The sequence below is a fragment of the Idiotropiscis lumnitzeri genome, chromosome 14 (genome assembly GCF_059441095.1).
Source record: "Idiotropiscis lumnitzeri isolate Australia: NSW breed Sydney's pygmy pipehorse chromosome 14, RoL_Ilum_1.0, whole genome shotgun sequence".
NCBI lineage: Eukaryota > Metazoa > Chordata > Actinopteri > Syngnathiformes > Syngnathidae > Idiotropiscis > Idiotropiscis lumnitzeri.
Window position 1 is genome coordinate 8,642,638 of NC_142404.1, and position 70,592 is coordinate 8,713,229.

At 39.9% G+C, this 70,592-nt stretch overlaps 8 protein-coding genes across 9 annotated transcripts; 4 read left to right on the forward strand and 4 right to left on the reverse strand.

The window, feature by feature from the left end:
• Positions 1–14,467: 14,467 nt before the first annotated feature.
• LOC148323312 (TLR adapter interacting with SLC15A4 on the lysosome) lies at positions 14,468–15,537 on the reverse strand. The gene has a single exon (XM_088315712.1). It carries the CDS (start codon positions 15,434–15,436, stop codon positions 14,549–14,551), a length of 888 nt encoding a protein of 295 aa, XP_088171838.1. The 5' UTR covers positions 15,437–15,537; the 3' UTR covers positions 14,468–14,548.
• Positions 15,538–17,718: 2,181 nt separating this feature from the next.
• c9h13orf42 (chromosome 9 C13orf42 homolog) lies at positions 17,719–20,456 on the forward strand. Its single transcript, XM_088314266.1, has 3 exons — positions 17,719–18,145; positions 18,724–18,868; positions 20,218–20,456. The coding sequence occupies exons 1-3, from the start codon at positions 17,759–17,761 to the stop codon at positions 20,454–20,456; spliced, it is 771 nt and encodes a 256-aa protein (XP_088170392.1). The 5' UTR covers positions 17,719–17,758.
• Positions 20,457–23,291: 2,835 nt separating this feature from the next.
• Positions 23,292–26,797, reverse strand: rnaseh2b (ribonuclease H2, subunit B). Its single transcript, XM_088315330.1, has 11 exons — positions 26,598–26,797; positions 26,327–26,395; positions 25,932–26,045; positions 25,755–25,831; positions 25,001–25,115; positions 24,863–24,927; positions 24,677–24,782; positions 24,134–24,215; positions 23,998–24,043; positions 23,638–23,715; positions 23,292–23,465 (listed from the first exon to the last, which is right to left on the reverse strand). Exons 1-11 carry the CDS (start codon positions 26,659–26,661, stop codon positions 23,355–23,357), a joined length of 927 nt encoding a protein of 308 aa, XP_088171456.1. The 5' UTR covers positions 26,662–26,797; the 3' UTR covers positions 23,292–23,354.
• Positions 26,798–28,324: 1,527 nt separating this feature from the next.
• On the reverse strand, positions 28,325–29,735 carry LOC148323315 (olfactory receptor 6N2-like). The gene is made up of 3 exons (XM_088315667.1): positions 29,683–29,735; positions 28,834–29,598; positions 28,325–28,406 (listed from the first exon to the last, which is right to left on the reverse strand). Exons 1-3 carry the CDS (start codon positions 29,733–29,735, stop codon positions 28,325–28,327), a joined length of 900 nt encoding a protein of 299 aa, XP_088171793.1.
• Positions 29,736–33,812: 4,077 nt separating this feature from the next.
• Positions 33,813–34,832, forward strand: LOC148323316 (olfactory receptor 10J5-like). The gene has a single exon (XM_088315193.1). The coding sequence runs from the start codon at positions 33,912–33,914 to the stop codon at positions 34,830–34,832; it is 921 nt and encodes a 306-aa protein (XP_088171319.1). The 5' UTR covers positions 33,813–33,911.
• A 1,989-nt stretch (positions 34,833–36,821) lies between these two features.
• On the forward strand, positions 36,822–42,469 carry LOC148323317 (uncharacterized). 2 transcript variants are annotated; one of them, XM_088315640.1, is made up of 9 exons: positions 36,822–36,907; positions 36,972–37,111; positions 37,890–37,947; positions 39,232–39,317; positions 39,391–39,609; positions 39,800–39,865; positions 40,353–40,446; positions 41,137–41,236; positions 41,311–42,469. In XM_088315640.1, exons 3-9 carry the CDS (start codon positions 37,902–37,904, stop codon positions 41,399–41,401), a joined length of 702 nt encoding a protein of 233 aa, XP_088171766.1. In that variant the 5' UTR covers positions 36,822–36,907; positions 36,972–37,111; positions 37,890–37,901; the 3' UTR covers positions 41,402–42,469. The 2 variants fall into 2 exon arrangements, with proteins under 2 accessions (XP_088171766.1, XP_088171767.1); XM_088315641.1 differs by lacking the exon at positions 36,822–36,907 and having other exon boundaries at positions 36,916–37,111.
• Positions 42,470–43,621: 1,152 nt separating this feature from the next.
• Positions 43,622–44,641, forward strand: LOC148323318 (olfactory receptor 5AS1-like). The gene has a single exon (XM_088315717.1). The coding sequence runs from the start codon at positions 43,721–43,723 to the stop codon at positions 44,639–44,641; it is 921 nt and encodes a 306-aa protein (XP_088171843.1). The 5' UTR covers positions 43,622–43,720.
• A 2,642-nt stretch (positions 44,642–47,283) lies between these two features.
• Positions 47,284–49,317, reverse strand: gdf3 (growth differentiation factor 3). Its single transcript, XM_088315716.1, has 2 exons — positions 48,948–49,317; positions 47,284–48,623 (listed from the first exon to the last, which is right to left on the reverse strand). Exons 1-2 carry the CDS (start codon positions 49,210–49,212, stop codon positions 47,788–47,790), a joined length of 1,101 nt encoding a protein of 366 aa, XP_088171842.1. The 5' UTR covers positions 49,213–49,317; the 3' UTR covers positions 47,284–47,787.
• Positions 49,318–70,592: the final 21,275 nt, after the last annotated feature.

The following is a 70,592-nucleotide window of genomic DNA, read 5'->3' on the forward strand; positions in this document are numbered from 1 at the left end:
AGTTGGCAAGTTCTTAAGTTATACGTACTCAAAGAGAAGTGCCTAAAGCTACGTTTTCAAAAGCTAGTCCTTAAACGGAAGTCTTTGAAGCTAACTTCTAAAAGATTTATTATATCTAAGTTCTTCAAGACAAGTGGTCACTGAGAATTCAATGTTAAGTTCGTAAATACTGAAAGCGAAGTTCTTAAATACAAGTCATCAAGGACGAGTCGTTAAAGACTTGTGACAGAGAAGCAAAGCTAAGACTTTAAAGATTAATCTTTGACTTTAAGCATTCAAAAACTAGTCCAAGGTGTTACCCTCAAAGAAAAGTTATTGGACTTTCTTATGAAGCTAAGTCCTTCAATCTAAGTTCACAAAGTGCAGGCCTTAAACATCTTAAGAACAAGAGCTAAGACAAGAAATCAAAACAGAAGTCCTTATAGACAAAATTTTAAACCAATTTTTCAGAGACTATGGCTTATAAAGACAACTGCTTAAAGCAAATTTCCCTAAACTCCCTATTGTAAAGTTCTTAAAGCCAAATCATTAAAAACATGTCTTTAAAAATAAGATTGAGATTCCTGAATTTAACACAACACATCAAGTACCTAATGCTCAATTCATAAAGTTACATTCTTAATGCCAAGTCATTTAAAAAAAAGTCCTTAAAATCTCCGTCAGTTCTACCCTCAGCATTACCTTGACGCTGCATCAGAGTTGTTTATAAGCCAGGAAGCTGGTTCTCCCCAAAAAAATATAGGGCAGTGACAGATCTGAAGGCTTAATTATTTTAGGGACAATTTATACGATTTTCCACAAGAAAGAAGCTGGAAGAGGCGAGCTGTGAAGGCCAGCCAACAACCTTGACTCGGACACGCTGATATTGATTTAACGGAGAAAACAGGAGCTGGTGAATTATGATGTCATGACTCAGTGCTCTCCTTGCCTTTGTCACTAAAGAGGAATGAGGAGCTGCAGCAGGAGCGGAAGGAAGGGATGGAGGGACTTTGGTGAAGGCGGGGTGGGGGGCAATCAGGCTTGGACAAGACAATTCTGGATAAAGCAGATGAATTAGCACTTTAGCCTAATTGCTCCGCAGAGAGAGCGGTTGAGGGTCAACTGCTACCTGAACCCTGTGACTAAACTAAGACAAACAATGGAAGAATGAGTATAATAATGTACCAACTGATTTTTAAGAATTTTCATCGAGTTGTGTTAAATTCATATCGAGAGAAAAAAGGATTGTTGTTCCTCTTGAGAAGTATTTCGCGCATACTTTATCATCCAATTCATTAGAAAGATAAAAACATTTTTGCAATGATTATAGTTTATTTTTAATTAGTTTAGTAAAAACATTTCAGTTATCTATTTATTAAATACAATATTTATTTATTTATTTATTTATTTATTTATTTATTTATTCATTCATTTATTTATTTATTTATTTATTTATTTATTTATTTATTTATATTTTATTTTATTTTATTTTTTTTGTCGTTAGTGAAAATGTTTTTGTTTTTTGTATTTATTTATTGATTTATTGATTTTTTATTTTTTTTATGTATTAATTTATTATTATTTATTATTATTTATTTATTATTAGTTATTTATTTACTTATTTAGTTATATATGTAACTATCATCAACAGAAGCGCTGTTGATTCATCCATACACGCATTTTCTTGTCTTCTGGAGGGTCACGGATGAATCGAATTGTATCTACGTTGATTTTGGCTTTCAGTGACATCTGATAATCAGGCTTTGGCTGACTTCCATAATAATAATAATTATCATGGGTATACAGACTTTAATTATTATACCTATACCTTGCAAAATTGTGACTTATTCACATCAAACCAGTATCATACCAATGTGGTTGGTAGGCCATATGGAAAAATGTTGACCAGTGACAGGAAAAGTTGAGACGAGAGCGACAGCGAGCAGGGGAAGCGCAGCATGTGGCCCAGTCCTCGTGTCAACCATAACGTGAGGGCTTTGTTGCCTTTTGTAAAGAGGACACACCACAACGACACATTCACATTCACGCACAAGCCACAAGCGCGACCTCCGTGTGCCCTGGCGTCACCTCAAAGGTCGCCGCCGTCAATGAAGTTGCCCCTGTAAAAAAAAATTTTTTTTTTAAAAGTTTTTGCAGGGGCGCTCGGCAGCACATTGTTCCCGCCGCTGAATTTCTTTCTATTGATCGAGCAGATGAGAGAAAGCGGCGAGCTTCTTTCACATGTTTATATCAAGGCCGCCGCGGGATAAACAGCCTTCACTCAGTTCCTCTCTTGCGCGCTCAAGGCTCAAGCGGCTGCGCTTATAAAAATGCTCCCGTCTCAAGGAGAGATGACATGATGTCTTGTTGCAAATCCAGCAGCAGCACATCGACAGCACTTTTGACTTGCGCCTGCAATGTGCGAGATGTACTTTGTGCTCGTCACGCTGTCGCTTCGGTGAGACGGCGGCTTACTTTCACCTAGTTCGCGTTACTTGCAGCCGGAAAGGCTTCATAGATACAAATACTTGAGTATTATTTCCTTTTATTTTTCTGATGATTTTTTACTTTTACTCCCCACATTTCAAAACTGTTCTCTCTACTTCTTATTTTGTCAAAGTAGGGTTATTACCTTGTTTAGCCTCCACAGATGATGGTGTGAAGTATGTGTGTGATTGAAATCTTATACACTGGATCTTATTATTATGCTTAATTATTTGAAAATTTTGTTTAAAGTGGACAATTTAAAAAAATAAAAACTGTAATGTAAAATTTGGACTTGGATTAATTTTTTTGTTGCAAACTTTTTTCTCCACACTTTTACACGTGAAGAACACAAAGCATTTTAGATTGTCACAATGTTGATTCTGGAATTTCATTATTTCTATGATTTCCTTTGAGGATTTTTTTTGCAGGAAAGCATAATTGCTCAGAGCGAGTGATGTCACCCAGGAAGTGGCTCGTTGACAAAACCTCCAAGTGAGCATGCTCAATTCATTGAGTGAATTGATGAAAAGTAATTGGCCATTTTTTTGTCTCCAGTTAAAACAAACAGTGGCTTTTTGCTGCTCAAGTCAATTCCCGCCACTACGCCCCCGTATTGTGTGTTTTATTCCCCAGCGTGCTTGTGCAGCACTCAGCGTTCCTGGAAGGTGTGACCTCACCAGTAAAATCGAGAGGTCAGCATGACCAAAAAGACGACGGCTCCCTGGCACGTTCCCGGCAGCTCGGCCTTGGAGAAGAGCACAAGCTTTTATTTTTTGTTTCCTTCGGCTTTGACACCCACAGGCTCTCGAAGGCAGCATAAGAGGACAACTTTGTATGATTCAAGGCTTTGCATTAAACGACTCCCCCTACAAAAGTCTTTCGGAGCATTGTTTGTTGATTTGTTGGGTGCTCTTCTGGCGGTTACCATGGCGACTGCCTTCATATTCTCTCATCGCGGCGGCCGACATAAAGGAGCGTGTCCTTGTCTCCATAATAGTTACAAATTGAATACTGCACTCTCCAAGGACTCGTGTCAACGACTGAAAGCACTGTGAAAATGTGTTTGTGCATTAGAGAAGACCAGCTGAATAAATAGTTACTTTTTTGAACTTTTTAATTACCTTTTTTTTCCCCCCCATAGTTTTCATCTTTTTTTTTGTTGAAACAAAAAGTATTGGAGAAATATGCCAAAACCATTTCAAGCAGGAAAATTGAAATAGTTGTAACGAAATGTCTTCATGGGACATTTCATTAGGTACAATTGCCATAAGAACTCAACGTAACTGAAGAGAATTGGAGACTATAAATCTATACAAGCTGGAAAATAAATAAATTTTTGAAGAACACATTGTCAATGTCTTTGAAATAATGATGTACTGTCTTTGTACACGTAATGCAATTTGCTGTTGCTTTATTTGGCCCACTAATACAATGCATTACCACACTAAGCACCCGGAGAAAACCCACACAGGCACACGGAGAACATGCAAACGTCACACAGGAACGCCGGAGCCTGAAATCTAATCCTGGAAATCTAACTGGGACCTGCTAACCAGTCAATTCTTGCCATACATCTGGTTTGAAAGTGGACGGTCCACTGGCCCCCTGGTTGCACTGATGAAAACCTGTAGCCCCCTCCATCATCATAAACGTTGCCCAGTCCTGTCCTGGCCTAGTGCTGAAAATTGCTGCCCGACAGTGAGAGGGTCCTGATTCAATCCGAGATCACCAGAAGAAAGTTGGGCAAAGGACCATCAACACACAACATTCACGGTTGTGGTTTCCTAATGTAGCCACCTTTATAAAACATGTCGAAGTATTTGTAAGAACCGTTGTAAGAATCTTTGGTGGTAGCAGTGTTTTGATGGGAGAGGACATGTCCCACACTGGAAAATACCAGGCTTGCAGTAGCGATGCAGGGATATCAAGATGGGATTCTGCAACCAGTGGCAACCCCATACCGCCACTCTTTGGATCTGAATTTGATATTCACCCCCAAAGATCGGCATGTAAGGATGTAATGGCCTGACCTCAACTCCAGTGAACATTTGCGGGATTGGCTTGGCCATGGTGTTCGTGCCAGACTGACCAACACAACCGCGATGGATGACATTTGACAAATGCTGGCTGAAGGAGGAGATGCTCGGCTGTTGTGACTGCGGACGGTCCTGCCACGCATTACTCAGAGTAATTAGCCAGTATGTCTTGATTCTTTAAACTTCAATCAACCGATCCACCAAACACGAGTCAATGGAAGCAGTTGTTGCTGGGCTTGCCAGAGAAGATTTGGGTGCAACACAAGTACTTACCTCTGCTCCTCATCCCACAAATGAATTTCCTCACATATTTAGCATCATTTAATGGGGAAAATAAACAGAATAAGATCAACTGCCAAGAAGCAGTGTTGCAACAAAGAAATAATGCATCAAATACAAATCCCCTTATTGTTTTTTAAGATAATTATATACACATTACTGCATATAATAAACACACTTTTGCATGTTGTTTACTTCCATTGTGGACGGCTCACCAGATGTCTGTTTGCCTCGTTTGGGAACAGCGTGGCTTTCAAGGTTGCATTGCACTGCACAAGGTCACACGGCAGGCTTGCAGCAAACAAAGCGGCAGATGTAGCGGTGTCCTTGTTAACGTGCCGCTCAAATGCAGTAAACTTGAAAACACACAACAACTAACAAAAAAACAAGAATATTGATATATGAACGCCACAGTGGGGATTTGTCATGTGAACCATTGTGAGAACTGCTGGACCATACTCGCAGCACGGCAGTTCCAACGTGACAAAAAAACATGAGCCATTAGTAATGTCCACTATGTGAACCACTTCACCATACTTACAATGAAATGCTGAATTCTAGACTTGTGAGTATAGAGCAGGCCACGGTAATCCGGCTGTGAGGCGAAAGACTACAGTTGGCATTAAAGTCAGCGACGTGACAGATTTACTTACTTAAATACAGAATGGGCCACATCAGAGTAGCGCTTTCATGGACGGTGTGCTAAATACAGTACGTCCGGAGAAAAAAGTCTTTACCTTACCTTTAACATGTTAACAGGAACTAGAGGCACTGTAGTAGGAATTAAAATCATCTGCGGGAATCTTTTAATCATACTTCAAGTATGATCTAGAAACAGACTTAAAAGGAAAGTGGCAAAAAAAATGGATGAAAGAAATGAAACAATACAGTGAGCATTAACGTTACCTCTAGCAATAAAAACAAAACATGCTGAATTTTCTCAATTTTATTTCATCAAATGGTTGCACAAAGCAAAATCATCTGGATCCAGATCCATTTTTTAAGCAGATGTGATGTCCTCTTGAGAAATGTAGCAAGATCCAGATGACTTCATTTTGTGCAACCATGGAATGGAAATAACATTTTGTCAAATTCAACAAAAACTTTTTTCAGTGGAGGTGAGCGGCGGTCATCCAAATATACTGGTAGTGAAGAATTAGTTGCCATAATATAAGTCACGGCAAAGCAGAGCCAACATGAGACACTGTAGGTCAAGGTCCACAATTCTTTACTTACACTTACATTAATAACAGAAGCATCGACTTCTAAGCACAGAGCAGGCCAGAGCACTGCTAAAACAGGAGCGCTGGAGAGGGCAGTAAATTCAGCAATTTCAACCTTTACCGGTGTCAAACCAAAGGCCCAGGGGCCAGATCTGGCCCGCGACCTCATTTTAGGTGGCCCGCAAAGGGCAAATCAACTTCCTGTTTCTTGCGCATTTTCTTCACTTTTAACAACATTGAGATATGAGATATTGCCATTTATGTGTTACCAATCCTCCCCTTTTAAAATAAATTGAAGAATTGTCGTACAAACAATTATTGCTTTACATCAATTTGGTGTGTCTGTGATAACGTAATGTAATACATTTATATGAGTTCACAGTCATTACAGCCCTCTGAGGGAAACCAGAACATCGATATATAAAAAGAGCCAAATTGTGGCGTGCGCACTTTCTGAATTTAGACTCAAATAAGAGTCAGTACATTGCAGCGACGATGGGTTGAAACCTTGCACCTCCAAAGTGGTCAGTTGAAACCCCAAAAAGGACATGCTTGTGCTACCATTAAAATTATTTTAGATTGGCCAAAGATTTGTCAATAAATAAATAAATAAATATCACACACGTGTGTGCACTGACCAGCAATTAAGATTTTTGAAAAAAAATCTTAAATGAAGCAAATTGTGACTTGCGCTAATTCGGCCCGGCGCCAGCGATAGACTTGTAGGCACACATCATGCCACAGCAGAGCAGAACAAACATGGGGAGCGAGGCGGGACACTGCAGATGTAATGTCCTTGATCAACTCTGTGGTGAACATATGCTACGGGGACGCCAGCTAATTAGTCAAGGTTGAGTGGAACCCTAGGGTGTGTGTGTGTATGCGTATGTGTGTGTGTGTGTGTGCATGCCAAGGTCAAACTCATGAGTGGAATCCGTAGCGCAATAAGGAATAAGCCCCACAGTGCCACTTTGATGGGCTCCACAATCGGCAGTCCGCTAACACTTCAACGACCCTTTCTTATTTGATTTTATTATTTTCCTGTTTCGTTCACGTACCACATGTGACGCCACACTAAATCACACAAGACTTGCGTATTCAGGGGCAGGGTCATAAAAATGTTTTCGACATGGCAGCGATTAAAATGCAGATTGCTGCACGCGGCCTCCTCGATATACAGTACGTATCTGCATTTTCCATTTACTTGTTTGCCCCTTCTGTCTCTGTCCTTCCTGCTCTATTCATTGCATTGCCAAATGTGTCACGGTGTGATATAAAAGTGACTGCGTACGATAACCATCACACGCTCACAAAAACATAGAGGAGGAGGGGAGTGCGGTCATAATTTATGTCCCTTTTATCTTTCTCTTTACTGGCCTCGCTGTGACTACCGTTTGAATATTTGGAGGACGGGGTCATGTTTGCATAGGGAGCTAAATTACGACACTAATAACAGTGGCGGCTGCCAAGCACTGCAATCCCAAAAAAAAAAAAAAAAAGGAGGCGCTAACATGCGGAGGGCGGCGTTTGGTGTTGACAGACCAAGGTGAGGCAAAAGATTCATATGTTTACAATGGAAATAAAGGGAATAAAAGGCGTATGACAAGTTTATTTTGCCAATAAAATCAAAGAGGAGGATAAATCTTCATGTAAAAAGTTGTCTTTATGTCGTTAAGTAATTTTGTTTTGTTTGTCCTTCATATCTCAGTGAGTCATCTTGACTTCTGACGTTATTTATTTGAATATTAGTGACCCACTAAGCATGTTTGTTTGATGACAATGTTGCCTCATACCTCCTGAAAGGGACACTGGCCAAATTAACATGTATGGTTTGATTCATAATGATTAATTAGTGTCGCGGGGAGAAGCACCTAAAAGCTGAAAAATACTCCTTTATATATTCATGTTGCACTTTTGCGGCAAAATCTTCCATGAAATGGGCGCATCTATCTTGTCTGCTTTTTTGCAGATGTGACATCAAACGTAGTGTGCCATTTTGCGAATAGACAATGTACGATGAACAACAGAGAGGAAAATAAATTCTGCCATCCTCTGGTGCAACGTTTCGGACAAAAAGAACATCAGATATTGATCGATTTGGAAAAAAAGGTCTGTTTGCACCCGTCAACTAAATATTTTTCGGGGGCATCGAACACGATCGTTCACCATTTGGAAAGCTTTGAACGCCTCTGCATTGTAGGCAAGGTCACATTCACAATTATACTGCACAGATTGTATCAATATTAAATTTTGCAATTCTCTCGAGTCTCTTCTGAGGCTACAGAATGTACGGGTGGGGAAGGAGATTGGCTACTTACGGGTCAGGTCATGCTGCTTTGTAATAGCTTTGGACTTTCTTTTATTTCATGCCTGAAAACAACATCGGGTACTGCGTCTTCTTCATTGGAAGATCGGAGCTAGGATTTTTTTTTCCCTTGGGGCAGGCCAAATTGTTTGTTTTTCTTCTTCAAAACAATGATAAAAATTGTTCCCTATTAGGGACGGAGGAAAATAATTCTCAGAAACGAAAAAATTGGAAAATACCCAAAAGTCAATTATCTGGTCTCATAATATACTAAGACTGAATTTTGCTTTCATTCACATGTTCGACATGGCAAAAATGTTAGCACGCAGAACAATTTCTAAATAGTTTTTAATATGAAGTTATTAAATAACCATGACAAGTCACCATAATTTGAAAATGATAAGGAAAATAATAAATTTTGACTGCAGCCAAGAGAAAAAAATATCACCATGAAAAAAAACTACAATATTCCTTAAAATGTACACAAAAGTCTAGATGTAAAACAATGAGCAAGTATAATGCCAACTGCTTGACAAATATGGATGTATGAAAATGTATATAGCTAAAAGTCGAGCAACAGCATTTTGAACCAGTTGGAGGCACTTGAGGAAAGACTGGCTGACTCCAAAATAACGTGCATTGCAGTAATCTAGCCTAGATGTAACAAAGACATGGATTACTTTTTCTAAGTGCTGCTGGGAAAGAAAGGGCTTCACTTTAGCCAGCTGCCCAAGATGAAAGAAGCGAATCAAACAACAGCTCTGATTAGGTAATTAAAAATCACTGTCCAATTTAAAACCCAAGTTTGCTTAAGATAATATGCCGGGGGCAAAGGTCAACAGGGTTGAAGGTAGAAGGGCCACTGGGACCAAACACGTCACTTCTGTCTGCTTTTCATTGAAATTCAATTAAGAAATTAATTGACATCCAGATTTTGATTTGCCCAGCCGAGTCTGATCTGTGTAAACGGGTTATGCTGCTCTTTTTCCACTCGCCTCACTCATGTGGATGAAAGGCAGGATTACGTCCTTCGGCTTCCACAGTTTCATATTTACTTTTATATTTCCCCTTCTACAATGGAATCATCGTCCATACTTGTCCATATTTGCCAAGGCCAATGCTTGAAATGAATGTTTGCCTCTTTACAGACACTTAGAACAAAGGTGAAGGATAAACTCAATTGAAGCTCTCTCTGTTTGCCCGGGACACATTTTTGAGTCAGCTTTGTATAGGTTTATCATCTTATGTGAAGAAAGCTTTTCAGACACGAGCCCCTCCTGGTAGAGTTCTCTGCGTACGTGTTTGACCGTGGCCCACTTGGAGTTACCAAATAATATTTATACACGCACAGGACATCACATTAGTTATACTTGCATAGTCTGAGAACTAAAATGAGCATTACAAAACAAAAAGAGGTAATAACGTACAATTTTCACCGACATTGTCAGATAAGTATTAATTTAACATTTTGAATTAATTCAATATGTAGTAAAAAATATTTGTGAAAAATACACTGAATGAACTGGGCTCGAAAAATATGAAAACAGATTGAAATGAGCTTGGATTTGTTTAATGTAAACTGTCTTAGGTTATAGTCACACTGCAACTCAATTTAGCCGATGTGTGACATGTATCAGATATTTATTTTATTTAATTTTTTTCAAATCTGACCAGAAAAGTGCCTCGTAGTGTCTGCGTTTCCCAGTTGTGGTGCTACAAATTTCTAGTATCTGGTAGTAGCCAGTCACTCAAAGAAAAAGAATCTGTCAATAGAAAAGTAACATTCTTGGAACTTGAGCCATGTGGAATCAAGTAGGCTAACCTCGCAGTTTGTAGGGGTTATTAATTTGCAACGTGAAAGAAACAGCTCTCAATGTGATGCTAGTAAGGCTGCGTCTACTGAATATTTTGGTATTCAGATATCCTACAGAAAATTCCAATCAAATAATCTGGTATTCAAATAGAAATACGTAAAAAAAAATTCAAATTCCACTTATTAATATGAGGCCAACTGGTCTTCATTTTTAGATAATCAATATTTTATACTTAAATTTCAACTATTTTCCTAAAAATAAAAGTGAATTTTTTGATATAATGTCTATGACATGATGTGACCTCAGAAGTTGTTTATTTCAGGACGTCTGAAGCAACAGTTTGTGACGGAATAAACGACCCTCCCAAACACAGTCTGGAAAATGAGTGAAGTCAGCCGTTACAAAACGTCGCCGGAAACTTCAAAATAACAGCATACCTCTGCATTGATTTCCACATATAATTTGGTAAATAGGCGGCACAGTGGACAGCTGGTTAGCGAGTCCGCCTCACAGTTCAAGTGCAGGGTTCGATTCCGGCTTACTGTGTCAAGTTTGCACGTTCTCCAGGTGCCTGCATGGGTTTTCTCCGGGTATTTCAGTTTCCTCCCACAGTCCAAAAACATGCATGGTCGATTGATTGAACACTCTTAATTGCCCCTAGGTATGAGTGTGAGCGTGGATGGTTGTTTGTCTACGTGTGCACTGCAATTGGCTGGCAACCAATTCGGGGTGTACCCCGCCTTCTGCGTGAAGACGGCTCGCATAAGCTGCAGCACCCCCGCAGAGAAGCGGCTTTGATAATGGATGGATGACTGGATGGATATTTGGAATTTAAAGTTTATTTTTAAGTCGGCCTTCTTCCCATGTTCGTGTTGTGTGACTGTCAAGCATAGCATGAACAATTGTCGCTGCGGTTAGCTTGACTCCTTCTTTCTGACTGTTTACACATAAATAAGTGGGTAATCGTACCAAAAAGAGAATTTTGGGGAAACAAGTAACTTGAATTACCCGAGCATCCGTTTCTGTCTTAGATGCAATTGATGTTGACCCCAATTAACTCTTTAATACTTAAGCATTAAAATCAATTTTGTTACACAGTAGAAAAAAAAGCCTGATGTAGAGCCACGACCAAAATGAGGAAATGAGGTCAAAGTGCATTCGCTTGACAGTCCACACCCGCATCCACACGGCTACCATGCGGCGTCATATACATATTACGATGCGTTTATTGCTCGCCTCGCAGGGCCGTCTGCTTGGACTTGCAGCCAAGGTCACCGGGCTCCCAGGCAACCACGAGGGGCAAACTGACCAGGAAATGTTCACTCCATGACAACGGAACACTCATTAAACGTTCGGGCAAGTTGCACATGTAAAGTGTAATCTGGAATAACGCACGTGCCTCAAGGCTGCCATCACAAACCAAGGGAAAGTACTCAAAATCGGCCCTAATATTCTGTGCGTGTCTAATCCTGTAAAGAGTTTTACACTCTTGTTTTAGGCCTTGAAATTGTTTTTGAAACATCAGGAAGTGGAAAGACAAGCGGAGAAATAAGATAGAGAAATATATAAGTAAATAGTATATAATTGTGCTGCTTTTACAAGGCAACACACTAAAAGCTTTTTTTGAATAAAGCCGACACGGCCTCAGCGTTAAAGCCACAATGCCGAGAGTGGCAGGGACCTTGGGTTTGATATGAAATCACACGACCTTGTCTGGGCAAGCCCACATGTTAAAAGCTCTTTGTGAGCAGGAAAAGTGCTTTAGAGACACGCTGAAAGGCTTCAACCTCCTCTGTGATTCCATCATATTAGACTAACTTTTTTTTAAAACATAATGTATATATATATATATATATATATATATATATATATATATATATATATATATATATATATATATATATAATTTTTTATTTTTTTTCTTAATTAATCATGTGCAGACAGACAGACAGACAGGCAGGCAACAGACATTTTTTTACCCAGAATTGTGTTATTTTTTAACACACATGCTCATTTGAATCAGGTGTGTTGCAGCCGGGAGGAATGGAAAACTTGCAGGAAAGCGGCCTTCCAGGACTGGAGTTAGGCACCTGTGCTGTGTAGAATTAAACCGGCAGCAAAACGTTCGCAAGTTGAAGCCTTGCTGACTTGCTGTAAATTATTTCACTTTTGAGCATTAAAATAATTTTAGAGACATCAAAGAAAAATGGAAAATTGCCATAATTTGCTAGTTTAAAAAAAAAAAAGTTTTGTTTTTTTATTTTAGCCATTTTGTTTGGCAGCAGGCAAATAAAGGTTTTAAACAAATATAAATAAATAAATATATTTATAATTCAACATTTTTTTTTCTCTGTGTCACATTATTTTATTTAAAAACAAATAATTTGAAGATCAATATGTCTATGTTAATACTGGGGTTGAAAATGTCACTTTATTTTTTTACTTAAACTCATTTGTAAGAGTGCACTTTCGTACTTTTGTCTGAGTCAGGAAGGGTGTTTCATTCCTTCTACTTTTACCCGAGCTGTTTTTTTTTTTTTTTTTGCACAAGTATCAGTACTTTGAGGGGCGTCCGTATTGAACACAGGTAATTTTGACATCTCTGCTGACCATTGTTGTCCAGACACAGGTTTGAGGATTGCTGCCATGACAGGCAACCGCCTCCTTATGGCAGCATCATCACAGCATAATTGAAATTGTTGTTTTCTAGGACCGGATGAGCTCCTCCGTGTGTACCTGGAATGTTTGGGGAAGAAAGGCATGAATAGTTTCGACGCAGCCTTGACACTTCCCAAGTTTCCAACCGCGACCGGCGCTCAGCTCTGTAAACACACCACTTCCTCCTGCTGCCGTTTTGTTTGGACAGGAAGAGTGGAGGAAGGTCACCAGTGCATTAGACTGCAGCGACTTGCAGACTTCCTTTTAAATTTGAGGAAAGGTTGAAAAATAACACGGTGAGGCTGCATTCAGCTGTTCGGCAAATCACACACACACACACACACTACAGCATGACAGGCTCACTGGTGGAGCTAGGATTTTTTTCCTTGGGAGAGCCATTGTGGGGGCCAAGGATATCTCAGGGGGTCCATACATCAAAAAAAAAACACAAAAATCTTCAGAAAACGCTGATAAAAATTCATAATTTTCCTACTGTGGGTGAGGGAAATGTGGAAGAAATTTCCCGGAAAATTTGGGGGGAAAATAATCCAAAAGGTAAAAAAACTCCATCAGGATAGGCTAATCTCAGTCTTGATTACACAGTAGCATGAATTTTATCACAGCCTCTGTGAAACATTTGATGCAAGGGGCATTCACAAGATAGCCTTGATGGTGACATCACACATATTCATTAACTCACATTTGAGTTTTCTAAAGTGGTGTGTTTTGCGGGTGGCACGGTGGACAACAGGTTAGCACGATGGCCTCACAGTACGGAGGCCCAGGGTTGGATTCCAGGCTCCGGCCTTCCTGTGTGGAGTTTGCATGTTCTCCCCGTGCTTGCGTGGGTTTCCTCTGGGTACCCTGGTTTCCTCCCACATTCTAAAAACATGCATGGCAGGTTGATTGGACACTCCGAATTGCCCCAAGGTATGAGTGTGAGCACGGATGGTTGTTCGTCTCTGTGTGCCCTGCAATTGGCTGGCAACCAGTTCAGGGTGTCCCCCGCCTACTGTCCGAAGATAGCGGGGATAGGCTCCAAAAAACCCCGGTGACCCTTCTGAAGAAAAGCGGCTTCGACAATGGAAGGATGGTATATTTTGCCAAAACACACTTTTCTGACATTTTGAGGATACCGTATGTGCACATGCTTGGCAGTTCTTCATCCTAGCACATCACAGCCACAACCCTACATTGCTGCAAATAAAAATGGCTTTGAAACACATGTAAAATGACAATGACATTATTCAAATCAAGTTTTTCTCTTTTCTCTGGAATTGCATAATTCCTCTTGATATCAAACAAGCTTTGAAACTTTTGTTGGAGAAAGTTTATTTTTCCCAGCAGTAACTTCCACCAAACAATTTAGAAAATTGTTACAAAACATGTTTTGTTTTTTTTCATCTAGTTTGAAAATAAGTAGTTCTTCCTCCATCAAAACGAATGTAAACATGTTACTTATATTATGTCCCAAAACCTTCGTTCACAAAGCAATGGTCTTTTAGTGATTCAGGGAGCCAAAAAGAAGTTTCTAGAGCATTTTCTATCAAGTGCATTGGAATGCCTTACAGGTGGATATTATAGCCGCTATCTCAATAAAATGTTTAAAACACGACTGAAGAACATTTTGTTTACTCCGCCATTTGGTTGAAGTGCTTGTTGGCTTGTTTGACTGCTGAGTTTGGTCTCACGACATTCACAAGGTGAGCAAAATGGCAGGATATGAATCAAAACTGGTGGCTTCTTTTGCTTAACTTGAAACTAGCGTCATTGCTCTTTGTTGTGGTTGACATGCTTCATGGATGCGTCACTGGAGATCTGCAGGAAAGGTGTGCTGATCTCGCTGGACTCGACTTCGCCAGCCACCCTCAGCAGGCATGACATCACCATGTCCTTGGCCACGCCCGCTTCTAGATTCCCATCCCGGCTCAGCTGCAAGGTGATCTGGTCCAGGCTAGTCAGGATCATCTCCGAGGCAAGCAGGGGGCAAACAGGGCCGGAATTCCTGGCCATGTTCTCCATCATGTACTGCTGGTAGAGGTCCAGAAGCTTCTGCTCCAGATAGCCGTTAAGGAGGGAGTTGGTGAAGGGACTCTCACGCCCTTGGAACAAAAAGCTCCGATCTCTGCCACTTCCTTGTCTCCAGTGATTGGAGCCCCCCCTGAGAGGCCCAATCTGCGTCGCTCGTCTCGGAGGGGAGTCCTCCCCAGGCGGGGGGACGTCACATGACTGCAAGAAGGGACCCACCGCCTGAGTGTCGACATGCGCCTGGTCCTCATCGTCAGCCAACAGGGGCAGAACCTGGTCACCCCCGATGTGGAGGTCGCTGTAATTCTGACAGATGCTCTGACAAAAGGACGGAACCAGGAAAGTGGCGTCGCCTCCAGAGCGGGGAGAGGCAATCTGAATTCCCGGAGAGTTTTCTCTGCATGTTTGGGTTCTGTACAGATCCAAAGACTCCAGCTGGGAGACATGTGGAGGACTCCCGCCGGCCACGCCGCCCTTCTGCTCTGAGGGATTGTGATGAAAGTGCACAATGGCGCCTGTCGAGCGGGAAGAAGATCCAACAGTACGCTCCTGCCTCTCGGAGGGTGGGAGGCACGAGTCTTCTGCTTCTCCGTAGGCCATGCTCAGCAATTTCACTTCACAAAGCATCCCTGCGATGCCTCACTAAGTCGCAATTTACTGGATGATAGAATTTTTAAAAATCAGGCACTGTCTATGATAATTTTTTTTAAAAAAAGCCTGAGGAGAAGGAGAACTTTTTTTTTTTTACCTTAAGGCAATCTCTGTGAATCGAATGACACGTCAAATAGTCTGCGTGGTTCTATGCCGCCACCTTAAGAGGAAGCAAGACTGTTTTTTTTTTTTTAATATTCACTCTTCCCCTTTCTTAATAATCACTGCTGCACCTGGTGGCATTTATTCACACTACCAAGAAAAGTTCACAGAAATTTCTGGGGAATTTTCAGCGAGGGAACTGCTATACTGCTGTGGCTTATAAGAAGGAATTTGCACACCGTTAAAATTTTAGATATATCGCATCGTGTCGCAGCTTGAAAACAAATTTTCTAACCCTCATCCATCTGTCAGCTACGTTTCAATACACAAACACGGAAAATCCATGAGGTTATTTGCATGGATGTCTCCTCACGAATAAACAAAAACAAATAACCGCTGCAATCCAATGTTGAATATTTGTGGAAATCCCTGACATATATTAAAAGTCAGAAAGACAAAAATTGTAGGTATTAATTACATGATTGTATCATACAATGGAAAATGTATTTTTTGTCATCTATTGTTAACTTTCTATTTTATGAAATATTGTATAATTGCATATTTTGATTAAAATGCAGCACCCTGTATTTTTCATGATGGGTTGGTATTTTTTCTCCTTTGATCAGAATTCACGCATTGTGGCAATAAAAAAAAAATGAAAAAATGTTCTAAGTAAAATTTTATGATGGCAAAAATAACCAAATGTTATGTTTATTCTATTATTTTAATCCTATCCCAACATGACTCTGAAGCAGTCTGAACCCCTCTGGTTGGCATTTTTAATTTCTGTGAAAATGCAAATGAAATCATTTTAATCTAATTATCTAATTGATTTAATTGCAGGTGGTTGCGTTCATGAAAGTGTTCATTGAATTTTTGGAAGAAATCCTACATTAATCAAATAATCGAATGAATACGATCCTTAACTGTGACTGCTCATTCCCTGGTCGAATTTTGTACTCGTAAAATGCCACAAAAAGTCTCATTAATTCCAAATAATCGCTGAGAGCTACTCAATGCTGTTTTACGGGTTATAATCAGTTGTATTTGTACGGCTGTTAGTGTAAAGTAAGTAAAGCAGAAGTGCAACTTTTGTTACTTAACCACAAGCGGACATTTCCTCCGAGAGACCTTGGCGTGCCTGAGCGTGTAATGTCAAATTTGCATCATTTAAAAGTGAGAGTTGGGAGTCATTTGTGGAATTTCCCTTTGCTTTTATTTATTGGTGAGATTTGTTTTCCAAACTGGACAACACCTTGACTCCATTTAAGAATCTTTGAAAGGAAAGTTCCAACGAAAGACAGCCCAGGAAACACAAGACGACACCTTGTTGTATTATTAATGAAAGCCACGCGTACGTCAGCTTCTTACGCGAACAAAAGGTCAGCTGACTATTCCACGCGTGTTGATTGCTTAAAGTTTAGTTTGACTTGATTAATTTTATGGAACATTCTCTGAAGACCAACTTACATCTTTTGGTGTGTTCACGTTCAAATTTTGGTTCAATGCTTATGTTTAAAACTGCTCACTGAGTTATTAAATGTTGACTTTTGAGGCTTATTTTTCCACTGGATTTTGATTGAAGTCTAATTTGTTCAACTTTTGAGGTGTTTGAATATAGAGGTTCTACTGCACAAGCATACAACGGAAGATGTCCATTTTTTTTCACATACGCATGTCCAGTTTTGTAGGAATAAATAATGTTTGGATATCTTCTCATTACATAAACTCGTGTATTACTGTACTGTACGTTGAATTTGGCACTTGCTTTATTAAAGCACAGCAACAGCAATCGACTCCAATCCTGACGTCTTGAGACCTTTCGTCAATACGGTTTGTGGAGGGATCAGTCCTTAGCATAATATATTCACAAATTGATCTTTTGCCTCACAATAACTTTGTCAAAATATCTTTTGGTGAATAATGCTTGAGGGCTGTATCTTAAATGACCCACGGTGAGAGTGACAGCTCCTCTGTTATGGGTCAGGACACCTGAACCGGGCCTGCAGCTCAATAGTGTTGTCTTACCGAGGTCTCCATGTTGCCAAGCAGCGAGTGATAACATTTACGATGCGATCAGGTTGAACAAGCAACCACCCAGCATCATGGACAGCCGTAGTTCGAGTTGGTTTGCTTTAGTCAGCGTCTGATAGAGGAATATGGACCGAACAGGCAAGTATTTGATTATTTAAAGGGATGTTTAGGAAGATCAACCATGTGTTCCGTCCCAATCATCACGGACAAAAACAGCGGGATGAGTTTGGGCCGGATTACCACAGCGCATGCACCGTCAAGCGGGTCCGCAGCACTTCCATGCTGGTTGTGGGAGAGAGGACCCAGTCTTGCGAGGGTGCCACGTTGAAACGGAGCAAGAGCACCGTGAGTGTGGAGTCCACTTTGTACTACTACCACAGGCAAGAGGACCGCGTGTGGCTTTACTCCCACGAGCAGAACTGCCTGGAGTATTTGCAAGCGCTGGTGGCACTGCGGCGGCGCTACACAAAGAGTGTGAGCGATTTGAACAAGGGCGACGTCAAAGACAAGGTGTCCTCCAAGAAGAAAGCAGCACCTCGGGCACCACAAGTAAAAACTTTTTTTTTTTGATCTAGAAAAAAACAATCCAAGTCAGCCCTAAAATAATTGTAACTTAAAAACAGTGCAGGAGTCACAGTAAAAATAACCTGGCTACGTAATGATGAGAACTGAAGTCACCGGCGGCCATCTTGGTTTGCCACTTGCTAAGTGCCTAACATGAACACAGACTGATTTTTCGGTGTATTTTTTCTGTCTCCAAAGTCAAAATGCCACAGTGTGTGTGGCATACGGTTATACAGATAAGTCTGGGAGAACTCTACATACAACTGTAAGAAAATGATTAGACATTTTCCTCCGTCTGGATCAAGCTAGCTGGCCAAACAACCTTTCCAGGACTCAAGTGAATAAATGGTTGTTTAATTGCACATACTGAGCTCTATCATCTAGGTAACTTTTTTATCCATTTATATGCCAAACCTCTTTTACCATATTTCTCTAATTTATCCATTAATATAAATGAAGCCGATGTCTTCAAAAACAGACAGCATGGCAATCAGTCGTTTCAACATGTACCACCCTAGAGATGATGTGGAGAACAAGCAAAGCTGTTTTTTTTGCATGTTTAGGTATCTAGAGTGACCCCCTCGGCACCACCCGTGCCCAACGTGGAAGACACACTGCAATTTCTGGATGAGGTGATTGCAAGCTGTGACAGTGAACCTCAGCGCAAACCTTACGTGGATGACGGGCACGCTGACGTGGACTTTATAGGTGATCATTGTCATGTGGTGCTAGGCCATATTGCAGAGAGATTGATATTCTTTTATTTTGGGGGTTTTTACAGGCTCAAGTCATACTCTCCTTCACAGAGAATGGTTACTGTCTGTCTTTTTTTCCTCCCTTATCGTTTTCCTTTCATATCGAAGATACCAGGGCGCTAAACAGTGAACCACCAGGCTTCACGTTCTGTTGTCCTCTGTTGGTCATCGCCTCTTTAGGCATGTTGTAACGAGGAAGACAAATTTCTGTTTTTTTTGTTTTTGTTTTTTTTTAATACATACCTAGCTAATAAATGTGTTCATTTTTTGACAACCTCTAATACTGCTCTAAAAAAACTGTACTTCTTGACTGACCTAGAACATTTTTCAATGCAGCGCAAAGTTTTAAAAAAATCATTGGCTATTTTCAATCCAATCATGCCTTCAAAATCATATCAGTGGTCCCACTTTTCACTATTACTATATGTTATGAGGGGTGTGGAGCTGCACTGCATCATATCAACTATGTTTTGCTTTTTTCCTGGGACGAGGTACACCTAATGTTTTGACCAGTAAGTGGAATTTCTTGTGAGAAAGTGGACAGGTGTAATGTATTTTTTTCAGGGTGTGTTATGATGAATTACCGGGGCCATAAAATACCTGGGTAAAAGGTCAAGTGAAATTACTTTGTCTTGGATGGAGAGTGTTGTAAATTATGCCATTTTAATCAAGGGTTGATGGTGCAAATTGAATTATGCGTGTCCTGTAGCGCAAGGTTTTCATCTAAAGTGGCTGTTTAGTGCTCCGTATCGTCTCACTGTGGGTGTTTAATCAAAAGTGACCTTGACATTTCCAGTGCTCTGCCGTCGGCGTGGGAGAAATTACATCTTTATCAGCGTAATCAAAACAGCAGGCTCGGTGGTGATGTCAACCATTAAAAATAAATAAATAAAAATACCCTTTCCTGCCTGCACCCGGCACAAAAGAGCAGAGAAACACAAAACAAGAATGAATTAAAACGTAAAATACAATGCTTTCATTTTACAAAGTATTTTTGGATGCAAATGGCAAAGCTTTAACCTAAGATCAAACTCTAGTGAATAAGATAAATCTCCAATTTTTACATTTATTCAAACTATTCTCATGTGTCTATATGTGTTAACAATATTTGGGCCTTTTGTGCACATATAATCTTAGTTCTTTGATCTTTGATACATTGACTCTAAATAATAGGCATAATTTATGGATAAAGCTTTTGATTATTTCTTTTTTTTTTAATTACGGGGTGTTGGGACTGCATTATGCTGAAATGATTGTTGCTGACTGTATTCTGAAGTTGACCTACTCTGTCTCCCCATACAGTGGCATCCAGCTCAGCAGAACACGACCTCCACTCCAACTGGGTCTTGCGGGTTCCTCGGGTGGCAGGTGACCGCAACAGACAGCAGGAGGAGGTTCACGACCGTGCCAACAAAAAAGCTCTCAATAAGAAAAACAAGAGCGGGTCAACCAGCAGTAGGTTGCGCCTGCAGAGGAATCGCATCCATTTGCCAAAAGTGGTGGAGAGTGCCCTGCAGACGCTTCGCTTGAAGTCTAAATAGTCCTGAAAATGCTGTAGACTTCACGGGTTGGTGCTCATTTGAATGGAAAAAGAACATTTTATTTTTAAATGAACTAAAGTCAGTGTCATCTGAAAAAGGGGCTGGCGCCATAGTGGAAGGACAGTAACCAGTAAAATGGAAATGAGAGCAAATATGTCTGTCTGATTTGTTTGATCGTGTAGCTATTGCACATGGAAAAAGAGGGTGTCAATTACAACTTAACAGCGCCCTCTGCTGGACATAATGGGTTATTAGCTCATATTGCTCCAATGCAAGTAGTATGTAACCATTTCCAATATTCTAAGACTGACACTTAAAATTTGATTTAATTATGAGAGAATAATGCATTTCAGGGGCAATATTATAGAAGCCAGCGTAGAAGGCGAATTTTGGGGTGAATGTATTTTACAAAAACAGAGACAGTAGAGCCAAAATCCATGTTCCAAATTTACGGATACAGTCAGAAATACTATAATATTAGGGGTGCCGGAGCCAAGTGCATTAGGCAGAACAAATGCAAACAGTTCAAGCAAGAGGTGTTGTTTTGTTCATAACAGTCTATGTTCGGAAAATAATGGGCGGGGAGTGAACTTCCAATGGCAGCGACCAAGTTCCGGTGGGACATAACATCTGCTTCTACCAATGAGAAAGTTTTACTTTGTAGCTTCAAAGTAGAATTCCGTGTCGCATTGTGGCCAAAAGTAGAATCCTGGTCAGTTATTATGCCTTTTTGTGCTGTAAATCCTTGTTGTGGAAAGAAAGCTGCATGCTAAATTTGCTATATGTCACACATTTGTTGCCATGACAACTCTTCTACTTCCGTTTCTTCCATTTTCTTATGGCAGAAGACAGAAACTTTTGATGCATTACCGCAACCTTCTTTCACATGCTAGATTGAAGGCAGACACTGGCGGTAATCCATAACTACGACTATTTCTTCTTATTCTACTACATTTTATTTACATTATATGACAACTTGAAGTTCTTTTTGTGGATGGTGTTTTTGTGATGGTGGTTTCAAGCTTTTCTATAAAAATACATTTAATTTACAACAGTAATATACATAAAACATTTCAAAACTGCTACTGTAAAAGAAAAAAAAGAAAAATGTTCCCCTTATTTATTGTGGTAAAGCTCGGGCTGCACATGTGACTTTTTTTATGTGAATATAATTTTTGTTCAGTATTGAACTTACACATACATGAACAACCAAGCCTGCGGCCTTGTCCTTAACAGAGGCGATTATAACAGCTTTGACAGAATTTTTGTCATTGGATGTCAGAACATTGTACCGAATTAAGTGTCAAAGAAAGCGAGCACATCAATAATATTAGGATGGATTTTTCTGGCATTCAGCAACTCTGAGCCTCTTGTAAAAAACTTTTTTTTTAGAAGTTCGAAAAAAGAAAACAAGTTATGATGAAAGTGCATTTTGAAAGGCATCAAAGGCAAATGTAATAATAGCTTCTCCAGCAACTAAACAGTCTTGAAGGAGAATATGTGTTTTGTCTTCCTGAAGCTGCTTCACCAAAAGAGTTCAAGACCTTTAACACTTTGCAACCAGTTAAGGTCTGGGTGAAAAAAAAAATAAATAAATAAATAAATAATATATATATGTATATATAAATAAATGTCTAATCATCCTTGTAACTTTCAAACTAGAGGATCTCTTCAACCCAAGTATTCAGGGTTACATTCTGTTTTCGGCATTGGGAAATAAAATGCTAATAAATCCCAAAGCCTTATTAAGTACACTGAAAAGAGAACAGATCTTTGAGTGAGGCATAAAAAAAGTACACAAGTGCCCTCAATGAGTATTGACCACTATCATTAAGGGCGGCATAAAAGTGATGGGTTTGTCATTGGCCCAGAAACCTCAACCACGGCCACACCAAATGGGGATTTCATCATCCTTTTAACAGACACCAAACAAATTTAGCCCTCAATTTACATAGCATCCTTGGTGACAACTGTTTGCAGTGAGAAAATTATCCATCATCTACAATGCTCGTCCTCATTAGGGTCACGGTTGAGCTGGAGCCTATCAAAGCTGGCTTTGGAAACCCTGAACTAGTCTCCAGCCAGTCGCATGACACAAATCGCCAGACAACCATTTACATGAACACATATGGACAGTTTGAAGTCTACAATAGAGCCAAGATTGTTTTTGGATTGTGGGATGAAATCTACGCAAACACAGGAAGAACACGCAAACGCCACACAGGCACTCTGAATCTCACAACTGTGAGGCTGAGTTGCTTATTCGATTGCATTGATTTTGAACATGAATTAATAATACCTCACAAGAACGGACCAAGTGCGCAAAATTAAAGTTGTGTGGCACTACAACACAAAAACACTGAACCACACACACACACATTGCAAAGCGACCACACACCTTGATTTAAAAATATACGTCAGTTGTGCATGATTAAAATGTGGTGAATTGACAATTTGATCCTCTTCTACAGAATAATGAAATGAGAGACGACAGTTTGCCACATTTTAATCATGCAGTATTGATGTACATGATCCGATCACTTAAATTCCAGTGTACGATCAGAATCCACTGGAGCCATCATCTTCATTCAGACATTATCTCCACGTAACATAAGATCATTTTTTTCTCTTCTTGATATATTTAATACTGGCTAGGGAAAAGCATTTAGTCTTCAAAGTTGAATTCATGCGTGAGACTGCTATGCGATTTAGTAAGCTACTGAAGACGAGAGCCTAAGTGTATTTTCAAATGATAAAAAGGGTTCAAAAGTTGGCTGAGAATGGCAAGAATTTGACTTTGACCTCAACTGAAGGGGTGAAAGTACCACATGAAAACATTTTCCTCTGCTTTATTACAAAAGCGGCGTGTACAAAAGCAAGCACAAAGTGGACAAACCATCATTTCTTTTCCACTTTCACTTTGGGGCTAAAGAAGGACGACATGGTCTTCATACCACTCTTGTCCACCTTGGCCAGATTCTTCTGTGCGGCTGTCATCTTCTTGGGTGGCTGCAAAAAGACGAGGAAAACATCGACCATATAGTCTGACCTTTGGTTCAAACCAACGAGAATGACACAAACAATCTCTCAAGATAGAATGAGGAGAGCATCCTGAATGTACGATGACGTAAACTCTTGTCTGCTGTCATGACCAAACTGTGTCTAAATCACTGACACTCACTTTGCGGGAAAAATCATCACTGTTGAATTTGGTATAGTCTTCTTTGGCCTCCACCGGCTTGTCCGACAGTTTCCGTTTCTGGCAAACAGGAAAACACGTGTTTTATAGTTTGGATAGTATCAGTGGAATCTATGAACACAAACAAATAATCAAACGCACAGAAGTAGTGAAGAACAGAAGCTTCTTTGCATTGTCTGCTTTTTCTGTTTGGTAAATTTGCATGACGTGTTTCATGCATAAAGTGAACAACTTTTACCTCTCTCAAAGTTACGTTTATATTTTGTTTGTCAGCAAAAACTGCAAGACAAGACAAGTCACTCGCTCAGAAAGTGTTTTGCGTGACATTGCAAGATACTTCACCTTTGAAGGTGGTTCGGTTTCCTTTGGATTTGTGACCTCTGGCAACCTGCAGGGCGACAAAATAGGCCTTGTTTAAATAGAAATTAATAATGACTTGGCAAGAGCCAAAACTTGTTTATATGGCATGCAAACATACTGCAAGTGATGACGGAGGTCCTTGCTCAGGTCTTTGTTGACGTATTCTGATATCAGGCCATGGGCGTAGCCAAGGTAGTCCTCTGAGGTGTGGAGGTAACCAAACAAGGAGAATTATCAGATTAGGAGTCCAGGACTGAAAGAAATGCTTTTCAATACTTGGTGACAAACAAAATATGCTGCTGCACCATCTATTGGTGCTACGAGTGTACTACAAGTGTATCAGAAATAATCGCGTTAGTGGAGACCTGAGTTTGAACAAGAAATCCATTCTGGCACAACGGAAGTCAGATTAATTCAGATTTTGATAATATTTTCCAAATGAAACAATGCAAATAATGTAGCGCGTTCCAAAAAAAATGTGGCCATTATAAAATCATTAATCATCAAAAGTATGAATGCTCACCCTCTGACGTCATATGACGGACACATACTGTGAAAGGGATTTGTGCATTTTGCTTTTAAACTTACAAAAGTAAAACTAAATTACATCAATCCGAGGGCCCACCATTTGATGTTATTTGAAGAAGACAAAGAATGTTACCCTTGCTTGAATCCGACTCCATTTTGACTCGGATATATGAGGAAGATTTGACTCCCTCCCCCACAGAGATGTTCTTCTTCTTGAGCACAAGGACTGTTTTCTCCACCTACCACAACATGGGAAAAAAAATTGAATTCAATGGTAATCTTCATCTAAAGATGCCCTATTTTTGAATAAAGAATATACCTTCTTCTTTAGCCAAGACATTGTTTTTTCTGGACTGTATCGGTGAAACTTAAGACTTCCCACCACTAGCAAGGAAACAAACAAACATGAGGCCTCTGATTTTAAATATTGACAACCTCAAGCATAGTAGCTGCTAACCTTTCACATCCGCTATGTGATGCATGGAGGCCAGGGAACGCGTGCAGCTCAGCAGCCTGGTACAGGCCGGAAAGTCTTCATCCATCACCATTTGATCCACCGGCTGAAACTTGCCCTAAACACACACCAGAGGACATTAAAAGAGAGGGGTTTTATTTATTGGGTCTTTACGGACTGCAAGTGATTTGCAAGACTTGTAAGAGGGTGATGAACAGATGTGTGGAGTAAAGGACAGTCAAGATGCTTAAATTGCAAGACGGCCTTTGTTTCCAACAAAAGCAACAGTGTGCATCAGACTAAAGCCCCAGTGAAAGATGGTAGTGGCCCATCTACACCACAAGTCCGTGAGAGAGCCATTGTTAAGTCCTGATAAAAGTAGGATGCAATGACTGAACATCTTTGATGATTATGGCTTATGATCAATATGTTGGATAATCTTTTTGTGGCTTCTTATAAGGTTTTACTAGTTTGTAGAATTGCAAAGTAGGCCTGGTAGCCAGTAGGCCGTAGTTTCAGCACGCCTGGTGTAGATGTTCTATGGTTAATTAAAGAAGTTACAGTACACCACCAAATAAAAAAAGTCACAAAAAGTGGATACAAAGTTAATTATGTACCTTCTGCCATATAGTGGAAGAGCATTTAATAGTTCTGTCTGTTAATAAACACAACAGGCAACATTTGATAACTTCCCGCAGGACAATAATGTGCCACGGCAAATGGAAATCACTGTAAAAACAGGTGAATCATCACTTACTTCTTTTCCAGATTTGATCAGATAGGGCAAAATGAGATAAAGCGGATCCATTGGCGTGACAAACAGAAGCCTACCATCTGTATGAAAACAGGAGGAGCTAATTAACTGGAGACGGAACACTGGCACAGAATGCATCGTCATGAATGGATTTTTATTACATGTAGTCAAAGCAATTACCTCTCTGGACTGTCTGACCAACAAACCAGGAACGGAAGTCTTCTTCAAATGCTTTGACCTCGTAAAGCTGCAAGTGGCCACTGCCGCCGCTCAGCATGTAGAGGCAAGCTGCATCTGCAGTAAAAAGACAAATACATTTACTTGAAGGCAGACCAAAGGGGACTTTTTCCTTTTTTACATTTTGTTTACGTGCAATGATTTGACTGACCAACACAGTATCAATACAGTGTCAACACAGTTAGTGCAATGTGTCAAGACATTGCTTTGAGGCCTCATCTGCCCATCACTACTCTGTAGACACATATCTATTAATTATGAAAGTCCCATTATATGACTCTAGAGCGAAAGTGCAATTGTTCTGTAGCCAGAGCGTGCAGGTGGACCGGAAGTTCTACCTGTGGCTGGATTGCGTAGTCTCACAAAGGTTGGGTCATTGTCTTTGTCCTGGCTGTCTATGACGGAGTCTGGAGGCAAAGTCAGGAGCGTGGACACAGTTAAACGTTTCACGCAATCATTGACAATACATTTTAAGCCATACTAAAAGAAGGAGTGCCCGACAACTTTCGGAAATCTTCGAAAACAGTGACGCCTGTGGTACGCTAGCATGTAAACAAACAAGCTAACAGTCAACACGGCGAAATGTGTTACGGTCGCGTCGCAAGTTACCTGCAGCAATAACAACCCAGCTATCGTTTTGCATGTTGGGGGTTCGCTTCTTTTTTGAGGCCATGGTGAAACGTTGAACCTGGTAGGTGACTAATTTCCGGTTGTAAGAGTGTGGTTTTCAATCAACGCACGACAACAGGGCCAAGCCGAGAAATTATGTGTTTTGACAACAACTCAGAAAAGGCGCCTCTTTCCTAACATCCGCCTTTTTCACACAGGGGGAGTTTACCACAGTTGTGGAATCACTAACTTTTGTTTACTGTTTTTCATGGCTTATTAACAACCTTTAGGTTGTCAAAATGTATTTTGAATATTCTTGTGATAGTGTACTTTCTAGTTTTGATAATGTTGCAAAACGTACGCTATGTAAAATACACTTAGTTACCCCCTCCGTATCATGTAGTGTGCCGCACAGTCGTGACGTCACGCGTTGTGTAATGCTGCATTCGGTGCAAGTGGGAACTCGGAATATTACACTACAAGCCACTTTGAAATAACGACGTAAAAGAACGTGATTTGGACTGACTGCGTGAATGTATGCCATCATCTCCTTGCATGAAGTTATTTGCGGAAATGAATGAAACGCTTTGACGATAATGCATTCCTTTATTTATACAAATTAAAGTAATTACGAAGAAGGTTTGCTGGTGGTCAACATATGTTGTGATGAACCAGAACAACAAACAATGTATCAGAATCAGCCTTTATTGTTTACATTTGCATCGGACGCTTTGAAGACAGAACTCGGAAAATCATAGTGTGATTTCCCACCTTCAGCGAATGCATCATAATGCTGTGTTTTATAGTTTTAACAATGGAGTGAAAGTCGCATAATAATGTGAAAAAATAACGTTTCCCACAACCTTTTTTAACTGTACAAGAGATTGGACCTACTAATTGTTTTTCTGAAGGATAACCCGAAGATATGTTTCATTAATATTGGAATTGCACTTCTCTAGCAAATGATGGAAATGTTTAAAACCTTATCTCTGAACATTATCATTTTTGAAAATTAAGTCAAACAATATATTAGGACCGTTAGACACTCCACAATCCAAAATATATTAAAACTGTATTTTAGTAATATGCCTTTTTGGAGGTTATGTTTTCTGAATTTTAATGACAATTGTCTTGCTTGCCTGCATTTTTATTTATTTTTTTTCCCTCACTCGAAATTACTATATCCCTCACACGAGGTTTTTTTCTTCCACATTTTTTACAGATGTTTTCTTCTGCATGAATAGTAAGTAATGTTAGATTTAAAATGACTTACATTTGCTTTAATTTGATATAATTTGAAAGTTCAACAATCACAGCTGATTGTTGCCATTGATTCTAAATGGCAATTGTTTGTATTAGTAGCTCACCGAACTGGAGTTTTCCCTCTACTGCCTTGTAATAATAAATCTTGAAATATTGGAATATATATTTTCATATACTTTGTTTTGAATCTGATTAATATTGCGATTGGGGAAAACGAGTTTGGTAGTAAAATCCACCCATTATGGTCCATCTAGTGGGGGTGGCCATTTTGCCACTTGCTGTTGACTGAAAATGACATCACAGTTGCTCAGGGTTCAGATAATGTCCAATCATGTACTGCAGGGATGCCCAAGTCCGATTCTTGAGAGCCCCTATCCAGCCTTTTTAAGTGAACCCATTCTCCGACACACTTGATGCAAATGATCAACTCATTAAAGTTTGCAAAAGCCTAATAACTATCCTGATCATTTGAACCAGAAATGTTGCAGGAGGTATGCATCCGAAACAGGCTGCATAGGGGCGCTCGAGGACCAGACTTGGGCATGCCTGCTGCACAAAATAATTGGAGTTGACACAGATTAAATTTGGATTCGACAGAAAAGTAGTTGATTCCACTCCACCCTGCGCACGTATTTACAGTATTTTATGTTATTCATTTTTGTAAACAAGTGTGCTGCCCTCTGATGTATTAAATGTTCCACAGGGATGCATAATGTCTCAAAACTAAAACTACGTCATCCACACTTTATACTTCTTCTTTCCTGTAAGAAGAAAACAAATGTAATGAACGACGAATTGAATCATGCTTAGTGAATGATCCTCAACGCAGTTTATTAAACTCTGGACCATGACTAAAAAAAATAAATGTTGACAACAACCACGTAACACATCAGCACAATTTCACCCACAGACACAAACAACGACAAAAGACTACTTTAATAAAGACATTTGACATGTTGGATGTGTTCTACACCGTAACAATCTCTTGATGTGTTTCCAGATTTCTTTCATCTTCACTCCATATATGATCGGATTGAACAAAGGATTATACACCACTATTTGAAGACTCATAATCAGTCGCACAGTTTTTGAAAGATCCGACTCCAGTCGCGCAATGATCACATCAAAACCACACAAACACGAAAAGCTGATTAAAACCATCAGGTGGGGAAAACACGTCTCGGCTGCTTTTTTCCGGATCTCCCCGACGCTGCGATAGGCCACCAAGAATATTTTTACATACGTGAAGAGTATAAACAGCACAGGGAGGACAGTAATATTTGTTAGGACAAACAAACCCCACACAGTGAGAAATCTTGGATTCACACAGTAAAGTTTCTGGATAGAATTGTTGCAAAAGATTCCTGCTAATATGGAGTGGCACATTTTTTGCTTCGCACTAATGACAGTTGCCACCAGCACATGGCAGACAGGCAGAAACCAGGCCAAAGCCAAGGAGATGGTGACATTGGTTGTGCTCATGGTCGTTGCATATTGCAGAGGCTTGCAGATGGACACATACCTGTCAAACGCCATGGCTGATAACAACAAGAAATCAGAACCTACTAGTGAATAAAATATTAAATACTGCAACATACAAGCGGAGTGAGAAATGCTTTGCCTGTGAGACAAGACGTCCACAATGAGTTTGGGGTAAATAGCAGTGCTAAACAAAAGTGAGTTTAGAGACAAAGCTGCAATGAAAATATACATGGGCTCATGAAGGTTCCTGTGGATCCAGATGAGACAAATAATGGTGCCATTAGAACAGAGGATGACAACATACAACATCAACAAGAACAAAAAGAATACATATCTGTACTTGTCCATGTCTACATAGCCACCAAGAGTTATTAGGTAGTGTGTTCCGTTCATGGTCCATTCATGTGTCGACTCTTCATGTGCACAATGCACACTGGTGGTCAAGAGTTGCCGGACCGTCAGCTCTTTTATGATGGCTGCTCAGCCTCTATGGATCTCATTAAGCGCAACTATCATGTCAACAAACTGCTCCAAGGCTTCTTTGCCTTTTTCGGGGGTGGGGGGGGGGGAGTGTTGCGCCACCTATCTGTCACATGCAGCAGGGTCAGTTGAAGAAAAGTTCCAAAGAGCGTGAGTCATCATGGGGAGTCATGGTTGCCCTTAGTGGGCCTATTAAAATATCAAACCTGTATCATGTAGGTTGTCAAAAATCACAGTTCGTTATACATACCCTCATTCAGGTCACATTCGGTACATTCAAGCAAAACAATCTTCTTATGATCCTTATGTTCCTCAGATCTTGTTGGATTTTGCTATGAATCAGCTTGTTTGTGTACATAATTGGCCATGTACAGATTTCTAACGTTTGTTTTGTTTGCTTCTTTTTCTGCATAAAGCTATAATCGGTCAGTCCAGCTGCAAATATGGGATAGCCTCTCGTACAACCGTCAACCTGGTGAGGATGAACAGTCCAAAAAATGGACGTTTGGATGCAACATGGCATAAATAATGTTGAAAAACACACAAGGCAAACATTTATTGATCATGGAATCAAGTTCACTCAAATATAACTAAGTCAAACATTTTTGTCATTGTTAGTACTATTATATTTATGTTCCATCTTTACGATACACAGCACTTTATTACAGCTGTGTTTTCTCAAGATTCAAGTTGAGTTTGTTTTCTGTGCTTCTGGTGTGAGCACCTTGGCCTCCTGCCGAAAATACATAAAAATCAGAATGGTGCGGCAAAGCTGCAGTAAGAGGGCATCTTTCACAGAGGAAGAATATATCCCTAAGAATATCTTTCTGTATCTTGCTTTACCCTTTGTGTTGGAATATTTGTTATTTAAAGGTTTATAAGGCAACATCAACGGTATTCGTTACCTCACTTGTGGTGGTTTGCATTAAGCGTTGAGTTTGTAAGACAAAGCATGTGTTTGGTACAATATACAATGTATGTAATTCTCTCGTAACAGTTGTCGTTGTATCAAAGCTGCATGCTCAACTTTGGAAGGGGTTTGTCGTCAAGTCTTGCTGAATTATGTTGATATAGTATTACAGCCGAAACTGGAAAAAATTAAGACAAAAATCCTTGCTCCTGGGGAGTTTTATTCCATTTGCACAAAATGGTTGAAAAAAATAGGGAGCATAGTGGACCCGCTTAGACCGGCTTAGAGCCCACAGCGTTAATTAGGAGGGAAGGAGTGATGTAAGGATAGTGTCATAACAAAGTCCGCCACAAGGGGCTTCTAATAATGAGCCAGTGGTCACGATTATGATCTCTTCGGAGGTTGTATCTGACAAACAAGTCAAGTCTCCCTGGACCAGGCACGTCCAACTCTGGTCCTCAAGGGCCGCTGTCCTGCCTGTTTTCCATCTCTCACTGCTGACAAACACCGAGCAGTAATTCAAATGATCACAATCAGGTGTGTTGCAGCAGGAAGAGTTAGAAAACAGGCTGGAGACCAGCCCCAGAGGACCAAGTTTGGATACCCCTCCTCTGGACGATGGCAGCAAAGTACCAAAAACTTTAGCATGCTGCAAATAACAATAGTCACGCTTGCTCTCGATGTGGGAAGTGACCAGGAGGACCAATGAGACCTTCGCTGCTCGTCTAAGCACTATGAGAAATGCTAATTACCACCTAAATTCAAATACTTGTTCCATGAAGTTGTTAAATCTTCCAATCACTTTTTCACTGTCTTGCCATGTCTAATCTCCCCAAACAAGGCCTTAACCTTCACGATCAGTAGTGTTGTTAATCATATTAGCTATGAGGCTGTTTCTTTCCCCCAATCACATTTCAAATTTGTCCTCATGGGGCCAGCTAGCTGACATACAATACTGGTGCCTGATTGGTTGGTCAATGCCGACCCTGTCGCATGCAACCAACTAGCAAAACATCGCACATTAATATACTCTTTAGACTTTTACAGTCCAGTAGAGGAGCATTGAGCAGTGTTTCGTATAGGAGTGGGAAAAATGTGGCCCATGGACCACCTATGAACCCCTCCAATATTTCAAGTGGTCCTTTATTATTTGTTTCACTTATTGTGTCTTTTTTCCAATAAAATTGGTAGTGTTCCGGCGCAAACTGGCGTTTCACCTTTCGCAGCTTTTTAATTTTTTTTTTTAATACAGCCATATGTTACATGACATCAAAGAGAGGAGTTGACTGGGATTTTTTTTCCTTTTTCAGTAACTGAGACAAGCGTTATGCCAGGCTCAGGCGGATGTACTGGTTTTGGAAAAAAAAAAAAGTTCTTTCAGGATGATCAATTGAATATTTCATTTATTCTTTGATCAGTCTACATGCGTCCAGGTACCAAAATGCTGGTGAGGAACCCTCTGGTTGAAAAGGCATCACAAATATTTGCATTATTTGATCCGTACAATGCCTCAATAAAACAAATAACATCCAATGCAACATTCATCACAAATTTTGACGAATCATAATTAAATACGATTTTTTACATTCTGACACGAACTGTTTGCCTTGACACAACAACAAGCTCTTGACGTGTTTCCTGATTTCTTTCGTCTTCACACCATGTATGATTGAATTGAACAGAGGATTGCACACCATTATTTGTAGACTCAAGACCAATCGCACACTTTTTGGAAGATCCGAGTCTTGTTGCTCTTTGTGATATCAAAGGCACACAAACAGTAGAAGCTGATAGCTAAAAAAAATCCTCCAATAAAGTGAGTAAAGTTACAGAGTTTTACTTTGAAATGAATGACAGCTGTCGCTGACAACTGGCAGATGGAAATAAAACAGGCCAAAGAAATGTCTGCTGTCAACAAGAATGTTAACCATTCACTGCCAGCCCTTCCAGGAAACCTGCACCTTTGACATGTAGCTGCCAAGGGCAGTGAATGAGTTTTAATTAGAAGCGGATGGATGATTGTCTGAAGATACATCAGTGACATCAGAACTACATTATGCAAGTCCTCACACTATACCGGTTTTTCAGGAATTTAATTAACAGGTGAGTTAGTACAATTCCTCCTTGTAACTGGAGAGTGTCTTGATTCCCTGTCACATATTCCCACAGATGTTGTTGGAGTTATGTGCTGATTATATTTTCATTTAGCCGTTTAGTGGAACCGCATTTGGGATGGTATGAATGTCCAGATGGCACCTGTTTCATTAAAAAGTGGTGCTGTATAAAAAGGAGCACAGAGGACTATTGTATTCCGGGATTGTTTCCTCACTCGGTTTGTGTTTGGTGATGAATTCAAATTTCTTATGCACATTTAAAAGCATTTACACTCAGGGCTGACTTCCCCTCTGTTGATCGCTTATCCCTCAGCTAAATGAAGCTTGACTATGTTTCCTTTGATTTCCGGGCTCTCTCATCGATCTAAGTCTGCAGAGCTCGTATAATGTATTCAGGACACAAACCATTCAGTGACCAGAAGCCGGGTTTTAAAATCTATTCAACAGCTAATTGGGAGATTGTAAACGGAGAAATATGATCTGAACTCTTTGTTCTGGTCAGAAACCGAGATGTAGGGTTCTGAATGAGCTCCAGCTGTCTGGTGCAATTTTCAAGGAGTCCAGTAAGAAAATCGTAACCTGAATCAAGGTTGTTTTGGTATTTCGTTAGACGTTGCGACAGTAGAATTGGGTGTAACGGGAAGTTTGCACCGTTGTGCGCCATTGTGGGATGGAGCGTAGTGCAAGCTCATGCTGAAAGAAGTCATCCTGAAACGGATTTCAAATATTCTCTTACATTTCCAAGTTCAAAGGCACACTCAAGGCATCTGTGTCCTGGAGTTCATGGTGCAACTTAATCATAAGCGGGGGAAACTTGAAACAAGAAGAGGATGACGATGAAGGAACCTGAGAAACACAAATCGTATCATAGAACATCTTGTCCGACAAATGCTTGACGCTGCTGCATGTCACAGACAGGTCAATAACAACACAAAGGTGAAATGGTACTTAAGGGAATTTGTTGACATGACAGCAGCTTTTAATGAGATCCATGGAGGCTCAGTAGCCATCATAAAAGACTTGACACTCTTGACCACCGGTGTGCGTTGTGCACGTGAATGAAACATGATGAATGGAACACACGTCCTCATAAGTCTTGCTGGCTATGTGGATGTGGATAAGTACCGATATGTTTACTTTGTAGTGTTGTTGACGCTATATGTGGTCATCCTCTGTTCTAATGGCACCATTATTTGTCTCATCTGGATCCACAGGAACCTTCATGAGCCCATGTATATTTTCATTGCAGCTTTGTCTCTAAACTCACTTTTGCTCAGCACCGCTATCTACCCCAAACTCTTAGTGGACGTCTTGTCTCACAGGCAGAGAATTACTCACACAGGTTGTATGTTGCAGTTGTTCTTTTTCTACACTTTAGGTGGTTCAGACTTCTTTCTGTTGTCAGCCATGGCTTACGATAGGTATGTGTCCATCTGCAAGCCGATGGAATATGCAACTACCATGAGCACAACCAAGGTCACTATTTTTTTGGCTTTGGCTTGGATTCTGCCTGCCTTTCAGATTGCTATTGGGACTTTCATTAATGCAAAGCAAAAAATGTGCAAGTTTGTTTCAGGGGGGATTTTCTGTAACAATTCTGTGAATAGGCTTCAGTGCGTGAGATCACAAACTATGGTTGTTTACAGTGTGTTCAGTTTTATGAGCATTGAGATCCTCCCTGTGACGTTCATCCTCTACACATACATCAAAATATTTATCATTGCGTATTGCCGTTGCGGCGGAGCCTGGGAAAAGGCGGCTGAGACCTGTTTACCACACCTGATGGTTTTAATTTGCTTCTCTTGCTTGGCTGGGTTTGACATCATTGTGGACCAAATGGAGTCAGAGCTTCCAAAGAGCGTTCGACTGATCATGATGTTGCAAATAGTGGTGTACAATCCTCTCTTCAATCCAATCATATACGGAGTGAAGATGAAAGAAATCTGGAAACACATCAAGAAGTTGTTCCGTCACTGCATCAAATAAATGAATTTAGATGTTTACTTTGTCAAATAAATCAAGTTAGGCATTTAATTTGTCTCCTCAATTACATTTGGCATTTAACTGGTCAATCGTATTTCTGGATTAAATTTGGTAATTGTACTGATTTGTTTTAAGTGAACAATTCATTGTAATTTGTCTACTCATGACAAAAAAAGTGTTGTTACTGTTTTATTACACTAACATATTTCTCTTCCTTTCTTCCTACCTTCTGGCTATCTATTGTTCCAAAAATGCAACGGTTAACATGGCTGAGTGATAAAGCGTTAAAATCTAAAGTGTGTCTGGATTGAAGATTATTAAACTCCTTGCTTTGCTTTTGCCCCCTTCTGAGATTTACTTCATTTTTCTTGCAACCAAACGAACATTGCAAGTGCACCAAATATTTTCTTTATTAACTCTCATCATCTTGCATTGAAATAGAACGAATATTCATATAGTGATGGAAACGCACCGAAGCATCACAATATAAAAAGGCAACTAAAATAAACACTGTGTATCATTAATAATGTAAAATGAATGCCTTTGAATACATAAAAATGTCGCTGAATAATAATTCTATTAATGATAGGCAGATGCTTTATTGAGCATGTGAGCAAGATTACATCAATAAAAATACCATCCAATAATTGGGGGGGGGGGGGTCAGCCTTGGAGCACCCATACCTTTTGGGTGCGGTTGATTGGTGTTTGAAAATATTTTCTCAATGATCTCAGTTACCCGAAGCCACGCGCAAAGTTTCTTGGAGTTCGTTCGGAAGATTCCAGGAAGTCACTCATCAAATGGAGTTAACTTAATGAGATCTCAACTGTCATGTACTCTAAGATGAATTCATCGTTACAAAAGTTCATGCTCACAAAAGAGGAAGAAAACAACTGAATACATTTGTTGTTTGGTTTTACGATTTTATTTAATATGTCACTATTGCTAACAAGAAGATACTTTTCAGAAAGAAACTTGCTATGGCCCGCAGGGAGCCTGAAAAAACAATTGAGGTTAATAGTTAATTAAATGATTATTAATTAATTACGCTAAATTAAAATGAATTAAATAAGCTAAAATTCATCAAATGGTTAATCATCAATTATTAGTAACATTATTAACATTTTGATTGGGGGTTGCGGCTGCGATAGTGAAATGACTTTCAACTACGATTAACATTTTCACTTGCCCCAAAATAGTTGGCTGGCTGATGAAATGTCGCAGCAAAAACCTGCACTATATCATAGGGTCATTTCAAATTTAGTTACCCATCAATTGGTTGTGTATAAGTAATAATGAGGCGATCATATACCTATATGCTTTCATAGTAATAATGGCCCTCTAAGGCTGGTGTGCTGGTGTGGGCAAACTATGGCCCGTGGGCCACTTGAGGCCCGTTAAACGTTTTAATCCGGCCCACCAAACTTGAAAAAAAGAAAATGAATAAACATTGGGAATGTTTTCTTTTCTAAATACTCTGGTGTGTCAAACATAGATATTTTGTTGTAATGCTTTTGTTTATTTCCTTTTAAAAAATCTTCACACCAATGAGGTGAGGTTACCAAAACACTCCATCCACATCTGTTCCTGGTCCGGCCCCTCTGTCAAATTTTTGAACCCATTGTGGCCCACCAATCAAAAAGTTTGCCCACCCCTGCTCTAAGGGAAACCATAACTAGGGCTGCAACAAAAAAAGAGTTTGACAGGTATTACAGTGTCCTATAATTTAGTAATTCTTAAAATTTGCTTTTGCATTCTCACGAACCATAATACAGAGAATGTACGGACTCAAAGTTTTCAATGAACAGAGCGGGCGCTAAGGAACATGTATTGACAAAAAAAATTTGCAAAATAACATGATCAATTAAACAGTTACCTTAGGCCTGTTGGATGAGTCGTACTTCTGGAAGATGGTTGGATAATTAATTATATGAAGATTCATCAGTGACAGCAGCGCTATTATAGAAGTCTTCACACAGTTCCAGTTTTTCTGGAATTTAATCAGCAGGTTTGTTCCTCCTCGCAACCAGAGAGAGTCTTGATTGCCTGTTACATATCCTGGAGTTGTTGCAGTCGAGGTAATCTTTGGTGTACTGTTCGTATTTTCATTTAGCCTGTTTGATGATAAATGTTGTTAAATAGAACCTCGTTTGGGATGGTATGAATGTCCGGATGTCACCTGTATCATGAAAAGTGGAGCGTTATAAAAAGCAGCATCTTTAACAGTTGGATAAATCAGCGCCAGGAAAGTCTACCCTTCAAGTCTTCATCCAAACTTAAAGGTGCGTGAAATAGGCAGAAATTTCACTCAAGAAAGAGTATTGTTACGATTGAATATTATGACCCAAGAATGATTAAAAAGTAGCCTTCAAAAAAATAATACTTAAGTGTAAGTATTCAATGCGAAGTTACTAGTGAGTAACATGTTATTTTTTTTAGTCAGAGCATGAATGTCAAATAGACGAAATATAAATGGGAATTCAGACACAAAAATGAAACTTTAACAAACACAATAAATAAATAAATTGCTTATGTACAAAATACACAAATCAAGGCAAATCTCGTGACAGGAGGTGCATTAAAAATTAAGTCAGCTTCATTGAGCCGAGGTGTTGTTGTGAATGTTGCAGGGATGGTTACTATATATATATATATATATATATATATATATATATATATATATATACTTACTGTACTTACTGTGTCTTCAATATTTTCTATGCAAACCTGTTTGCCAAAACATATGATGGCTCATAGTAGAATTCTGCTGCCTAATCTAATGGATGGAAGCTTCATGTTAAAAAATTAAACATTTCAATCAAGTGTGTTGGAGGAGGGAGAGATCTAAAACGGGATGGATCGGGGTTCTTGAAAACTGGATTTTTGCACCTCTAGTTTTAGACCGAGATGTATTCGTGACTCAACATTGAGGAACTTCTTTTATGTGGAACAGTTCAGTCAAACAAATACGACCTTCATTTCTCATTCAGAAAATAAAATCAATCATCATGTCAGAACACCGAGCGTTGTCAGGAACAACTTGTCTGATATGTCTTTCAGAGCTCAGCCAACATGCTCCTTCTCCTGGTGGTCACGGTCACCGTCAGCCTACTACCAGGTAACCACGCATACAATTTCATATTCACCTCTGCCATTTTGCAACTCCGCACATTTAGGGCATGGATGTCTTGGTGAAGCGTAAAATGATTCACAGTACAATAAAAGTCGAGCCAATTTAGTTTGTTGATAAATATCTAAGACGGCACACCTGTAAACAATAAAATGTAATGCTCTTTTTGACATACTCGTGGTTGAATCAATTAGTCAATTTGTCTTCTTTACTACTCCGCTTCAATTAAAAGAATTATGCTCTGTGAAACAGCAAAATGCGACACTGTACCAGCTTGGCAAGTATATGAAATATTATATACAAATGAACAAGGGCAGCAAAATTCAAGTTCGATTTTCATTGTCAAAATGTTGGGTAAAAACCCGGCGAAAAACTTTATTCATGTCACAAGTTCACAACTCACGACATCATGACACAAGTAGTAGTGTGGAATACACACGCATAAATACTTTACCAAAACGTAGACCGCAAAATATGCAAATCTATCCTCAAATACAATAAAAGCATAACTGAACTAGAAACAGTGATGGAGAGAAATTCGTAATTTTTTTGGCGTTGGTTGCAATGTTGGTGGTTACAACACTTTACCAAAAGAGATCTGCTCATGAACAGAAACATGCATGGCTACCAATAATTACAACAACTACATTAAGCATAATAATGATGAGTTGTACTTTTAATCTCTTATTTTATTAGTTTCTATGCTGATCTGTTGGAATAAATCAAAGGTTGGAGTGCAAAAAAAGGTTGGGATGAAAAGTATCAATGACATCGTCGATTAATCGACTTCAGCTCAACTTTCATCACATTATAGTCAAACTCTGTCAAAGCAGTCTAACTTTGCGCATTGGTGGAGTTGTAATGTTTTTGAGAGTTTCCGACTGGCACAGGTGGAAAAGTGCGCTTTCGCAATTGTGGAAAAGAACATACCCGTCTTGAAGCGGCCGCCCACATTCCTTCTAAAATCAGAGCGGTCGAAGCACGCGCGCACTGCACTTGACGTTGCAGAAGCAGAAATGAACTTGATGCGCCTGTTTTCTTACGTCGAGCGCACAGGCGCCTGTCATCGAAAATAGGGACCTAAATCTCAAGTCGTTCAACCCCCTCATTTGCCGTACCTCTCGGACAATGTGCTTTACTCACTTGAATACTTGACTTGTACACGGAAATGCTTTGTAACTCAGTCTCTTTCAAAAGATCATCGCTATGAAGCGCTGTTTGCCACTTTGTGTGGATGACTAAGAGGTCTTTGACATGTCTTCTTGTCGGCAGGTGCAACATCACAGGCACTTCAAACTACTTTAAACTTGGTCGAATGTCCCATTAACTACTATGGAAAACTTTACATTGAAGCACAGGTGAGTAATATCACATATCTTTCACATTTAAAAAGTTATAGATTATTGATAACCATTCTTGTCCTGTTAACAGGCGGAAACTATCGGAAATTTATTTGCATTGAGCTTTGGCAATAATGCTGAGATCTTTGATATCATGACCTTCACGTTTGAAGAAGAGGTGTCACTTGTTTCTTTTGGGCCGACGTTTATTGTGGCGGCTCAAACGTCAGAATTTGTCCAAAATCTGCCAAACCTTGAAGGGACGTCACCATGCTTTTATGGTATCGGTTTATTTTCTGCTTCGAATACGGTGAGTATTGCGTTTTGTATTCGTATATTCCATCACAAGGCCTTGTTCAAAGCCTTACCTTTCTACATGATTATACACTTTCACGTGCATGTGCGCACACACAAATATATATATATATATATATATATATATATATATATATATATATATATATATATATATATATATATGTGTAATTTTTATCTTCCAGATCCTTTTGCAGTTCCGCACATTTGGAGAGCAAGGAGCGTACCTAGTCACCTCGCTTGTGCCACTGGTAAGAATACAACTGTTCCTGCATCTCAAATCATAGCAACTCAAAGGCTTGTTGGCCGTACGAAAGGTTAATTTTTTTTTTATTTGAATATGACCGTAAATAGAAAATCCGGAAAGACCACAACGGGTAACCTTGCTTGTGGAAGACTTCTAAATTATGCCAAGGAGATTGTGGTTACCAGACTGTGAATTGTGAGCTTCTGGAAAGAACAGGAAGGAAAATTTGTGAAGACGTGATAAGCAGGTTAAGTGAATGAAGAACATGTAAACTCGAAGGTCATTTGTGAGGCAAGAGGTAGGCTTTAGCCAGGATGTTTGGAACAGGCTCAAACTAGGAGGATTATAAATAAAAGAGCAGCGCTCCGAGGGCAATCTTGTCATGAAAAAGTCACAGAATTTGTGTAAGTAAACAGGACATGAATGGATATGTGGAAAATGGATGAATAAGTTTTAACGTGGCCACCTATCCTCACACATCTTCCATGCAGACCGTCACTACAACATTGAATGGAAAGCTGTTGACCACTGCAGATTTGACAACTAGTGAAACATATGCCTACCTGAGTGGCTGCATATATGAGGGTAAGTAGACCTCTAAATTAGCACCTTGTGCACATGGCGAACAATCACAGATCAACACGTACATGACACATCTCAGTTGAAGCCGAACACATCAACCCAGAATCATACACAAAGTCAATGCAAACACTGGACCCAGTTTGTCTGAATTTGCTCCAAAGAAATAATCTTTCTTAAAAAAAAGGTCTCCTGGCGTTCTTCTGCCAGAACTGGATCACGAGTGAGTATCCAATCACAAAACGCGTTCATCACCTTCAGCGTAAGGCCAGCGAGAAGGCTAACTGTAACCAACTTGTGACCTGATTGGCTATCGCACCTGTCTATCAACTCTGAAAGCTTCTTGACTTTGACAGAACAGAGGCCTGCACGATTGTATCTGAAGGCCTGAGACGAATAGATTGCTACTGGTATTGTGAAATCTGCCTGGCAACATGAGCTAGCTGAATTCTGATTGGATAAAAACTCCCACTAAAAAAAAAAATAAAAAAATAACCCACTAGGATATACTATGACATCAATGTGAAGAATCATGATCATGATTTCTTGATTAAGTTGGGGCAGCTGAGAAGGCCTTTAAGGCCTTGACCGCCCACCACCGGTGTATGGCTGACAAAGTCATGGCCAAACTTTCGATTTATATCGTTTTCTGCACCCAGATTTCACATGCTCCAATGTGTTATGTGTTGTTTCCAGATCAATTATTTCTACCCGGCACAGAGACATGTGCCTCGGAAACTGTCTTTGTGACTTGTACTTCAACAGCTTCCCTCACCGTTTCTACTGAGGACCCAAAGTAAATGTGCACCTTGTCATTTGTAATGAGTTGACTCCCACAACCTACTGAGCCACCCCCCCCACCTCTGCTAGGTGCCCAAGGATCTCCTGGTGCACCATGAAATTGATTTGGACTGCCAGTGTCAATGCCGTTGATACTACTGCTACCCCAAGTTTGCAATGAGGGTGCCTTCTTTCTTCTTCTGCTGTTTTGGTCCGTCTGCTATGTAGTGGTGTCACGTACATTATATTTCCTCACTGACTTGTTTGTAATTGTGCTTCCAATTTAAATGATCTACTCCAATTACTTGTTTTTTTTTTTTTTTTTAAAAAGCTGATGAGGACCAAATCTATTGAAATTCTTAAGATATCTTTAAAAGAATGATGGCAGTACGGAATGAATATATCATGAGTACACAGGGCCAGTACCAGTTTTGAGAAGTCCACCACACAAAGACTTAAATGATTAGATACATAAAATGTATTTGACTTGCAACGTTCGAAAGGTGACGCTTTGCTGGTGTTGTCCATCGAATTTTCTTGTTTGCCAGATACAAACCTCCCATGAGAATATCTCTTGTGGCCACTGACTCATCATTAGCAGCCCCCTGGAGGCTGACCTTGTTATGACACTATCCTTACATCACTCTCTCACGTTTAATTAAGCATTGTAATGAAGGCGGAAAAGAACAACAAGTCAATCACAGCCTGTTGACTTTTTACACACACATGACCTTCCTCTCAATCATCAAACTTGTTGGAGTCAAATAAAATTCTATTTCATTCCATTCGATTATCGGAAAAGAAAATGACAAGGGCATCATTCCCAAGTTTTGCTTTTTTCTTGATTACCCCTCTGAGATTTGCTTTATTTCTTCTGACCACAAGCAGACATTGAAACAGCTTTTATACAGCAAGTTTGCATCACCAAATGAAAATTAATGGGAAAAGGAGTGTCCTCTTGAAAGTAAAATGTCTCTTTTGTCAAAACAAGACATGTACTGTATCTTAATACAGTCCGTAATAAATAATCCATCCATACATCCATTTTGTGTACCGCTTATCCTCAATAGGGTCATGGGCCTGCTGGAGCCTATCCCTAGTTGACTTCAGAACAGAGGTGTGGCACACGCTGCACTGGTCACCAGCCAATAGCAAGGCACATAAAGACAGACAGACAGACACCTACTGATAATTTAGAATCTTGAATTTAGCCAAACATCCATGTTTTTGAAGTGTGGGAGTCCTCAGAGAAAAAAAACACAACTACGCAGCGAACATCCAAACGGCACACCGAAAGGCCGCTGTCCTGGCAGGAACCAAGGGGGTGCGAACTCTGAGGCAGGTGTGCTAACCAGTCAACCACCATGTTGCCATAATTATCATTCCCACACCGGATGAATAAAATACAGCACAGCAGTATCTATGAAATATTCTTCACTGCTGTACCTTTATGTTTGGCCAATTAAAAGATATAAAAATGATTTTGTGAATGGGGTGTGACGAAACATCTGTTTAATCGATGGGCCTGGACATCATTTTTATACGTTATTGATCAACTGAATCAGTAAAATTCATGAAATATATCATTTAAAATTCCCCAAATCCTGCTATTTTTTGGGGAAGTTTGAATGTTATTTTGACTCAAATTGTATTTGTTTTTTGCTCATGTATGCCATTTCTGTGCCCGATCGTGAATCTCACGCTCAGAGAACTACTACTTAAGATTGAGGCGCACATTGACAAGTGTCTTGCTCTCAGACCGTGTGGATCAGCTGATTTTTTTTTTAAACAAATATGTAAGCCTGCAGCAAAATTGTTGACATACAGTTGTTCTTTATACAGAACAATAAAAAATTGTATGTGAAATCATGCAAGTCTAATACTTGTAGGCTATTATTAGTTTTTTTTTTTTAATAAAAGCGAATGTTGCTGTATTGTTCAACTCTATGAAGTACTTTAAAACGGGTTTGTTCACATTGTCATTTAATGCATAAGAAGAACCAAAACTCTTCTGATAACAAGGTAAGATGGTGTGTATAAAGAGAACGAGCATTTTCTGTTGAACTTTGTTTGAAGTAGAATATTAAGAGGCTATTTCTTTTATCAATGGTGTTGTCGATTTTTAATATTTGGGAATCAGTAAAGCAGAGTTGTAAGCACATACCTTGGGTCAAAAGTTTCCAACCTGGAAAACTAGTGCTTTTGCAACCTATAAATGGGCAGAATGTTATTGGCACTATTCTTTGACCTTTGACTCCATGATTGCCTTCCACGGGGCTTCTTTCTTGTCATATCACAGTATAATGTGACAATCCAAATGTTTGATCCTTCTGTATGTGGCGGACAGGTCAATTCAACAAACAACACAAAGGTGAAATGGTACTTAAGGGAATTTGTTGACATGACAGCAGCTTTTAATGAGATCCATGGAGGCTCAGTAGCCATCATAAAAGACTTGACACTCTTGACCACCAGTGTGCATTGTGCACGTGAATGAAACATGATGAATGGAACACACGTCCTCATAAGTCTTGCTGGCTATGTGGATGTGGATAAGTACCGATATGTTTACTTTGTAGTGTTGTTGACGCTATATGTGGTCATCCTCTGTTCTAATGGCACCATTATTTGTCTCATCTGGATCCACAGGAACCTTCATGAGCCCATGTATATTTTCATTGCAGCTTTGTCTCTAAACTCACTTTTGCTCAGCACCGCTATCTACCCCAAACTCTTAGTGGATGTCTTGTCTCACAGGCAGAGAATTTCTCACACAGGTTGTATGTTGCAGTTGTTCTTTTTCTACACTTTAGAATCTTCAGACTTCTTTCTGTTGTCAGCCATGGCTTACGATAGGTACGTGTCCATCTGCAAGCCGATGCAATATGCAACTACCATGAGCACAACCAGGGTCACTATTTTTTTGGCTTTGGCCTGGTTTCTTCCCGCCTGCCAGATTGCGTTAGCAACTTTCATTAATGGAAAGCAAAAAATGTGCAAGTTTATTTCCGGGGGGATTTTCTGTAACAATTCTGTGAATAAGCTTCACTGCGTCAGATCACGAATTTTGTTTGCTTACGCTGTGTTAGTATTTATCAATGTTGCCGTTCTCCCTGTGCTGTTTATTCTCTACTCATATATCAAAATATTTATTGCCTCGTATCGCAGTTGTGGCGGAGCCTGGAAAAAGGCAGCTCACACCTGCTCACCTCACCTAATGGTTTTAATCTGTTTCTCTTGCTTGGTTGCGTTTGACATCATTGTGGACAAATTGGAGTCAGAGCTTCCAAAGAGCGTTCGCCTGGTCATGATGTTGCAAGTCGTGGTGTACAATCCTCTGTTCAATCCAATCATATATGGAGTGAAGATGAAAGAAATCTGGAAACACATCAAGAAGTTGTTCCGTCACCACGTCAAATAAATGAATTTAGACATTCAATCGGTCAAATAAATCGTGTTAGGCATTCTATTTGTCAAATAAATCAAGTTGAGAATTTAACTTGTCAAATTTGATTCATCAAATATGTTGTTTTCGAGATAACACTTGTCAGGTGTTGTTTGGTGTTTCTATTTAAATTTGTTCAAAGCACAGCAGATTGTAACGTGTGATAAAACATGAAAAAACATCCATTCACAAAGCATTGTTACTTTTTATTGTACTGCACTGTATTCGGATAAATGATAATCATCATCATCATCTAGTCATTATTCCGAGCATGCAATGAATTGGGGGGGGGGGGCAATATGGCCCTCCCAGGTTTCATGCGCTGTTATTGGGTGGCAAACATTCACTCTCTTCTTCTGGCTGGATGAGACAATTGTGCTGTCAAGCGGGCTGGACATGGAAAGGGAGGACCTACTCGATTGGTGCTATTCTATTTATAGGCAATTCCATACAGATCTGGAAACAAATTGCAAAATAATTTAAGATCAGGCCTCTGTCCTTTACATTGCCACAAGCTGCAAATCCGTCATTTATTCCCTCGGTTCTGGATGCTGCCTTCAGTCAATGGAAGGAATTTGGACTGTATTGTGTTGCCGATCTGTACATTCAGGGATCATTTGCCTCGCTTCAGCAGCTTCAAGAGAAATATGAACTGTCAAAAAAAGGCCTTCTTTAGATACCTCCGGATTAAACACTTTGTTAGGACTCGTCATCAGTTTTGAAAATGCAACACCTGATAAACTTGATCAGTGTCTCAGAGACTGTATAACAAAAAGGTGCACAATCTAATTTATATATGATCAATTAAATGGGCTAGGACAAATTAATATGGATTGCATAAAATGGGACTGGGAGAAAGACATCTGGGATAAGAGTTTGAAATATGCTTGTAACTGCTCCCTCAATACTAGTCAATGTTTTATTCAGTTTAAAATTTTATATAGGTTACAGTATTCAAAGCTACATGGAATTTTTCCTGATGTTTCAACTGTATGTGATAAATGTGACCAAGCAGAAGCGGATTCAGCGCATAGTATGTATTTTGCCTGAAATTAGATGAGATATGGATTGAAATATTTTCATGTTATTCAAAGATTTTTGGTGCCCAGCTAAATTTAGATCCACTTCTGGTTATACTGAGTACCTCAGAAAGCTCGATAAACCTAAAGAATGCACAGCAACAAATTCTGTCATATGGCCCAAGCAGGCCCGGGGAGAAAAAGTGAACTCCTCACAGGGAGGCCAGAGCTGGAATGGAACCCTGCACCTCTGTAGTGTGAAGACATTGGGGAACCAGTCGCTCATCCTGCTGCACTAATTCTTTTATTTCGGAAAAAAACAATACAGTCTATAACTTCCCAAAAATATTTTTGTGCCAGTTTATGCTAAATAGGGCCTTTACATGAACATTTTAATGAAAAATAAGTTTTAAGTTGAATTTAGCAAGGCCAAATACATCGATAAGGGAAATTGTTTTTCAGCTATCATGTGAAATAATGAAATTAAACAGTTTGACTTGATTTTGAAGGTGCTTTTCTTACCAGCTTTTCTATAGGCAACATAAGACAACAGCATTCACCAGAAAGGTTGTTTTCACCCACAAACCAAAGCTCAATTTCTCCGGAGCGATTCATCTGATTTTCAAAATTTTTGCTGTGTAGTACTTAAATTGAAGTGGCCTTTCCAACAACACTTTGCATTTTGACAGATTTTCATTTTAGGGAAGTTTTGTCACGTTGCTAAAGTAAATATATATATTATATATATATTTTACTGATGTTTCAATACAGTACATTCATTGTCATTATTACCATATTATGGATTTTCTTCATCAAGTTACATTAGTTTAATACTGGTACCATTATTTGAATTTCGTTCCTGACACTTTTAATAGGTTCAGTTACTACTAACTGTATCGCAATGCATTTTTAAACTTACCTTCTCAGCCCTACATACAGCCGTCGAGCTAAGCATGTAATACGGTAATGTGGGCACTTACCAACATAATACGACATGATTTTATTTTTTTCTTACGCGGGCCAAAGACAAACAGGACAGGACCGGTACTTCACTCTGTTCTGCAGCAGAGGGCGCTAAAGGACCATGCCATGCAAAGACACTGCGTCCAATGGAAAGAAAATGAAAAATACAAACATCCATGTTTTAGTACCGCTTATCCTGCTAAGGGGAGCGGTCGTGTGGTGCTGGGACCTAACCCATCTGACTTCGGACAAAAAACGGACAAACTCACGCTTGCCTGTACCAAAATCACCCGTACCACGTGACACCGTACAACAAAATACAGCAGTGAAGTGAACGCCCGTCTGCAATTCCCCTTGTGTACACTAGATGAAGCCAATTTCCATCTCAACAGTTTCCCTGGACCATAGCTGTGGAGGTGGCCTCTTCCCCCAAAAAGTGCTAAAATTAAATAAATACACCATAAAATGTTTAATTAAAGTTGTCATTAATTAATTATTTTATTCATTCATGAAATGTGGAATTAAAAAAATCTGATAAATAAACGAATGCTCCACTAGATAATTAAATAAGTGTCATTAAAGAAATGTTTTTTTTATTGATTAAATGTGGGATTAAATAAATCAATGCATCACTAATTAAATTCAAGTCAAATTTTATTAATATAACACAGAGTTAGAACAGATGATTTGTTATAGGTGGCACGACTCCTTGTAACTGGTTCCAAAGCTCCTAATATGTATTGAATGGAATTATTCTTAGATATTTTTTGCTGGCATTACAAAAATGTTTACAAGAGTGGAGACAATTTTTTCGTGTGCTATGTTCCGCATTTCCAAAAATCTAACAGAACGGCAAGAGATAACAGCATCTGAAAATAGTTGAGCCAGACAAGATTACATGCCCAAAGTCTCACTTCTGTGGCATACATCCAATAGCAAATAGGTCAGCGGTTTCTGTTAGAAATAGTTGGTTGCATTGTATCCTTGATTATTTGCAAAGTTCTTGTGCCTCTTGTCTATTAAGGAGTTCACATTTTCCCTATGTTTCTTTCAAAACTTTATTAGCATCATCTTAAAATGGCCAGTTGACAATTGGCAGGGCAGCGAGACCTGGGAGTGGAGGGGAATATTGGGCTCCGGTCATCTGCATCCACATTCATCCACCACCATGTCCTGGTAGTGGCGCAGAACCACGTTGTCATTGTTGTCATAGTAGAGCATGGAAATGGGCGAGAAGCGGACGGGCACGCAGCAGGATTGAGGGGTGCTTCCTGGATCCAGCGAGTGAACAAGAGTCTGCAGGATGGCGTGGTTTGTGCTGTTTAAGCTGTCGCTGAGAGGGAAGGGGCACTCGCCGTGGCAATAGTTTGCCACATAGCCCTGCGGTGCAATGATCCAATCCTGCCACCCTACATCCTTGAAGTCCACATAGAGGCGGCGGGCCTTGCAAATGTTGCTGGGCGACACAGGGGGCTGGACATGGGCAGCGCTCCTTCGCTGCCGGGAACGACACTGCTGCGGGTGGAGCGACACAGCCACCAGTGAGGCCTGCACAGGTTGCGGCGCCCAAGACTGATACATATCAGCATCCAGAGGCCGGAGTTCCAGAAACAGACCGTAATTGCGTGCCGGGCGGCGCCAGGACTCAGCCAGCGAGGTGATGTCCAAGGTGACCGACACCCCTTCGGGGCCCAGCCGGACTGACTGGGACAGGAGAAGGCGGCGGTTGACCCGAGGGTCAGCACCCTTCAGTGTGGGCCGGACTACCTTGTAGAGAACGGCACTGATGGTGGGACCGCTTTGCAGCAGGGTCGCCGCCATCCTCCCGGAGTCCCTTGGCCCAGACCTCCACAGGAAGTGGACGTGCAGCTGGGCCAGAGACAAGACTTCCAATGACTCCAGGGCGGCAAGATTAAAAAACAGATGCTGGTCCATGCAGCCTGGGCACGCCACGCCAGAACCCAAAACAACACCGCCTGCACAGCCACATGCACACAGAAAACATAATTAGTCATTCAGGAACACACAAACAAACGATAGGTGGACAGACGTGTGTGTACACGCACACAAACACACCCCCACACACACACAGACAGATGAACATTGATACACAAGCATGGAAACGATACACGTTTGATTTTTTGCAACGGAGAAACAGACAAGCCAAAGTACACGTGGGCACACGCACGATAACACAAACGGAAACAGACACGAATACACGTGTTCACACGCGATTACAGATCACATGTTGTCGGAAGCCACATAACGTCGTGGTCTTGGTGCACGCCACCAATGCCTACCTTGGTCTTGCACATATCTGATGATGTTGCCACGGACGCCGTACTCCGACACCGTGCACGGCTCGCCCTCGTCGGCCTGGACGCGCTGCGACTTCCGGAACATCCTCCAGAGCGCCGGGGGGACGTCGTGGCGCAGGGGTCGGGACCCGGGGGGACCATTGGGGGTGGCCGGCCGCTCGGAAAGGCCAAGGGCGCCGAGAAGGAGCCGCTCCTGGGGGACAGCGTCTACGCCGACCAGGACCAGTAGGAGCAGGAAGGCTCGCATGTTGTTCTTCTCCCAGACGACTTCGCTCAGCTGTGCGCGGGGCTGTTTGATTGAGATGGCGCTACCTCCCGGTGTGATCGATAAGATGGCGAGGGAGGGGGGCGGGGAAGCACGGCGGCTCCAAGCATTTTTACTTGTTATCTATACGTTTTATCAGTTCCTTGAGTTTTCAAGTCTTCGAGGATCAGCCCTACTTTGGGCGCAATTTTTTTTAGCTTGGAAGCTACATTTAAACATTAAAAGCAGGGCCAATACGATGATGAAAATAGTTAAATAAAACGTTAATGTGGTTGATTTAAAAGCACACTTCATTCCATTTTTAAACTTTATGTAAAGCAATTGTTTCGCCAATAATTTAGGAAAATGAGCACCAAAATATTATTTTTAACATAATACCTATTATGTAAAATATATTCTTTAATTTACTAAATATTTAAGACGATAAGTAGATATTTTTTAAAGTACAAATATAGTTTTTAAAGTTCAAATGTCTACGTAAAATACTTTTTGTAGCTCCCGTTGCGTGCATGTCTTTTGTATCCACCTGAGATGTAAGCCTTTAAATATTCTTTTAGCTGATTTATAATCATGCTTTTATCTGCACACCGTCTTATTCTATTCTATTTTAATATATCTTATTTGATCCCGTTAAGTCAACTCTTCCTCACTGGGGGGCGTCCACAGCTTTGTTGAGGGCTGGCTGGAGATAAGTTGCCATGGGGGAGGTGTATGAGGGGATCCCTACGAGAGAAAACATGACATTCAGTGCTCGACAATTCTCTGAAATCTTCGAAAGCCGTGACGCCTTGGTAGTGCGCTAGCATGACCGTGCTAAGATAACTTCTCTTGAGATAAAAAGTCAATGTCGTATGAATTTACAAGCAACAGTTATAACACAGGTATTGTTCTGCACGTATTTGATGCGCTTGTTTAGAATGATTTGATTTGTCACACTGTGGTTTTCATTCTACGCACAACGACAGCAAACAAGACTCGAACGACTGCGAAACGTCAACGAGTGTGTTTTGAAATGGCTTCAGAAAAGGCGCTTCTCCGCGAACATCCACTATTTCTACACAGGGGTGGAGTTCACCACAGTTGCAGCTTTAATGGCTTTTAGTAGATAAATTTGATACATTTTTAAGACTCTTGAAGTTTTTTTGCGTTATAAAGAGGGTGGTGTCCACTCATTTTGACATTCATGTAAAAATACACGCTATTTAAGCAGTGTACTTCCCTTGTTTACCCCTCAATGTCATAAAGTGGTCTATGCTGGTGTGACGTCACGTTTAGTGTAGTTCTCCAATAATGACGCTTGGGGTCAATCAAGGCCTTCGACAAATACTACTTGGCACTCACTTGTCATACAACAAAATGTGCCATATTTTGTTGATTGTAAAACCTTGAAAATTCAGAGATGCTAATCTTTTTTTGGGCATTTTTTAAAATTGCTCTGTCAAGTCATTGTTTTCCACTACAACCATCAGAATGTAAAGTACATTGAATAATGCTTATATAGGCTGTACTGTATTTATTTAAAATACAGCACCAAACTGGGTGTAGAATCACAACATATTGAAATTAACTATGTACAGTTTATATAAGCGTAGTAGCCATAAAACACAAAACAAATGCACAAATTAATCGTCACCACATTTCCAGTATTTAATACGAAGTGGACCTTCATTTCACATCTTATTAAATTATCTGTAATTGGTTGAGAAAGAAAGTGAGCAATGAGTAGAGAACCAAATTCCTCTCTTCATCTGTCTCACCACACAAAGAGTAAATACTGTTGTACAATGAAGGCCACGGGCAGGCTAAACAAATGGATGACCATAATTTGGTATGATTTAAATCATGCCAACATTTTTTACCCTGCCCCCTAAAAGATTCGGGAATCGTTTGGAACCGGAATTAAAACAAGGAATTGGAGTCGTTCAAATTCAAATGACGCCAAGTCCTACTCTCTCCGCTCACTGTGGTTTCTGAAATATTTGCAAACAAAACAGAAGGACAATGTTGTTCCATCAATGAGGAGTTTTTAAGTAGAAGTTTCGACTATTTCCTAGACCCTTATCATGGATGCGCATAATGCAGACTTATTTCTGAGTCCTTCAATGACTTCAGTATTGGTAACTAAGTGAAAATTTGGGAAAAGTCATGGAAAACTATTGATAAAAAAAAAAAAAGTGTATGACCGCGGGGTGGACAAGAGTTAAACAAAGAAATTGCATTGTACATTATTTTTGTTATAAAATTGGAGGCAACACCAGAAGGCATTTTGGTTTGATTTTACTAGTATGACTCTTCATCATCTTGGGTGCTTGCTCTCTCACTCAGCTCAGGATATGACTGTTAATTCCCTGTTGGTTTTCTATGGGTCAAATGAGTCACTTGTTTTTTTTCCCTCTTCTTTCCCCAGCTGCACCATTCATTTGTTTCTGTGAGCGCTCCACTGGAGATGTGTAGGATGCATGATGTGTGTTTTCCTGCTTAATAGATGACTGTAAGCTGTGTCATCCCTTTTATATAATTCTGCGGGGGTCACTTGTACTATTTTAGGTTTACAGGGCTTTTCTGGCTCTACAAGTACAGAAAACACATCATTAATATACTGTGCACAACATATTTTTAGAAGTCCTATAACCACCATATAACCCTTAGTAAATATCCATGCAATGTTTTAAAAGAACAAATTGTCATTTACTGTACATACACAAGTATGCGACATCTTTGAGCGTGTGTCAGCTTGCACACGACTCGTATGTAGCAGTCGACATTTTTACTTAGTGCTCGTTCTTGTCAAACAATGCAGGCAGACGGACTCAAATGCATGACACCAGTCTCGAATCTATGCTGGTGTAGCAGGAAATATTTGTATTAAAAAAAAAAAAAAAAGATTGTTCTAGGTTGATCAGTGGTCATGTTTGGACAGTCATAAACCAAGGAGCGCCTGTAGCTTTTTTTTCTGCTTTAAATTAGTGCGTCTAAGTCAACATAACTACTAGTGTATATTCTTCTTTGCGTGTAATATTTTTATTTTCTCACGATTGTCGTTTTTCAGGAAGGAAAATAACTGTCAAAGAGGAAAAAGAAAAAATAGCCATGCAGGTTAGGTGGAGACACCATCATGTTACACGTGAAAAAATGACGTCCTAATAGTCTGTCAGTGATAAAAAAAAAAATAAATAAAAAAAAAAATCAACAATTTCAAATATAAATAGGAGACAGATGAACTTTATTCAATCATTACTCCAAAACAGAAACTTTAGAAGAAAGGATCACCAGTTTCATTTTCTCTGTCCTACAGTATATATTAAGTGAAATATAGGCTATCTGGACACTGTCGGTCCTTTAACTTGTTCAAGGTACCACTGCATTATAGTTGTTGTTTTTCAGTTCTTCACTGACTTTTTCATGTCAGCATGAAGTTGCCTTAGAGGTCTAATCACCAATTTTAGCAACGTTTTCTCAGAACACGCAATTCCTTGTTGAAATCCGAATTTATGCCGCTTGTAGTACGAGGCAAACCCAGCGTGGGCACGATATTGTCTGTGAATAACTTGTTTTATGGGTCCTGGGAGTATCATATGCATCTGTCTCTGCAGCTAAACAGAATATTCCATGAAAGCTTTCTTTATTTCTCAGGCCTGCTTGAGGGAGCGCGTGTGCGTGTCTGGCTGCCTGGGAGAACAACAGCAGCCTTTTCAGATAGCCCGGACCACACACAACCCCAGAGACCCGTGTCTTCTGTCATCAGCACGCAGACGTTAACAATGTGTTTCCAAATTTAGAGCTCCATGTTGCTTCATAAACCTGAATCCAACTTTCGGTGTTGACACGAGCGTAGCCTTCAGTCCTCAAGCATTGCGTTCTCCTTCCATGTGGAATGATGTATATATATGCAATATAGATTATTGCTACGTAGCCCGCTTCTGCTTCAAAATCATTATTGTCACGTTTCCAAGCAGGTCGAATGGCTAGGTTTGCTTCCTCTACATTTACTTTGTCTACAAAAATGTGTTCAAGCACCAGAACACTCAGCTGGAGCGGCCACAGGAAAGTAAAGCAAAGGCCTAAGAAAATGTTGACATGCTCAGTGACCGCACTACTTATTGTTTTTCAGTAGATTATTTTATATCTAATTTTTTTTCGTACAGATTTGTACTGCAGTGACGATGTTACCGCTGATTTGTGATATACTACGGTAGGCTAAATTCCGACCACTGTAGGAACATATCTCTGTGATGAAACGAGGACGTACTCTAAAGACATACAGATGACAAAGAAAGGGCACTGAATCGCCGCTATTTGAAAGCAAGTGAGTGTTTTTGGGCAGTTAGCTTCTAGCTAGCTAGCAACTTGATCAGCGTCAGCAGCTAACGTGACCATCTCTTCAGCTTTGTCACCCACTGACATCTCAGATTTTGGAACTCAGTGCACATATAAAAGGTGCGACGGCATTATAAGGCGCCCCATCGAAAATGTAAGACTTTTTAGTGCGCCTTATTGTGGTTGTGAAAATACGGTACATATAATGCACAGAAAAAAACCTCATCGTGTTTAAATTACAAAATAGGCAAAATGTTGATTGTTATTTTCCAAAGTAAAAGTATTTGTTTATTTCATTTTAGCACAGTTATGAGTCTGCTTTAAAGAGGACAAAAGAAACTGTTTGTATGTACTGTTGAGAAACTGAAATTCCGGACAGTTGGACAGGTTTAATTCCAAAAAGACAAATCAAAACGATTTAACAATTGTCGAAAATAATTAGCTCTTAATCTTATAATCCATTAGTTGTATTAGGAAACCCATGCAGGTATGGAGGAGAACATGCAAACTCCACACAGGAGTGCCCAAGCCGGAGTCGAACCTTGCACCTTTGCACAGTGAGGCGATTGTGCTAACCGTGCCGCCCAGGCCTCGTCTCATTGCTGAAATGAGCCATTGAAAGATGTAATACCAGTATTGACCACAAGATGGCAGTCATCGCTCACCAACGCCTCCAAGCCCGAGCATGGAATTGTGAAGAAGAGCGTATCACGAGTTCCACCATATCGAGTTTAGAGGTACATTGACAAGAGTGATTTATTGAATCATTTTCCACGGTAGTAACAGTTTGTTTAAAATGCATGAAGATTGTTAAATCCGTGTCCTCTAAAAAGATGAATATAGACGACGCTTAAGAGTGTTTCAAACACGTATGGTGGCTTAATTGGACATTGGTTGTTGTGATTGACTCCTTGCAGAGGAAGACAGGTGAGTGAGAAAACATACACAAAATGAGTTCTTGCACTTAATGTTGATTTACTGTTCAACAGTTTTGTGCCAGCTTTAATTGTGATTTTTTATACAATAGAGGCCTTTTTAGCACATTTACATTAATGTAACTAAAAGTGTTTGATGATACTGATTTATTGATTGATTGACTAATGTGTGTTTTTTAACCGGACAGCGACTAGCAAACATTTTTACAATATTTTCAACTTGAATAAGTAGTGATATATTCATAGTTATTTAACATTAATAATTAACAATAATAATTAAGTCATCTGCCTGACTTGTTTGCGGGCAGAGCGGGATCGCAGTGATGGTTCGCATAGTCCGCTGGTATAGGCTCCTCTGACAACCCCCCCAACCATGATGATGATGATTTAAAAGTAAGCATGACTGCAGCGACAATTATTTGACATTAGATTTGTTTACTTTTGAATTACATTTACACTGTCATTGAGTTGCAGCTGACCATTTGAGGACAACCATTATGCTGATGTGGCTGTCAGTGAAAAAGAGTTTCACACCCCCCGCCATAGCACTTCAGGCTAATTTTAACAACTCACACGGTTATTCATTGCTGTCATGGGTGTCTCGAGTCTCAAATATCATCATAATTTAGAGGCAACACTCAAGGTGCCATTTATTTTTTACAAATATAGTATTGTATTATTTAACACATAAGCACATTTAGGCTTTGAGTTGTTGAGCTCCCTAAGATAACGATATGTATGTGAAAGGCCTTCATGCACACAAACGCGCATGTACATACCCTTGCCCTGAAAAACAGATGTGTAGTGAATTCCCATTGGCAGCCGAGGCCTTTGAGTCATCAGCTGGGATTCCCTTCCTCTCGCTTCCAAATATGGGTGGGATTGTGAGCTAGCAGCAGGCAGATTGTGGAACGGAGCGTGGAACCCCTGGATGATGTCAGAGCATTGGAATAGCATGCCTCGCCGCTGACTGGAAATGTAGTGGCGAGGAATGTCGGGAATGCAAAAATCCGTGTAATGCCATTCACTCACTTGTAAGATGTTGCGTTTCATGCTTTACACGCTCCCGCGTTTTTTTTTTTTCCGGCAATTGTCCCACTAGGGAGATACTTCTTCCCGTAAATTCCTAATCCCCCCCACCCCTTTCACACCAACCCGAAAGTGGTGACTCCTAATTCCCAGCATCAGTTGCTCTGTGGGAGGCCTCTGGCTGAATGCTATTTCCATGGCTGCAGTGTCTGATGCATGGACCTGAGTCTTGTGGGTTTCATCTGGACTTTGGTATCAAAAAACAAATAATTTGATGTCAATGGGACCATTTGGTATTAATCAGGAAAATGTTTAAATCGTTTTTGCGGAACAACTGAAACAACACCCAAAACCCGCTGAAGTGTCAGCACCCCAGTAACATGAATAGTGTGCTGTATATTTACTGCGGTTTTTAACCAGTGTGCCGTGGCGTGAGAGGTCGTCAGGTGTGTTATATTTCAATAATTTAAATTTTTTTTTTGGGTGTAAATTTATGTATTCCAACCACGTATATAGTAGTGACAGGCAAAACAATGAGATGCTCTTCCAGCAAATGACTGAAGGTACATTATTAACCTGTCTATCCACTTTTTCAGAATTTTCTTGCCAAGTGGTGTGCCAAGAATCTTTTTTCCGATTTGAAATGTATCCATTTTGATGCTGCTATGATGACCTAGATCCAAACTGAGCTGAGACTTGTTTAATTCAGCCCCAAATTGGGTGAATCTTGTTTGATTTGCATTACGTGAAAAAGAATGGGGGGGGGGGGTTTACAAACCGTAAATTATACACATATTGAATCTAAATTTTGCTACAAACCACATAGTTGCAGTGCAGCCATGTTTTGAAATGGGAGTAACAACACTGTGGCACTTTTATCATTTTTAGAATCTGCAACACCATTGACCAGAAAGAAGTAGCGCTATTCCTCAGATGTGCAATCCTGTTACATTAATAAAAAAACTCCAAAAGGAGCCACATCATAAACATTCTGGCCACCATTGATCAACAGGTGGGTAGAGTTTGCAGAAAACGATTGCAGGACACTATAGATAATGATTCAAAGGCTCTGAGGCAAATTCATAATTCTTTCAACATGTTATGCTTAAATCCAAACGTCTGGTACATCTAGAGGCCGTCCTGTCCTGTCTCACATCTTTCATCAGCCCATTCTTTCCTTTTCTCTTCCCCTTTGCACCATGTCCCACCGAGTAGATCCAATCCAGCGTCTACAAGCCTAATTATTGTTTACGCCGATCAATCTCCCTGTTCCTTACTGCCTCCCGCTCTCACTGTAGGCTAGCACCAACCATAGATGATGCAGTAATTATATCTGCCGACTGTCGGTTGGCCGCAGACGGCTTTGCGAGTCTCTCTGCTCGGGGAGAAATTAGAGACTGCTCAGCACATGTTCAGGGCTGTAATTAGAATAAGTACTTTTGTGTATGAAATGTGTTTATATGTTTGTTTAAGAGACCTCAAAAATTCCAGTTTATCTCTGTCTCTGATCTCGAAGGTTCAAGCCATCAAGGCAGGAAACTTTGATCAGAAGTTGTTAGGCAGTTAGGTGACTTTAGCAGTCGCTCTTCCACGATATGCAATTCACATTTTCGGAGTCTCACCCTTTTGATTTCATTTAATTCAGTCATTGAACTGTGGACTGACATGTGGAGCTGTGATTCTGACCACTTTAACCTCTGCTGTAAAAAGTCCAGAGCTCGTTGGAGGTCTAAAGGGGATCGGTTAATATCATCTGCAAAACTCATCACAAACACATGCGACTCTTATGACACTAATTTACTTGTACTTCCCGCAACTTTGGAACAATCCGGATTTTACCCAGTCAATCTATAGTCACTGTCGCAGACTGAGGAACTTGAATGTGTATTTGACCATTTTAGGGTGAGGAACTCATTCACCCTGGGGGCGACTAAGATTAGATTATATTCCACCGCATTGAGTGAAACACGTTGCGGGTGGTTTGGGCATATGTCTCGGATGCCTGCTGCATGTCTTCCTCAGGAGTGTTACAGGAAAACCTCCCCAGCCTTGGTGTCACCCAGTGAAACAAGATGAGGTCATCGAAGAAAATCAAGTCTTGGTATCACCACGTTAGCTGTCTTGTGACCAGCAGAAGAAAATGTTGATGATCTGCGTAGCTCAAACACCTGGCATTTTAGCACTGCAACTCTGAATGACTTTCGTCACTTCCACTATGGTTAGAAACGGGGCTTTCCCCAACCACAGCTCTGCCTCTCCTAATGTGCATCAGGTGTGGGGCTTCCACAATCTGTTCATTTCATTACCCGACAATTTTCACAAAGAAAGTCATAACTTCCAGTCCAGTCCTGTTTAAAATATAATAGAAAGCGTTCCAAACTATTTTGAAACCAGTGAATTGTTCCATCCAACTTCCTCCATGCACGTTGCGGTCTTTCCCTGAAGTGACGTCTTTCAAAATTCACACTTCTACCGATTGATCTTCAATTTTGGGGGTGAAAACAGGAGGGAACTACATTGCTGATTATCTTAGAATTGTCTTATCATCCAGTGTGTGAACAAAGTACATCTGACAATTCCTGAACTCCAGACCAGAATTTAGCCTACTTAAATACACCGTTCCGCAAATTTTAAATCAATGGCAACTGATCAGAATTGAAGAGGTCTATCTGCTTCAATTCTGATCAGTAAATCATCCACTTTAAAGAAGTCAAGTTGCCATGAATACAAACGGATTCTGTAGCACTTTTTTTTTTAAAGAGAGAGAGAAAATATCTTCAACCATTAAAATGATAATCCATATCTCCTCAAGGGGATGCGGAGATCAATAGGTGCAAAGTCATTAGACTAATTCCTTGAAAATCTGCATGCTGTGGCGTAGAGAAAAGAACAAGCCATTAAAATGTGTACGTACGCCGCCGCATGCGCTGTGTTATTCGTGTGCACTTATTTTACCTCCCTCGGAATACTTTTTCCACTGCGTAGACAACCGCAGTACACTTCGCTTTTTAGAGGGTCGTTGAAGTTTTAATCCCAAACCTCTGTCTTCACGTCTTTTGTAAATGATGCCGGGGGGGATAAACTAAGTAAAGTATCTTTTTTGCTGGAATCATTTTTACATCTTCTTAGGTCCTCTCAGGTTCTGGTGTCTGAAGAGAAAACCAGATTGCGGATGAGAGTGACAGGCAGAAATGCGAAATGATATGTCCAAGAAAAAAAGGCCTAGTGAGTCCGCAGCAGTGACATGTACCAGATGTATTGGCTTTAACTTACCTCACAAGATGGATGGATGCAGCAGCTTCATAAAATAACCACTCGAATAAGTCTTTTAGCGAAATTGTACTTGTGATGGATCTCTGCTTTTTATGTCAGTATTTTTTTTCCATTGAACTTAAAAACAAGCCAGATCTGAAGGTATTAGCCCGGATGTTCCGACCTGACGCGCGTAGTCAATAAACCCATTGGCTTTTAAACGCAATCCTTTTTAAGCGATGCGGTAAATGCTGCACGTCAGCGAACATTGACCGCACTCGACAAGAATGGATACGTAAAGAGCTGGCGTCACCGTCCGTGACAAGAAAGCCGAAGCAATCCGCGTTTAAACAATGAAAGACAAACTTAAAAATCAACCAATGAGTGTACATAAAAATAAAATAATGCCACACGACGGTCTCATCTCAGGTTTCGTTGTCTGCATTTCGTCCTTGGATTTTCGAGGCTGGAGGCCTTGTCGCAAAGTGTCATATATTTAAGCCTGTCTGCGAATCTGCTAGTGTGATGTCATCACTATGAGACACTGGTGTGATATCATGACGGTGAGGTAATGGCAGGAGGGGAGTGCAAGTTTATTACTTTGGCACACGTTGAGTTTGGTTTCTGCAGACTGCATCAGGGTACTAATGAGAATAGATGGTCCGCGTGTGTGTGAGAGAACACATGTTCATGCAAAGATGCATTTATGCCATGGGATTGTTTACGTACGTATACAGGTATATTCAAGACAAGGTTATATTAGTCAACGGAAACTAAAGCAATAATAAAAACTAAAATTGAAAAAAAAACATTTTTGTTAATGAAATAAGATAAAAATAAAAATGCTTTTAAAAAGAACAAAACTAAGTGAAACTACATTTTATGTCCATAAAACTAAATAAAACTCACTATAGTTATGACAAAAATGGCAATTAATTTAATACAAGAGCCTTTGGTTTTAAATGTATTTATTTCGATATTACTGCACGGCCATTAGCTTGAAAAAAAAGAAATTTGAGTCGTCGTCTGGAGCGACGTCATTAAGCAGCCGTCAATAAAAATGAGCCAGCAAATCACGTCACTCCGAGGAGACGTGTTTGTACGTGGCTTTGGCTACAATGGCTCCCCTGCTTTTGTCATTTAACTTATCCCAAAGTGGAACGCTAGGGAAAAAGTGATGTCCTTTTTTTGTGTAATAAATGAAAAAAAAGTGTAGACAGTACAAAAAAATAGTACACTGTACAACTAGATTTAATAATTTTCAACAAGATTCCAATTCCCAAATTCAATTTAGAAGTTGACAACTTGGCAAACAAGGCATTCTAGCTTTATTATAATTAGGGCGCATGCAAGCATCTAACTTTAGAAGCGGTAATATGCACTGCACTTGTTGCAATTCAAAGTCTGTGGACTGTTTGTCTGTATACTGTGTTATGAAAATGTTGTAATATCATACTTCTTTAAAAAAAAAATCTTACCCAATACTTACGTTGTGTTTTTTTATTGTTGCACACATGTAAAAATTTTTTTTTAAAACTAAAACTAACACTCTGTTTTTGAAAAAAGTCAAACAAATAAAAATTAACAAAGCCACTGTGAAAAATAATTTAAACTAACTATATTTTAAAAAAAATGAACTCAAAATTAAATAAAATCACCATAACCATAATTAAAATTACAAAACCATAAATAATAATCCATATTTAAGGGACATTGGAACCTCTAAAATAGAACACCCCTCAGAATGTACAATTCAGAATTTTGTAAAAATACTGCTCTAAATTTGAACAGAATTTTACTTTCAGTCTCAAAGACCTTTGGGCACTTTTTTCTTTTTTTTTAATCTCTCTGGCTTTTTTGCAACACCTTTCAAAAAAAGGAAAGAGCACCCTAAAATAAGGGATGAACAATGTGAACAACTCCAATGTCATTTTATAACTACAATTAACTTTCAAGTACATATTTTTAAAAGGATGCCTGAGACATATTTGCAATTTAATTTTTAGAAAAAAAATCTATTTTTACTTTGTAAAACGTTTTTCTTGTGCTGTGCTTTTTTTTTACATTTTCTTTTGAAATGTTGCGCTGTTAATCATATAAAGCACATTGCGTTACCTTGTGTATGTAATGTGTTATTGGAAGAAAGATGCCTGCCTTGCCTTGTCTTTCCCTAACTCACTGGCATTACGTCATTGTCCTTTGATGTCTCCGAAGGGGTCCTTGATGTTATAAAATGGCTTCGATAGGATTTTCCAAAAGATTAACCTTAAAAATATCACCAAACGTAGGTGGCGCTAAAGTCTTCAAAATGTCAGCTATAATAATGACTAATTTGTAAAAGATTCAACCATTATGTAATTGTTTTTGCACTTAAGCATAACAGAGGCAAGAATGGGCGGTTCCGTCAAGAATCATCTTGATTTGTCAACGAGGGCAGAGATGACTTTTTTTTTCAGCTATGCTGCTTATGGTCTAAACTATTTGGAACGTGTTCACATTTTGTGAATGTGAAGGTCTTAGAGTTTGTGTCATTTGGTCGACTGGATGATTCATCATTTTACAGTGGAAATAGGAGAGCCCATTTTTTTACACTTATTCCTATAATTATTATTTCTGTGAAATCCAAGGCATCATGTTGGGTCACTGCAGTACAAACGTTTAGGGTTCGATTCCAGCTCCGACGTTCCTGCATAGAGTTTGCATGCTCTCCCCGTGCGTGCGTGAGTTTTCTCTGGGTTCTCCCCGGGCTCTCCGGTTTCCTCCCTCATTCCAAAGACATGCATGGCAGGCTAATGAGACACTCTAAATTGGCCCAAGGTGTGATTGTGGCTGGCAACCAGTTCAGGGTGTACCCCGCCTACTGCCTAAAGATGGCTTTGATCCTTTGATCGGCTCTAGATAATGGATGGATGGATGAATGGATAAAATCTGAAAAAATGACAGGGCAACGATTGTTTTGGAACAGAATGTGTTAGTTAGTAAATTCCCAATGTCTATTACTGCTTCAACTACAGTTTGAACAAGACACTGACTAATGTTGAAGAGTAAATTGTGTCTCTTTTCCCAGTTAGAAAATGTTCCTCTTGTCATGGTTCTTAATATTTACATCAGGGCTGGGGCGAAAAAAGTGAACCACAAAAACTCGTCAACACAAAAACGTCTGCCTCCAAACTATAACTAATAATTTTAAAACCATATTTGCATTTCCCATAACCAAGTTTGGCCACTGACTGTTTACTACACAGATTTATTGCAGATTCACACACTTAATCAATGCTATAGTTGACAGGTGGGAATATGCTGAAAGAAATAAGTTGCCCATGGTTTGGGGTCATTTTAAAGTATAAAAAATATTAATAATAAATAAATAATAAGATAAATGTCACGTCTGCAAAGCAGAGCTGGGTTAGCTTTGAGAGAAAACTTTCATAGAGGAATTGGAGCACTTAACCAGCTGGCAGATACTACTAGGTTACATTGTTTTTGTTTGTTTGTTTGTTTCACTCATTAGCGAACATAGTATTCTGTATCCTACTATTCGCTCGCTTTATCACTCAATAGTGTTTATAGACTACACTGACGTGTATTCATTTTGCAAAAGACACTTTTTGTGAGTGCCTTTCACAACGTGCGGGTTCCGGGATGGTCCTTTTTAAGTAGACGAACACTGAACAAGCTAAAGCCTCTTCACAGTACATCCCATCAATATTTTACTGGAGCAAATCACAATTACCCGATCATTCAATAGAATAATCAATTTGAAAAAGATTTGTTTGTGACAGCCCTTGTTTAAATTAATTCCCGTCGAATCAATCACAATTCCCTCGTCGCCTGTCTTGTCATCCCCCGAGGCTGCATCGTAAAAAATGTTGCCGTTAAGCTATCGAGCAGCTACTCTTATACAACTCATGACACACGTCTTCTTTACTGCTGTCAATGAAAAGCTCATTTTCAACATTCAGCCACCTATATGCTACCCATATGGCATGCCATCCTCTCCAGGTTTCCTTCATGTGCTCTGTGATCTTTTCACTCATGAATCCTAAACCTAAATCGATGATGTTTGTTTGGCAACTTTTATTGAGCCCAGGCACTTACAGAAAAGTCTGATGGCACTGCACCAAACACAAGTGTGCCCAAAATGATATATATTTAAATGATGATGTCTTCTCAATTTACTCACTAATGTACTCACTCCGTGTGAATTCTGGACGTGTTTGTCAAAGACAAATCTGATTAACTTGGAGGAACTGAAGAAAGACTGAAACTGGATGATTTTTGCAGCTCTCCTGTTGAGCTCTCATGCAGTTTTTGGGAATCGCTGTTATAAATCATTAATTTAATTTGTAGATGATTGAATTTTAATGATGTGAAATTATGTTGGGTTGAGCTGTATTCAAACTTTTGCGTTTACAAAGATTCTAATGCTCATTTTGAATTTACACTATACCTGCATATTAGTGCAATTAATTTAATGACACACATCGATTAAAAAATGGGCATAATTATAAAAAATAGATTATTATATACAGTATGTATTATAGTACCATTTGGTTTGTCTAATATTGGGAGTAGATGATTTCAGAAAAAAACTTATTCTCTTATGGAGTTTAGTTAAGGTGTTTGCTTATCATAATATGCAAAATCCGTTTTTTGAAAAATGGGTATTTATAATAAAACTCTGGACACTATTATTATGTGGGCTTCTCTGTTGAAAAATATAACTCTTCCTAATTACTAGTGATCAAATATTTTAATTATTTTTTTTTCAGCTATTTATTGGCTCAGTAAAATAGTTAAGTTACGTGTTTTAATACAAGCAAAAATAAGAATAAAAAAAAATAATAATTATTGCTGCCATTATGCATTTTTTAATGTACTAAAAAAAGGCGCTTGTATACATGATGATTAACGTTTGATATTTTATGTTTATCAGTTGGAAATACGGAAACTGTGATTTCTTGTGTGAACACCTTAACTAAACATCTGCATTAAGTAACTTGCAGCAGTTTTTCTCTCAAATCTCAATCTTTCTTAACTAGCATATGAACGATATCACCTGTAACATTCTGGTAATTGTAACGACCTGATCGCCCACTCCAATTCGTCACGGCGTCATCGGTCACTAATGATGAGCGGCTGACCTGTTGTCAAATTGGGATTGCATATTGAACTGATTGTGTGACCTCACCAGCCAAGCTCTCATGTGCCAAAGTCACCCTGAAGAAATGACATCATGGACAATGATGTCATCCCACCATTGCAGACCCTCTCCCGTTCCCGATTAAATGCTTTTAGGCTTGGCGCACGCAAACACACACACACACACACACGCATTCAAGAAGCCCGAGTCGTGATATAAACAAGACAAACATACAACAGATGCGATAAGGATGTCATTTGGCCTTGGAACAAACAAAGCGAGCAACTCCATATCCCCTCCTCCATGCTCTGCCCCCCCATCTAGAACTAAATATGTCCAATAATACGCTTGTAAACATTCTGACAGAAACCAGGCCACAGGCTCTCATATTAGACCAAGCCAGGAAAACATGCAACGTTCAATTACACTCTAAACATAATCTTATTAAACTTATTTAAAAGTTGCTCACTGTGTTAATTTTCTGTGGTATATAGTACGCGGGCTTTTGTAAATGACCGTTTCTCTGAGTGCAACACCATATGTGTTGAGGACGGCTTCCTGCACATTAAAAAAAAAATGGAGTAAAAACACTTTAACATCTGCATGTATAGTGTACCAAGCATCATGAGACCTAAACTAGAGTAACGGGTTGTAATTTAAATATTTTGTAAAAAAGAAATCAATCAATTGTAATGTTGCATGAATTAATGTTTAATATTATTAAGGAATTAAGAATGTTATGGGAACAAAGTTGTGATATCACAACTTCTTTCTTGATATAATTCTGATTAGAAAGCAAAACAATGAAGTTGTAATATGAGGAAAAAGTTCAAATGCCATGAGAGTCACAGTTGTGCAATTAGAAGGGAAAGATGTAAACTTATGCAAATTAAGTCTGAATTTTGAAGGAAAACGCAAACTCTAAATTAAAGTAAAAAGTCAATTCAAGACTAAACAAATATTAACTTTTTTCACAATAGCATGAGGACTCATGTTGTAATGTTATAATATAACATGGGGACAAAAAAATCCTAATTAAAAAAAAAACAACACAGTCATGGTATTATGATATATATTGGTGTCTCTATCTATCTCTCTGCCCAGATTTAAACAAGTTTTATATTTTTTGCCAACTAATAATGATCAAAACCAGATCTGGGCATTTCGTCCCTTCGGTCGGTCCTGGATGGACGCCCATTTTTGGTTCGGAGGACGCAGGAGGAGAGGTTTTGTAAAAACGACAGATTAAGCAAGGCCCACGTACCGCGTGCATAGAATTAAAACATTTTTCAATTTCAACAGGTTTACCCAATGAGCAAAGTGTAAAAATGTCCACCATGTAAAGACTCAACATTTCCTGTATTGGCAAACATTTACCTCAAGGGTTTTGGAGGTGGGGAGTGGATTGGTGAACCCAAGCAGAATCAACCACACTCTGGGTGGGCGGCCATCTGCCGTGAGTCGTATTTCCACTTGATTAAAAAAAAAATATATATATATACTTTTTGATGTTACAGAGATGTATGTCAAGCGTGTACATAGATGCACCTTATTTTCAGTGTGTATAGAAGCTGGGACTTAAGTGGGTACACGTTTGTTGTCATGCCCTCCCTCTGTGCTTGGCAATAAGCATGAGGGCCCCAACAATCTGGAGGATCTCTGCTTTTGCGGATGAACTTCGATTGTCATCTAAATTTATTCCCCCATCCCCCTCCCCCCCCCCCCCCCCATCTCCTCTGGAGGCGAGAGCAGGTGGAAATGACGGGGGTCCTGGCCTCCACTCATCGGGCAGATGGGTGAACTCCATGACCAATGCTGCAAACCTCATCATTCAGGAATAGCACAAATATTGACATCTCCCAACGCAGCGCATCATTCGCCTTGAGCTACAGTTAAAAACCAGCAATGTACCATTGGCGATTTTAGACCAAAAGAAGTCTATATACAGTTCCATGCAGACGATATTTCACGGCACACACAACTGCCCTGCTAGTGTACTGTACGTACTGTATCAGGAGTACCAGAGATAATACAAGTACCAGATGCACCACAGCAATTGGTGTTTTTTTTTCGTTCTCTGAAGTGTTAGCACATATTAGCAGAAATGGGCCTTTACACCTGTCCTGGCGGACTGACACTGACGGAATAATCGATTTTCTGCCCCGAGACCGCCACAAACATGAAAAAAAGAAAAAAGATGAAGGACATTTTGGGGACGAGAAGCAGGCAAAAGAGCAAGGAGGTAATGGTATAAGAATTTGTATACATTTTTTTGTGTGAAGCGATCCAAATTGTTTCTAAAAGAATAATAATTGTGTTTCATTCCCAAAGATTTGTCTGAGAGGTAAGTCTGAAAGTGACGACTTACCATGTTTCAAAATGCGGCGTTAGTTCTCGGATGCTGGGTTGCTCCTATCCTTGATTGTTTTTTTATTTAATTAAATTGCGACTTTCAACAACTGAACATTTTTAATGCAGAAGTTAGATTTTTCAACATGATTAAAATATGCTAAAAAGTTTGATCATCTGTACGTATGTTAACCACCTACCAACCAAGTGTCCTCAAATATTATCAGAAAAAACTCATTTTACTCAATAGTTGTATTAATGCAGTAATTTTTAGCTATTGATGCCTAAATAACACTACCATCTCATGTGCATCGTTCTCTTTTCCAGTGTAAAACCAGGCGCACTCAAAACCGCTCTCCAGACCTCCTTCAGCAGCGCCACATGAAAACCTGCAATCATGCCTCAATATTTTGAGACTCGCAAAATGTAATTTAGGACCAGTGTCCCAGGAAACGCAGCAAAATGTTGTTAGTGTTGCTGGACGGACAGGCGGAATATCTACGCCTGCTCATCACTTCCCTGCCTCCTTCTCACTTTGCTTTTCTCCATGTCGTTAGGCCCATTCACTCGGATGACATCATTGATTCCCGGCGTGCCAAGTGTGCTCCATAAAGGCCAGGCGTGTTTCAGGAGTGAGGGAGTGTCTCTGGTGCGCTGAGACGAGAGGGTGAGAAAGATCTTTCTACTAAATTAGTCATGACATAATCGCAATGGTGGCGCTGGTCAGCGCTCATCAACAAGTTGCTCTAAAAGAAATTGGATCGCCGCACCGGCAGCAAAAAAAATCACTTGGTTGTGCTCTTTATTTAATTGCAATATTTTGCTAGGAAAGTTGAATCGGTGTGTCAGACTTCTGTGGTTTTAGATGGGCGTGACATTCACATATGAACTATGAACTAAACCAGTTCATTTGGAAATGACATAAAAAAGTTCACCTTTATTTATCCAGGTAAAACAATTGAAAACAGATTCTCTTTTGCAAAGCGAACATAGCAAAGTAAAATACAAGCAAATAATATACAACAAACTGTACAGTGTGATAGAGTTGCATTTTTGCCCATTACATCATAACTGCAGCAAGCATGTAACTACAGTATCCCTCACTAACTTTTTAAAGGACATTTTATTATTTGTCGCCAAGTCTACCCAGTCGTAGGGCAGAATATTAAAACGATGACCCAAAAATAGTGCTGGCTGTGAGATCAAAGAGGTTAATAAAACTGCCGGAAAGGAGTGTGATTGGTGGTATGCACGGTGAGCAGAGAGCTAAGGTGGGTTCTTCCCAATGAGTGATTTATAGATAAACATGTTCCAGAGAAAGTGTCTGCTAGAGTGACAAGAGGGCCAATTAACCGGAGAGCACAGTGGTGAATGTTCAAGAGAGCATCGGTGACAGCGTGGTACATGGTGTCTCGCTTCTTTGGAGTGAAGAGTTGATGTGAGCTTCAATTGGAAGTAAACTGTTAGTTGTCTTACATGGATAATTGCTTCAATTTGTGTGCGCGCGTGGGGGGTTGGATATGTTTTCTCTTTTGGCCGATTCAATTCCAAAACAAAAATGGTACGATCCCACTGACGTGTCATTTTCTGTGATCCAGGAAGTAGACTGCTATCATACAAACGCAGCACAAAAACAAAACCATTTAATAGTTTTCCCTCTTCCCCAGAATCACGAATGGTGCAGTGTAGTCATCTCACATCTGTGAACCAAGAAATTGCCTGGTAACATGCAGACTGACAAAAAAAAAACACAAATCACTTTTGTTAGCATTATTTTTGTGAGGCAGCTTTACTGTAGTTTGTCATTCAAGTGCCTTTAAGGCCGCAAACAGGAGAGAAAAATTATGCCTGGCTCTGTCAAAAATGGGGCACATTATACTTTATTGGTCATTTTTATCTTTTAATGGTACAGTTTTACAGTGGTGGACAAGAAATATCCCCGCACATAAACCTCTGTAAAACCCCCATTTATCTTTGTTATTTTTGTTGTTGATTAAACAAACCGTTAAGTAATTAGATTCTTGCAGGCCAATTTAGTGAGGATGCAGTGAGTGCTGATCTTGCCACTTTCTTCCCGTATTTGTCATATGGATGGTAAAAAAAAAAAAAGTGGTTAAAAAAGACCTTGACAGATCACTTCTGGAAGCCTAATTTGCGTAACATAATTGCGTAATTTGACACCAGACAGTGGTGTCGCAAATAGAAGCATGTTAACAACGTACTGGTTTCAATCTTAATGACAGTGTGTGCTTTGTGGGCGCATGGTTCCACCAGTGTTGTGTAATTAGACTAACTTGTACCCGGTGTGCCCCTCCCCCTTTCTCGTGTCTTTCACCACACCTCCTTTGTGCATTTGTGTGTTTGTGTGTGTTTGTGTGTGTGTGTGTGTCTTCTCAGTCCAAGTCCTTGTGCTAACAGGGCAGTTTGGTTTGTGGTATCACGGGTGTGTGTCAAACAGAACCTTCCCTCGCAGGGAAAAAAAATTAAGGTGGGAGGGAGAGTGTGCGCGTGTGCGTGCGCGGGGGTGGGCGTGTGCATGTGTGTGTGTGTGAGTGCCAGTCTGCATGGTGATGTCATCCACAATGACATCATCCCATGGAGTGGAGCCAAAAGACCTGATGGTTTAGCATCCTCCAGTGAGTAAAAGGAGGAGGAGGGGGGGTAATAAAGGGATGGAGTGGTTAGAAAAGGTGACTTTACGGTGGGTTTTCCCGCTCTTTTGTTGACTAGACGGGCCGCCTGGTTCCTCGTTGGTCTCTTTTGAGAAGTGTTATTCCATTTGGCGCTGGCGTCCTGAGGGAGGTATGCTCGAGTGCAGCGAGAGTGCAAGAGAATCAATACCGGCGGTTCTCCACGCAAACACATACATCATGCAAACACATCACATTATCCACATCCCACCGCATGCATTTTGTATGTGACAAGCATATTAGCAGAACATGTGGATTTAAAGGCCTTGCTTGCTCAGGCATCCAAGGTAAAGACATTCACAGAGATGGTTGTGATTCTGATTGCGTCCGTCCGTGGCTTTGTCAGTAGGAACACCTGTGTCTCTGCATGCTTCCATTCTTGTCCACTTGGCTGTGCTGTGCTCCACGCTGTGCTCCCGCCATTCCTGACACCTTCACCGCCAGCATCCCATTCCCCACCTCGGGAAGATGCTGAGAACATTCCGCTCGGCACACGTCGCGTTTCAGAAAACACACGAGAGTGTCGGCTTTTTTTTTTTCCGTCTAGGATGATTCAGAGTTTCTTATCGCCGTGTGCCATGACCGTCAGTGTCAAACTGACTCGACAGTATAAATAGAGAGGCACGCAGTGTGGGACAGAGAGAAGAAGGGATGAGAGATAGCTAGGGAAGGAGGGAGGGCTCATGAGTCGTTGCCACGGATTAAACAAAATAACCAGAGCTGCTATACTCTGTTTCGCGCTGACTGCTGCCTGTCAGTTTTGGAACACACTACCGTCGATAAGTGCAGGACACAGTGCAATAATGTGTTCAGGGCACAGGAGAAGGATCAACCCATTTCAGTTTGCATGCTTTACTTGCGCGACAGCACGGCAAGGCAGATACTTATATACTGAGTTTTGGAAGCTGAAAATGCAAAACTGCAACAAAGCAGTCGTTAGGTGACCTGCTCATGACCAAACGCAAATATGGCGCTTAAATTATATTTGGGGAAATAAGGTGGTGTTTTCCATTTAACTAAAACTGAATGATTGGTCTACACAACAATGAGCTTGAAAAGGAAAACTTCCAATTACAAAAATGTCTCTCTGCGTTTGACACCCAAGCCGAATGTGCCATTTCATGTTTTTTCCACTTTTGTTCGAGGAATTAAGGAGGTGGACCTTCGGGGTCGTTTCAAGTAAAAGAGGTAAAACATGACTGTTCGTTTACATGGAAACATTAAGGAGACTAAAAACTGAATTTGAAGAAATGGGCCTTAAGGTGAACTGCAAACAAACCCAAATAAGAAAAAGAAAAACTTCTTTCTGATTTTATGAGAGGAAATGTGGAGCTTTTTAAGCAATGCTGCTTTCTAATAAGGACTCAGATATTCATTTGTTTACATTTTGCCGCCCCCCCCCCCCCCAAAAAAAATCAAATAAAAAAATAATCGCTTTATGGCAAACAAAATTTGGAGTGTCTTCCATTAGACAGCAGCAAGACGCACGCTCCTGCTCTCCATAATGTATGATCAACACGCTGGCCTCTCACACGCAACATGTTTACATGCAACGTAAGCATGTGGGGATTAAATGCTCATCAAGATGTAAATGTTTATACACACGCCTACTTCTATTTGTGGCTTTATTTGGTATATCCGTCAGCG

Coding starts and splice junctions, on each gene's coding strand:
- LOC148323315 (XM_088315667.1), bottom strand. CDS start 29,735: ATGAACGGAACACACTACCTAATAACTCTTGGTGGCTATGTAGACATG. Junction 29,599..29,682: donor GGCTATGTAGACATGGACAA/GTACAGATATGT, acceptor TTGTCTCATCTG/GATCCACAGGAACCTTCATG. Junction 28,407..28,833: donor CACATCAAGAGATTGTTACG/GTGTAGAACACA, acceptor TTTGTGCAGCAG/GCATGCCCAAGTCTGGTCCT.
- LOC148323318 (XM_088315717.1), top strand. CDS start 43,721: ATGATGAATGGAACACACGTCCTCATAAGTCTTGCTGGCTATGTGGAT.
- c9h13orf42 (XM_088314266.1), top strand. CDS start 17,759: ATGTTTAGGAAGATCAACCATGTGTTCCGTCCCAATCATCACGGACAA. Junction 18,146..18,723: donor CAGCACCTCGGGCACCACAA/GTAAAAACTTTT, acceptor TTGCATGTTTAG/GTATCTAGAGTGACCCCCTC. Junction 18,869..20,217: donor CGCTGACGTGGACTTTATAG/GTGATCATTGTC, acceptor CTCCCCATACAG/TGGCATCCAGCTCAGCAGAA.
- LOC148323312 (XM_088315712.1), bottom strand. CDS start 15,436: ATGCTTTGTGAAGTGAAATTGCTGAGCATGGCCTACGGAGAAGCAGAA.
- rnaseh2b (XM_088315330.1), bottom strand. CDS start 26,661: ATGGCCTCAAAAAAGAAGCGAACCCCCAACATGCAAAACGATAGCTGG. Junction 24,216..24,676: donor GGAGTCGGATTCAAGCAAGG/GTAACATTCTTT, acceptor TCCACACCTCAG/AGGACTACCTTGGCTACGCC. Junction 23,716..23,997: donor AAACCGAACCACCTTCAAAG/GTGAAGTATCTT, acceptor CCTGTTTGCCAG/AAACGGAAACTGTCGGACAA.
- LOC148323316 (XM_088315193.1), top strand. CDS start 33,912: ATGATGAATGGAACACACGTCCTCATAAGTCTTGCTGGCTATGTGGAT.
- gdf3 (XM_088315716.1), bottom strand. CDS start 49,212: ATGCGAGCCTTCCTGCTCCTACTGGTCCTGGTCGGCGTAGACGCTGTC. Junction 48,624..48,947: donor CAGATATGTGCAAGACCAAG/GTAGGCATTGGT, acceptor GTGGCTGTGCAG/GCGGTGTTGTTTTGGGTTCT.
- LOC148323317 (XM_088315640.1), top strand. CDS start 37,902: ATGCTCCTTCTCCTGGTGGTCACGGTCACCGTCAGCCTACTACCAG. Junction 39,610..39,799: donor TATTTTCTGCTTCGAATACG/GTGAGTATTGCG, acceptor TTTATCTTCCAG/ATCCTTTTGCAGTTCCGCAC. Junction 40,447..41,136: donor GAGTGGCTGCATATATGAGG/GTAAGTAGACCT, acceptor TGTTGTTTCCAG/ATCAATTATTTCTACCCGGC.